A 69,479-nucleotide genomic window follows, 5' to 3' on the forward strand; every position below is an offset into this window, starting at 1 on the left:
CCCGCACAGCCCGAGCCCCCCGGGCCGTTCCCGGCCGTGCCCGGCCCGCCCCCGCGGCCGCCGCCATCAGCACCACGGAGAGCGCCGGGCGCTGCCGCGGGCTGGCTGAGGCTCTCTGGCTGTAGCCGTGGCTGTGCCGGTAGCTCTGGCCGTGCCCGTGGCCGTGGCCGTGGCCGTGGCCGTTCCCCGCCCGCCCCGCCGCTCTCCGGCCGCTGTCCCTGCCCCTGTCGGCGGGCCGGGCCGGCAGGGCACGGCGGGCCGCGCCTCACCTGAAGCCCGCGTGGAACATGTACATGCGGGGCCCGGCGGCGCCGGCGGCGCGGGGCGCCCCGAAGATGTTGTCCTTCTTGAGCGACACGTAGCTGATGAGGGACAGGATGAGCAGCGCCACGCTGAGCATGACGAGCCCCAGCACGCTGGCCACCCGCACCATCTTGCAGCTCCGCATGCCGGAGGCGGCGGTCCCCGCGGCTGGGCGGGTGCGCGGCGGCCGCGCCGCTACATTGGGGGCGGCGGCGGGGCCGGGGCCGGGCCGGCTCCGCCGCGCTCGCAGGAAAATGGAGGGACGGGGCGGTGAAATGGCAGCCGGGAGCGCCCGCACGGCCCCGCTCGGCCCCCCCGCTCCTCTCGGGCACGGCACAGCGCCCCGGGGACCCCCGGCGAGCCCCCGGCACGGCCGCGCTGCCTCCCTGCGGGCCCGGCCAGCCCCGGCAGGCCCCGGGGCCAGCCCGGCCCAGCGCGCCCACTGACAGCGCCGGCTGTGCCCCAACGTCCCCAGGGTCCCCTCAACAGCCCCGGCAAACCCCAGCAGCCCCCAGCAGCAGCTCCCTCCCTCCCCCGTGTGCTGTGCCCACCCTGACATCCCCAGTGCTCCCCTCAGCAACCCCGCGGTGCCCAGGCCGCCCTTCCCACGGCCTTGGGGTGCACCCCCCAAAGCCTGGCATGGCCCAGCCTGGCAGCCACAGGGACCCCATGGAGCCCCCAGAGAGACATCAGGACCCCAGACAGGCGTCAGGGCCCAGCGGGGTCAGACACGGGGGGCCAGGCTGCTGGGGACACTCTGGCACTGCTGGGGACGCTCTGGCACTGCTGGGGACCCTGTGGCACTGCTGAGGACCTTGTGGCACTGCTGGGGACGCTTTGGCACTGCTGAGGACCTTGTGGCACTGCTGGGGACGCTTTGGCACTGCTGGGGACCTTGTGGCACTGCTGGGGACCCTGTGGCACTGCTGGGGACGCTTTGGCACTGCTGGGCTCCCTGTGCCTCTGCTGGGGACCCTGTGGCACTGCTGGGGACCCTGTGGCTCTGCTGGGGACCCTGTGGCTCTGCTGGGGACCCTGTGGCACTGCTGGGGACCCTGTGGCTCTGCTGGGGACCCTGTGGCACTGCTGGGGACCCTGTGGCTCTGCTGGGGACCCTGTGGCTCTGCTGGGGACACTCTGGCACTGCTGTGACTCTGTTCCCCTGCTGGTGACCCATGTCTGGTTGGGTGCTTGGCATCCCCAGCTCCCATTTCCCTGTGGGAGTCTGTGCTGGCTCAGAGACCCCTCACTCTTTAAAATCCTGGCATTTGGAGCACAGGTGGTTAAACTGCCCCCTAAACCAGAGCAAATCCCCTGTGAGCTCCAAGAGAGCCCTCTGCACTCACATTGATGTCTCATGAACGTGACCCCTGCGTGCTGCATCGCTCTCAGGGTTTCTTCAAACTCCATTTTTCCCCTCACAAAGCTCCCCCAGCCCCCTCTGCCTCTGAGCCCCGGGTTCACTGAAGTGCCTCATAAATAATAGATCCTGTCTTTGTAGCCCCGTCCTTGCTCTGGGCTATTTCCTACCTGCTCTCCATGCACGGAGCTCTCTTTGAAGAGCAGGAGCACGAGGAGCTGGCAGGGCTGGGCTCTGCATCACTGAGGTTCTTCAGCCTGCAGTGGGAGTTCAGCCAGAGTACGGCCTGGGGTCTGTGTCTGACTGCTCTGGGGTGCCTGTGGCTCTGCTGGAGTGAGAGAAAAGGCTGAGAATGCAGGAAACAGCAGTGGTTTGGTACAGGACATAGGTGTTTTATGTGGCTGTCACCTGGTGTGTGTTACTGTGCACCCAGTGCATGGTGTCCCAGCTCCAATGTGGATAATGCTGTCCCAGGGAAATCCCAGGTTTGCCAGGATAAACCAACTGCAGGCTTTTGCTTGAAATATTTTAGAAATCAGTTCTGTAACATTTAATATCGTCTCCTGTAGTTTCTGGCCTTGAGTCCTGGGGGTAGGAATAAACCCTGGGGTCACAGTCCTGTTCACTCTCCTGTCTTTTCTCTTGCAGGAGAGTTTGCAGCTGCTGGATTGGGAAAGACCATTCAGTTCCAAGCCCTGTCCCATATGGCCAACAAGAGAAGCAGCTCTACTGCAGTGTCACCACTTTTGGGTTGGGGACAGCTCAGCTGGAGCAGCCTGGAGCTGGAGCAAGGACATCAGTGGCATTTCCCCCTGATTTGGGAAAGGACCTTGGGAAGGTGTTTTGGTGAGAAATGTTTAAACCCTGCCGTGTGCTGCAGCCTCTCCCCTGACCCTCAGCGAGCCCCAGCCCCACCAACAAGTTGCAGTGGAAACAAAGGCAGTTCTTGCTTCAGATTCTTCAGAGATAGCAATATGTCAGGAGCCCCTGGAGAGGCTGAAAGTAAATGAATCAGTGCTAGAAAGTGAAGGATATCATCCGTGCTGAATGGTGAAAAGGAGTCCTGAACAGTATCTTCATTGATTTTCCTGTAATTGACACAGAGCTCGGCTCGCCGGAGGCTGCAGCGGGAGCGGGGAGGCCCAGGTACCACTCCTGCCTCAATTAGGCAGCTCCAGAGGGGTGTGCTCTGCTCACAGGGTGCTCTGCGAGCTGCCTTGGGGACAAGGGCCAGCCTGGAAGGACGTGCCCCAGGCTGGCAGCAGTTTCCCACCTCCCTGGGATAGCCCCAGGTGCGAGGAACCCTCAGGTGGTGAGAAACACCAGCCCTAAAGTCAGGGAAATCCAAATGTGGTTAGCTGAGATCTGAGCTCTCTGTGTGCCTTCTGTGTGAAACCTCTGAGCTGGGCAGTGGGACAGAGCCTGTCCCGGCACTGCAGGAGGGATGGAAGCACAGAAGGAGCAGGAGCACCAATCCACTTCACAGCCCAGCAGCCTAGGAAAGGTTCCCACTTTCTGACTTATTCATGCCAAAGGTACACGGTCTTTATAACAGTGCAGGAAATGTGTGCTTTGAAGGTTTGCCCCCACTGAAATCCACGTTTTCCAGGCTATCTTTGCAATTTCTCTCCCTCCTTTGTAGCTGCTGTTTGGGGTCTCGGTCTGCCTCACAGCACACCGAGTGCTTTTAAAGTCTCTTTAAAACCAGGTGCTTGTCAGCCTGCTGGGGTGTGAAGATCCATGAATTTATTACCGCGAGCATTCTCCGCTTGGACTGCAGAGGTGTTCCCGGGGGAAAGGTGTGAGGAGCGAGCTCCTGCGGCTCCTGGGACACCCTGCAGGGGCAAGGAGCCCTTAAGGCGGTGGAACAGCCACAGGGGCAGGAACAAACAGGGGACACACACACGGGACCCCAGTGGGACCCCGGGAGCTCGCCCCCCTGAGCCCCGCGGTTTCCCTGAGTCACTCCCTGCCCGGAGCCCCGTTCCTGCTGATGCAGCGCCGGGGTCACTAAATGCTTTGTTGAACGCCTGCCCGCGGGTGCCTAAGTGCTTTCAGCCTGGGTGGCTGCTGAATCGGGTTTCCTGGGACAATTATTTTGAACATAAGTACCCAAAGTCTGCTCCAGTCCTTTACTAAGTGCTTACGTTATTTTGTTTTAAAAACCTGGCATTACATCCTCATCCCTGTGGTCAGGGCCGTCCCAGAGATGTACTTATTTTAATTATATTTGGAAAAACGCTTGCTGGGCACCAGGGGCAGGTCTAAAACGTGCAGGGTTTTCTCTCAGCCTCTGAGCCCCAGGCATGGGGTCCCATCCCATCAGGAATCTTTGGGAATTCAGTGGGAAACAATGGGAATAGTCCTGGTATGCTCATGAAGGAGGGTTGGGGTGTGTGTTGCTACCTGCTTCACTCTGCTGCTCTTCCTGCAGGACCAGGGTTAGTTAAGCCAGGCTTGGCAAGGCTGGCAGGTGAAGGAGGTTCCTGGGGCCTAGGAGAACAGAGACAGCTGTCATTGGAACAGGGGAATTGCCAGTTCCCAGGTTGTTGTTCACTCTTCAGCTGGTTAAACCACCAGGAATGCTTCAGGATTGAAGCTCATCGTTTCTTTTAATAGCTCATTACATTTTAAAACCATCCCACCACCTGCATTAACGTCTCCAGTGTGCCACCTCCTTCCCAAAGAGACCCCAGAGTGGGGAGTTTATTCCAGAGGCTGCACCACAGGGATTCATCTGTCTGTCTGTCTGTCTGTGTGTCTGTGCCCACTGTGGGAAAGCCTAATGAGAGAGCTGGAGCTGGGAGGAGCAGGGAGCGATTAGTGGTGTGCATGCAGCTGAGCTTCCTGCAGATTACTTGTCTTTAGGCCTAATCCCCGGTCTCTTCATTTTTTTATGGAGTGATTATCACAGACCACGGAATGATTGTGTAAAAATTAATCCTGGGGGATGAGATCAGGTTTGGAGCTGCAGTGTGCTGCTGGCCAGGAGCTGTAAACAAACCTTTCCTGGAGTGAGGGAATTGTGCTCCAGTGGCTCCCTTGTTTTCCCTGCGCTGGGGGAGCTTTACCCAGCGCTCCAGCTGGGTGCAGGGGCAGCAGATCCTGGGGTGGCTGGGGCTCAGCTCCCAAAAGGCTTTCCAGGGCTTCCCTGAGATGGGAGGGGGGCTCTGGAGTGCTCAGGGGGCTTTGGCAGGACAGCTGGAGCTCTAGGCTCCATCCTCAGGGCTCAGGTTCAAGAAGGTGCTTAAGCCCAGCATTAGGAGCGCACGCCATCCCCATCCCTCTGCCAAGCGTGATGGATCTGTAACTATTCTGAAGCCATCCATGAATATTGCATGTGGATCCACTTATTGGAGCCTCCCCTGCATGGCTGCCGGGGCCTGGTTTAATGTTGGGCTGTCAGGAAATGCGAGCCAGGGAGGAATAATTGGGGATCAGCCCTTTTGGTGCCAGCAGGCCAGGGGGTGGGGGAGAGGCAGGGAGCGAGCTGGGGTGGTCTGGGCTGGTTTAAATCCCTCCTCAGGTGTTTGATCCCTGGAAGCACACATGGCTTTGGGACAGGGACCACCCTGTCAGCCTGTGTGGAGCCACAGGAGGGAGAGGGGACAGTGACTTGGAGCCTTGCTGCCAACTTCTGTGTTTCTCAAAGCCCAAAGTAGGAGCTGCTGCTGTGGTACAGAACACCTGGTGGGAAAGCAGCCCAGGGGGGCTGTGCAGTGATTGCTCTGTCAGGAGCTGAGGATGCAGCCTGGGTTAATTTGATGCGTTAATCAGCAGGAGAGGGAAGGTTTGGCTGGTGCTGGTGTCCCTCCCGTTCACACCATTGATTTCATTAGGATCTGCCAGGCAGCAGCCAGCGGAACTTGGCCCCCTTAATTAAGACGACTGTTGCTAAAGGCAGAATGATGGAAAATAATTAACCCTGTAAAAAAAAAAAACCCCACGATGCTGAGAAGGAGAGATACATAATTCAGCAATCAGGAGGCCATTATGCAATATTAATTGCAGCCAGCATGTCTGAGCAGCGCGACACACCGTGAGCTGCTGCTGGTGTTCAACCAAGAGCCCAAAGTTTCACCCTGGAGTAAATGTCCTCCACAGTGGGGTCTGGGTTCCCAGAGCTCCACAGATATGCTGCTTCTGCTGGTGGAGGCTCAAGCAATTTCATTAATTAAAGTTCTAATTGTGCTAAGGGAGCTTTGACCTCCTAGGAGGACCCTTGCCCTTCTTTGCCAGGGAAATTGGATTATTCCTCCTGGTGCTGATTGTGAGAGCCTTCTCTGCTGCTAAAATATTCTCTCCTGAAGTTGTCAGCACCCAGCAGCAGGTGGAACTGGGTGGTACCCAGTCATTAAAAAGTGTCAGCAATTAGTCAGGATGATGAACTGACACAGCCATGGAATTGCTTCCAAGAAAACAACTTGGAAATCTCTCCCAGGTGCTGCTGTGGCCCATCACATGCCCAGCTGTGCCAGGTCCATCAGGTGCTGCAGTGAGGGCAGGAGGAGGCCTGGCTTGCTGGACAGACAGACAGACAGGGTCATGCCAAGCCCCTCCCCAGCAGAGCCCAGCTGTGCTGTCCCTCTGCCCTTCAGCCTCCCCTCCTCACACACTAAATCAAGGGATTACTTCCTGACTGACTGTAATTTTATTTTGCAGCTCTCGCTAATGAGCTCTTTGTGTAATGTATCATAAATTACTTACAGCAAGATTTTTCTTTTACTTAGAATGGGTAAAAAATCGGCCCTGGCTCCAGCCTGTGCCCGCCGTGCCCACACCGCACTGGATTTTTCCAGCCCGAGCTCAGCTATGCTCAAGCCCTAATTTTGCAGATAAACAGCTTCTATTTCATTAAATGAGCTCTGCACAGAATGTTTGTCTTAGTTATTTCCAGAAAATTAATTCATGGGGCTTAATCTGTTTAGCATCTGATTAATGGGATTTTTAATCACCCATAATAATGATAATAACAGGCTTAAAGTAATAACCCAGGCAAAGGTGTGTATTTGTCTTTTCTCTGCCCGTGGTCCTGACAGCCATCAGTGCTGTACAATAACTCCAGCTATTTGGCATTGTTCCTTTCCTATCTATTGATCAGGTGGGAAAACCAGGCCTCTTTGGAATGGCTCTCATTTAACAACGTTTGTAAAAGCACCTGTTAGCAGAGAGGGACTTTGGGAAGCAGCACTGGCGGCTCCTGGAGCCAAAATGCACCCAAACTGCTCTGGGCTGGGCCACACAGGTCTGAGAATGAAACACCTAAAATCAGATTTGGTACTGGGCATGGCAGGGGGCACAGCAGGGATGTGTTGGAGAGTGGCTTTAGAGGGACAGCTGCTGTCCTGGCTGGGACACCCTCTGCCTTTCTGGGGGCAGAAACTCCTTCTGTGGCTGGTTCTGTGGCTGGTTCTGTGGCTGGTTCTGGCTGTGCAGGTGAGGGAGGGATCAATAGCCAGGCAGGCACGTGCTGGGGAGGCTGGAGGCATCCTCTGCCTCTCTCCAGCTGAAACTGGAAAGGGATGGATCGATCTTGGACTCTTTTCGGGGTGAGGGGAAATTGCACAATGAAGATGGCTTGAAAGAATGAGATGGATGGGAGTTAACTGGAGCTCATCCTGCACGGGAGAGGGAAATGCAGCACAAATGGTGATGTGAGTGATCCATCTGTCAGTCAGGGCCTTTATTGTGAGCTCCATCACGGCAGCACAGCACTGCTGTGGGCTCTGGTGTGTGCAGCCTCAGCAACCCCACAGCACAGCCCCCAGCTGCCCTGCCCTGCCCTGCCCTGCTGGGTCCCAGCAAGGACAAGACACCCACACCAGAGCAACCTGGCCATGGCAGCAGGTGGCTTCAAGGCTTTAAGATCCCTTCCAAATCAAACCATGCTGGGATTGTGTGGTTTCCCATGCCTAGAAATCATCCTCCACACCAGAGGCAAAGCCCCAGGGCATCAGCAGGCCCAGAGGTGCTTTTTTCCATAATTCCCTTTTTCCCCAACACCCCTTCCAGCTCCTGTCCCTGCTCCTGTCCCTGCTCCTGTGGCTGCTGGGGAAGGCAGGGATGAGCTGTCCCTGGCACAGCAGCTATAAATTCCCAGCCTAGCAGGTTCCAGGCTGATTGCCTGTCCTGCCGGAGTCTCTGTGTAAATGAGGCTTTTCACAGATGACAGATAGAGCTGCTCCTGCGGAGCATAAATCCCGGCAGCCCCGAGTGCAGCCACAGGCTGTAGCACAGCGCTGTTCCCCAGCCCCGAGCCCGGCTCCTGGGGATGACACAGCGCTGCCTGGGTCAGAATTCCTCTGCAGTTAGCTCTGGGGGCACGGCCGAGCCGGGCTCTGACCCAGCACTGGGGCTTTTAACTGGCACACGGATGTCCCAGTGCAGGAACTGGCACAGAGCAAGAATTGGCACAGGGATATTCTGGTGCAGGAATTGGCACAGCGATTTTTGGTGCAGGAATTGGCACAGGGATGTTCTGGTGCAGGAATTGGCACTGAGAAAGAACTGGCACAGGGATTTTTGGGGCAGGAATTGGCACAGGAATGTTCTGGGGCAGGAATTGGCACAAGGATGTTCTGCTGTAAGAATTGGCACAGGGATGTTCTGGTGCAGGAATTGGCACTGAGGAAGAACTGGCACAGGGATGTTCTGAGGCAGGAACTGGCACAGGGATTTTTGGGTGCAGGAACTGGCACAGGGATGCTCCAGTGCAGGAACTGGCACAGGGATTTTTGGGTGCAGGAACTGGCACAGGGATGCTCCAGTGCAGGAACTGGCACAGAGATTTTTGAGTGCAGGAACTGGCACAGGGATGCTCCAGTGCAGGAACTGGCACAGAGATTTTTGAGTGCAGGAACTGGCACAGGGATGCTCCAGTGCAGGAATGCTCCATGCTGTGCCCTGTGCCAGACTTGCAGCAGGGAGCACCAGCAGTGCCAGGGAAGGACACAGGGCCCCATCCAAAGGCCTGGCACGTCCTGAGATGGGCACAGCTGTGCTGTTCACACCCTGTGCCACCAGGCTGGATCAGGAGCAGCTGCTCAGCCTCTGCCCTTAACCACAAACCCAGCCCAGCCCCTGACACACCAACACCGACCTGTGCAGCAATCAATCTTGCCACCAGCCAGGGCACTTCTTCCCGGAGAAAGCCAAAGTTTGCAGAGGCAGGCACAATTTTGGGGATGCTGTCCCTCTCCCAGGGCAGCTGGCTCTGCTGGCAGCCGCCGGCACTCCTGCCGGGCCGGGAGCCGCAGCCCGGCGCTCATTACTCTGCTCCCAGATGAACAGTAAGTCTCTGCAACAGTACTTACAGCCTGTAATAATATTACTGCTCGCTCTGCTACATGGTCCCTCAGTCATTTTTTCAATTAAAAAAGGCCCAATGCTCTATTAACCTTTTGCCTGCTCCTCCATCCTTCACGGGATGGCAGCCGTGTGTTGGAGCAGGCATAGATTACTGCAAAGCAGCACCGAGCCCTCTGTCACGGCCACGATGAAGTGTCATTTGTTCATTTCAAAATATGAGCCAGTTGATCAAATTCCCCACCTCTGAACCGCTGCTGGAATCTCTTTGTTACCCTGCAGGAGGCGGGCAGAGCTCTGCCATCCCTTCTGTCCTGGGCAGGGGTGTTGTGTGCCCAGATCCTTCAGCACAGTAAATATTGTCAATAAATACATCTCTGCATTGCCTGGCAGGGAGGAGCTGCTGTTCCTGTGGCTGTGTGTCCCATCCCACCCAGGTTCCATGGGGATTTTCCTGGCAGGGCCCTGGGGGTGCTCCCCATGTCCCACCGCTGCCAAACCCCGCTGGGTTTTGTTTTATCCCCAGCTCTTTCTGATTTGCTGCTTTCCTTCCTCTCTCAAGGCATCAGCTACAGGGACTTGTTAGACAAGAGCCCTGGATGCTGCAGTTTGATTTCCAGATCCACAAATACCAGTGTACAACACATTATTTGCTAGAAATTACCTGGAGCTCGGCCCTTCGGAGCTCGCTGTGCTGTGCAGAAGAGAGACCCTGCTCCAATCAATATCCTCTCCATGGTCTCTGCCTGTCCACTGGCCATTATTGCACGGGCTTTATTTTGCTTACAGTCCCAGCTGCATCAGTGGAAGAGCTCCAAGTGCTTTGGAGGTGGGTTTTGAGCTCTAACCCTCTCCCTGGCAAGGTTACAGGTCCAAAAAAGATGATATCCATAAAAACTGCTTCAGAAAAGTGCAGCAAAAATGCCTGTCTCTGTCTCTGTCTCTGTCCCTGCAGTGGAGAGAGCAAAAGAACAGAGAATTTGCAGCACCAACTCCAGTTTGGGCAGTGTCCACACACATCCCTTCCCTTCCTGGGGCTGTGTGAGATCAGATTAGCTGGGAGCCAAACCAGGCAGGTAAATGGGGATAACTGCACATGAATATTGAGCTTTATCTTACATTCAGAATGCTCATTTACCAAAGGAATTTCACTCCTTGATCCTACCTGTGGTTCCTGTGTCAGTGGGAAGTCTGGGAAGCAGCCTCAGGTTAAAGGTGCCTTGTAACTCCATCATTTTTCCTGCATTTCCAGCATTTTTCCAGGCTGGATGTGCCTCCTGTTTGTGGGACAGAGCTGCTCCCCGTGCTCTCCCTCTGCTCTCCCTCCTTCCCTTCTCACTCCCAGATTTATTATTCTACAGCAACTGTGTTGAATTGCATTTGAAATCAATTAGCACAGGTACTCAGAGATGAATGTTCATGCTCGGAAAAAAGGTGATGAAAACATACCATTTAAATAGAAATCAATTTCCCTTTCATGTATTTCTTCCTAGCTGCTGCCCTGAAATTAATAGTTTTTAGATATTTCTGCTCAGAGAGGAGAGGCTCCCCTCGTAAAGCACTTCCCTCTCCTCCTCCTCCTCCTCCAGGAGGAAATGCTTCAGGTGGAGCTGACCAAAGGATCCTTTGGAAGCCCTGAAGGAGGAATTTTCCCTGGGCTGGAGCAGCTCTCAGTCAGGAGATGACCTTTGCTAGGGTGCCCTAAAACTGACCTGTCCCCTCATCCCCGCTCTTCCCCAGGGAGCAGCACTTTAATGCCATAATCATTTCATTTCTTATCTTCTTTAGGTTACAAAATCTAATCCCCAAATTTAGGCAAGCATCTGTCCCCCTCATTCCCCACAAGGCCCCAAATGATGGCTCAGCCCCGGTGCCATGCCCTGATCCCTTCGATCTGGTTTTCTATCGCTGCTCTTATTAATCTCCTCCTCCTCCAATCATTTTTCCTCACCATCTGTTTTCCAGCAGGACTCCCGTGCTTAGGGGAGGACCCTGAGCCCTGGGACTCCCTGCCTCTAATCCTGGCCTCTCCCCTGACCTCCTTGAGTGGCAGTGGAAGTAGGACAGCAGGGAAACCGAGGTGCTGCTGGGCTCTCCTGGGGAAATGAATTAGGATCACATTTTTAGGAGATGGGGGCACTTTTCCTAACGGTGAGGGTGCTGGAGAGGCTGGAGGTTGTGCTGGGATTCTTGTCTGTGGGACAAGAGCTCTGAGCTCTTCCCTGCTCATTCATTCTCGTTTCCCATCCCCTCTGGATGCCCCACAGGCTGTGCCCCCTCCAGCAGCCTCAGGCAGCAGCAGCAGGCAGTGCCTGGGGCCAGGGGCACATTCCCTGAGCCCTGAACTGGGCTGTGTCCTCGGGGCTGGGCAGGGATGCCCCAGGTCCCCTTTCCCTGTCCCAGGACCCCCATCCAGCCTCCGGGAGCAGCTCAGCAGCGCTCCAGGCACAGGGACACCTTGCAGGCAGTGCCCTCATTTCCATGGTTCATTTTTAGACATTTTTGAGCTGTGCCTATGATTTCTCGGAGGGAAATCAGGTTTTCAGCCCAGGCCCTGGTTGCACAGGTCAGAATGAAAATGTTCACATCCTCAGTGTTTCTGGTCTCCAGCTATTGATCGCCGTCTCCATTTTCCCCACTCTCGCCTTGATTCCTGCCACTGCCTATTTTTGGTTTATGCTTCCTGCCAGCAGATCCTTCTGGAGCTTTCCTCAGCCTCCTGCTTTGCCTCCCACCGGCACTGCAGCATCCCCAGCCCTCCCCAGGCCCTGCTGGCCGGCTCCCAGGTGGGCCCACCCTGCCCATGGAGGGGCTTTGGGAGGCTGGGCTCAGGTTTGCACTTCCAGCACACATTTTAACCCAGAGATTTAATTCACCTCCCAGCTAGCCCCCTCTGTGTTGCTAGGATTTGTATCCCCCTTTTATTTTTAGATCTAGATATTTGCTGCAAGTATAGATTTCCACCCTTCTCTCGGGCTGGCAATCACTCTGTGTGGGTAGGACTGCAAATCGCAGTTATTAAATCTTTGCACAGCAGGCTGAAGGCTTTTCTGGGGCTCTGTTTGCAGGGTGTAAATAAGTCTGGGGTATCCAAATCCCTGTCCTGGACCCCACCTATCAGTTTTGCCACGCTGTGATCTCTGCTTTGCCCATTTTCCCCTCCCTGTGCTGTTTGTTCCCCGCTCAGAGCGCGGGCTGGCAGGCTCGGAAATCAATGGAGCCCTGGAGTTTCAGGGCTGTGTGGGGACGGCTGCCACCTTCCCAGGATGGCTGCTGACACAAGATAAATCGCCCTGCATTTTTTGCCAACGTGCCATATTTCAAACTCATCATCAGTCCGGCATCACCTCGGCTTCCTCCAGCATCCCCTCCGTGATTTATGGCCCCGGGTACCGACACCGATTGTACATTTCTAATCCTCTCTTGTATAATTCCTCTTTGCTGCATTTCCTTAATTACCCTCTTTGTGACCTTCCTTTTGCTGCCTTACCCCGCTTCCAGCTTGCTCCTGGGCCCCCTGCCCTGGCCTGACTCCTCCGTTTAATTTACGGTGTGAGGGTGGTTGATTCCCCCGGTGACATCGGGGTTTGGGGCTGGAGCAGGGCTGGGAGCTGCTCCTTGCCAGGCTGCATTTGGACAAAGGACATGGACAGTTTGAGCTGCTGAAGCCACCCCACCATCCCTGCCCTGTGTGTCCCAGTGCTGGCATTTGTCACCTCTGCTGGCAGCGATTCCAAACAAGGGAAGCCACGGACACATCCTGGTGGCTCCTGGATCTGGGACACCAGTGCTGCAGGGACACAAAGCCATGGCAGGTGCCAGCTCTGGGATCCTGGACCGAGGCTGGAAAAGCCCAAATGTCCCCAAGAGCCACGTCCAGAGGGCTTTGAGTCCCTCCAGGGATGGGAATCTGGGCTCGGCTGGGGCCTGAGGGCAGAGGGAAAGCACAACAGTTAACTTTAAGGAATCACTGGAACATCTTCTTCATAATTAATAAATGGGAGATGTTACTGCAGCTAATCAATAGAGTTGTTAGAGGGAATTGATCGCTGGGGGAACTCTTTTTGTGGGTACCATTTTTCACCTCTGTAGAACAAAGGGCTCCCCGGGGTGCTCTCACCGTGATGGGCACGGGGAGCCCCAGGGAGAGGCAATTAATGAATTAACTCATTCAACGAACTCATTAACACCCTGGGAGCCACCTCAGCCCGTGCCACTTGTGCCACTTGTGCCACTTGTGCCCTGGAATCTCATCCCAGGATGTTTTCCCAAAGGATTTTTGGGTGGGTCAGCTTTTCCATGACATGTCCGAGCAGGAAACATCCCTCTAGCAGGAACTTTGTAGGGTGACAATGAGCACAGTAAAACCCTGGGACTTAACATTAAAGGGTTTGCCTTGGGAGATGAAATTTAAAGAGCTTGTTTGGGGTTTTTTCCTTGTTTGTTTTCTTACTTTTTTGGGGTTTTTTTTGAAGTGGTTGGTTCCTTTTCCTGCCGGAGGAGATGTCGGTGTCCTTGTCTGGCTCCCAAACGAGTCTGCTCCAGCTCAGGGCTCCAGGCTGGCTCTGGCTGAGGGCAGGAGCTCCGTGCAGGGACAGGGACAGGGACAGGGATGGGACTGTGACATCACCCAGGTGACTCTCCTCAGCCACAGCTGCTTTATGGCCCTGCAGCTGATCCCAAACTGAGGCAGCTCCAAGCTGGCTGTCCCTGGAGCAGCACCCGGGCAGCCAGCCCTGCCACTTACTGCTGTAATTAACTCCAGCAAGCAAATCTCCTCTAAATCAATCACAGCCTGACTAAGAAATAAATCCTGGCTCAGTCACTACCTGCAGAACGTGTAGACAAGGGTGAGTGGCTCTGATGTGCCAGTGCCTTGTGCAGTGGGGGAACCACGGAGGGACACGGGGATCCGAAGGTGATGCATTATTTAAAACTTCAGGGATAATAAAATTCTGGAGGAGACTGGCCCATTAGCTCAGCGTCCCCATTGACATTTCTCCCACTGTATTAGGCAGTGTGTTAATGATTTTATATTCCCTTCTGACTCCCCACTCATTTTTCTTTGTCTTTTTGTCGTTTTAATGGGGCAGTGGGACACGTTCCCGGAGCTGTGGATCTGCTCCCATCCTCACTGAGGTGTGACAAACCCAGGGGTGACAAACCCAGGGAGCCACAGGAGAGAGAGAGAGATGCTGCAGCAGTGCTGGCAGGTCAAGCCCTCGGTGAGGGGCTGGCACACCGCAGCTCTGAGCCCCCAAGGCACCCCAAAGCTGAAATCCTTCACAGGGAGGAGCAGGGATGTTCCAGGCCCTGGGGACACATCCTGTGCTCCTCTGTGTCCCTGCACACACTGCAGCCTCCACTCCCGCATTTCTCATCCCGGTCGAGGGTACAGTGTCAGCCCGTGACCTTTGTCACACCCCAGTGCTTTCTGCCATGTAAATTAGGACCTTTTTTTCCCCCCATCTGGACAGATAAGACGGACTCTGACTCGGCCGTCTCGGAAGCCGATATTTATTGTGAGCCCACCGCTCCTCTCAGCAGGTGGACAAAGATAATACTGTCATTATGTGCTCAGAAAATGCTTTGTAAAATTTGGTAAAGTCCGCCAGATAACATCTGCCTCGAGGAGCGCTCCGCTGTAAACAGGGCTTGGAAAAATCGCGCCCACCGCTTCTCGGCGGGAATATCGATTTTTGGTGTTGGAAAGGGTCAAATTCAAATGGGCGGCACAAAGAGCGGCTGCAGCTCCCGCTCCGCACAAAGAACAAAGTGCTCGGCGCAGGAGCGCGAGCGGGAGCGGGGCCGGGGCCGTTCCCACGGGAGCGGGCAGCTGCTGGCCCCGGGGCTGCCACTGCGGGCACGGGACACGGGGACAGGGGGTACAGGAGGGTACAGGGACAGGGGGATACAGAGACACAGGGATATGGGGATACAGGGATATGGGAGTACAAGGAGAGGGGGACCCAGGGACAGGGGGACACGAGGACACAGAGATACAGGGACAGGGGGATACAGGGTCACAGAGATACAGGGACACAGGGACATCAGGACACAGGGACACGGGGACACCAGGACACAGGGATATAGGGACACAGGACACAGGGATACAGGGACACAGGGATATCAGAACACAGGGACACAGGGACACCAGGACACAGGGATACAGGGACACAGGGATATCAGAACACAGGGACACAGGGACACCAGGACACAGGGATACAGGGACACGGGGATATCAGAACACAGGGACACAGGGACACCAGGACACAGGGATACAGGGACACGGGGATATCAGAACACAGGGACACAGGGACACCAGGACACAGGGACACCAGGACACAGGGATACAGGGACACAGGGATATCAGAACACAGGGACACAGGGACACCAGGACACAGGGATACAGGGACACAGGGATATCAGAACACAGGGACACAGGGACACCAGGACACAGGGACACCAGGACACAGGGATACAGGGACACAGGGATATCAGAACACAGGGACACAGGGACACCAGGACACAGGGATACAGGGACACAGGGATATCAGAACACAGGGACACAGGGATATCAGAACACAGGGACACAGGGACACCAGGACACAGGGATACAGGGACACAGGGATATCAGAACACAGGGACACAGGGACACCAGGACACAGGGATACAGGGACACAGGGATATCAGAACACAGGGACATAGGGACACCAGGACACAGGGATACAGGGACACAGGGATATCAGAACACAGGGACACAGGGACACCAGGACACAGGGATACAGGGACACAGGGATATCAGAACACAGGGACACAGGGACACCAGGACACAGGGATACAGGGACACGGGGATATCAGAACACAGGGACACAGGGACACCAGGACACAGGGATACAGGGACACAGGGATATCAGAACACAGGGACACAGGGACACCAGGACACAGGGATACAGGGACACAGGGATATCAGAACACAGGGACACAGGGACACCAGGACACAGGGATACAGGGACACGGGGATATCAGAACACAGGGACACAGGGACACCAGGACACAGGGATACAGGGATATCAGAACACAGGAACACAGGGATATGGGGACAGGGGGACACAGGGACACCAGGACACAGGGACACCTTTGGGCACGCAGGTGCACACCAGCAGAGGCGCTCTGGGCACTCCCATCTCCTCTGTGCCGATCCCACACCCCTGCTGGCTGGCTGTGACCAGCCCTGATTGCTGCAGCACCCACAGCACAGGCTGGGAGCACTGACAGCTCCGGTGGGACCAGCAGCTCAGCTCCTGTCCCCCAGGAATGCCCTGGACACAGCTCCTGCTCTAACGGGAAGCACAAGGAAGCTGCTGCTGGAAGGGTTTTACAGGAGCACGTGGCAGCTCCAAATCCCCTTCATTATTTATTCATATTCCCATTGGACAGGCTGGGGCTCGCACGAGACACCATCGATCGCTCCTGCTCGGAGAGCACGGGAGAGGGAACCTGGGATCGCTGAAATGGGAACCTGGATCACTGAAAGGGAACTGGGATCACTGAAAGGGAACTGGGATCACTGAAAAGGGAACTGGGATCACTGAAAGGGAACTGGGATCACTGAAAGGGAACTGGGATCACTGAAAAGGGAACTGGGATCACTGAAATGGAACTGGGATCACTGAAAGGGATCTGTGATCACTGAAAAGGGAACTGGGATCACTGAAAGGGAACTGGGATCACTGAAAGGGAACTGGGATCACTGAAAAGGGAACTGGGATCACTGACAGGGAACTGGGATCATGAAAAGGGAACTGGGATCACTGAAAGGGAACTAGGATCACTGAAAAGGGAACTGGGATCACTAAAAAGGGAACTGGGATCACTGAAAGGGAACTGGGATCACTGAAAGGGAACCTGGGATCACTGAAAGGGAACCTGGGATCACTGAAAGGGAACTGGGATCACTGAAAGGGAACCTGGGATCACTGAAAAGGGAACTGGGATCATGAAAAGGGAACTGGGATCACTGAAAGGGAACCTGGATCACTGAAAGGGAACTGGGATCACTGAAAGGGAACTGGGATCTCTGAAAGGGAACCTGGGATCACTGAAAGGGAACTGGGATCACTGAAAGGGAACCTGGATCACTGAAAGGGAACTGGGATCACTGAAAGGGAACTGGGATCACTGAAAGGGAACCTGGGATCACTGAAAGGGAACTGGGATCATGAAAAGGAACTGGGATCACTGAAAGGGAACCTGGATCACTGAAAGGGAACTGGGATCACTGAAAGGGAACTGGGATCACTGAAAGGGAACTGGATCACTGAAAAGGGAACTGGGATCACTGAAAGGGAACTGGATCACTGAAAAGGGAACTGGGATCACTGAAAGGGAACTGGGATCACTGAAAAGGGAACTGGGATCACAAAAAGGAACCTGGATCACAAAAAGGGAACTGGGATCACTGAAAGGGAACTGGGATCACAAAAAGGAACCTGGATCACTAAAAAGGGAACCTGGATCACAAAAAGGAACCTGGATCACAAAAAGGAACCTGGATCACAAAAAGGGCAGCCCTGGTTGGATGCTCTGAGGCCCAGCCCATGCCTGGCTGCATCCCTCACTCCCTGCCTGCATCCCTGGATGGATGTGGGAACAGCAGCAGCCAGGCAAGGTCCATCCTTCACCTCCAAATCCCAGCACTGCCGCCACAGAGCCTGGAGAGGGGGTTTCAGCTGCTCCCAAATCCATCTCCCACCTCATTATTATGCCGGGCAATTTTTCATTCATGGGGAATCTACGGCAGCATTTTAATGTGAGAAGCTCCCTGCTCTGTTTCTCTTTCCCTGAAGAAAAATAGCTTAATTTCTGCAGTCTGATAGATTTTCCTGAGCCTTCAAAAGGTAGAGAAAGACTCTTGAAAATCGGTCGTTGAACTATCCACAGGCATTTTATAATGGCCGTAAATAGGCCTGGACTGAATAGCTCTCCAGGCATCAGCCTGAATGGTGTCCTTGACACTGTTATTATTATCCCCACGGAGAAAAAAGGGAGAAAAAGAAAGGGAAAGAAAGTCTGGGAGCCTCTGCACACTGCAGTTGGTGTGTCTCCAGGCTGGAAGAGCTAAATCCCCCCCGCTGGATCTACACCCCCCAGATGTGCTGCTTCTCACTGCCCAGAATTGTCACAAATTCCATGGAATTTCCTGCATTAAAAAAATCCATGGACTTGAGGAATTCTGCAAACTCCAGGGCAAATGAAGTACAGCAAGTTTGGGGGGATTTATTTTGTGTCTTTTTGCCTCTTTGCCTGCCTAAATCTGAGCCTGAGAGCTCTCCAAATCCAAACCCCACTGCACATTCCACCAAACCTGTCCTTTCCACCTTCCACCCTGGGGGATTGTGTCACCAGAGACACTGCACAGCAGCTCCAGGTTCATCAGCAAGAACAATTTGCTCAGCTTAAATGAAGTGCTTTCATTTCTGGTTCTTGCAGCCCCCTCAGAAGGCAGAAATAGCAATGTCCCAGAAATGTCACCGAGTATGGATTTCTCCAGATGGAGAAGGAGCGCAGGGAGCTGTGGGGTGATGTTCTGCCAGGGCTGAGCTGCAAATCACACAGTTCCAGGATGGGCTGGCTTGGAAAGGAGCTCAGAGCCCATCCAGGGCACACCTTGCACTGTCCCAGCTGCTCCAAACCCATCCTGGGACACTGCCAGGGACACTCCCCTCCCTTCCCGGCACCGCTAATGGCCCGGGCTCCCCGGGGGCTGCCCCGCTGCCTTTCCTGGAAGTGTTTCCTCCTCGGGCCCTGCAGTTCCTCCTCCATCCATAATTGATGGCACGCTGGGATTTCTGAGCCTGCAGCTGGGGTGATCCCACCCACGAGCTCGTTTGGATGGGAACCTGCTCTCTGTGAGCTCCCTCCCCAAATCCACGGGGACACTGTCCCAGGAAGGGGGCTTGGGATGGATTTCCAGCCCTGCCAATCTCCTGGTTTGCTGGGAAACCCAAAGCCCCCGACCCAAATTCTGTATTTAACACCCACCCAGCGTTACATAATTCCCAGCTCGGTGCACTCCGAGTTTTTAAAGCCCAGGTTAATTGTCTCCCTCCTCCCCAGCAGTGCACAACAGACAGAGCAGGCACGAAATGGATCCCACAAAACCACAGCTGACAGGTTTAAAAATCTATTTTCCTGCAAGGAGCTACGGGAAGGACGGGTGATTAATGAAGACTACGAAGAAAAGGTTTTATCCAGCAGATTAATTTCAACGGGTGTTTAAATCCTTAGTGGAGTTGGACAAGATGCTCTGAGGAGGAGCTGGGGGGGGTCCCTGCCCATCCTGCTGCCCCCAGGGCCCCAGCAGCACCTCTGGTGTTTGCTCCTGGAATAAAGTGCATTTTTACCCATTTTCTGCCTGAAAAAAAAAGCCAAAATAAACCTTGCAAGGTGTGCAGATTCCAGCACCACATCCAAGCTGGGAGCATCGCTTTCCTCTGGCCGTGTTGTAAACTGTGAGTAGCACTGCAGCAGTGAGTAAATGCCTGTTTAAGGTTATTTACATCAATAAATAAATATTTACCCCTTTTTAAGCGTCTCGAGCCCTTTGCAAACAGCTTTCCAATTTACAAAAATCAATTAAAATCTGATATTAGAATGCACCAGCCTGCGGTGATGTTCCCGGAGATGTCACTCAGCCTCCACTCCAAGCCCCACATCAGCATTCCAAAAGCTCTGCTGCTGAAAGAGCAGAAAGTTTCACCTTTTAATTTTTCATAGTGGATTAATTTTTAATTTTCAGACATCAGAGAGAGGGGGAAGTTCCCCAGGAGCCTCTCTCCCGCTTCAAAGCGCGCTCCAGGCAGCCGCCGCGTCCAGTGGCAATTCATCACGCCGCCAGATTTTTCCTGATTTTGTTTCTTGTGGTCAGACAAAAGTATTAATGCTGCTGAAGTTTTCTACAAGCTGGACAGAAGCAAAGCCTCTTTTCCTGCCTGAAAGCACAGGGAGCTCTCAGAGCCTGGGAGTGTTTCCCTGCTCTGGGTTTTTCCAGCTCAGCTCTGATCCCACCTGGCACAGAGAATCAGCAGCAGCCACGAAAACCAACACATTTCAGTCCAGTTTTATTCCACAAGCAGATTTACACCAGCAATTGCCATCCAGGGAGGGTTTGTGGAGAAGCAGCCAGCACATGGTGACTTCAGGGTGGCACTGGGAGCTGCCAGGGAAGCCAGGACAGGCACAGAAAGCTCAGGGGGATGGGACACACAGCTCCCCAGAGCCTGTGTTGAACATTGCCAGTGCTCTGAGCTTGCTGTGCTGCACTGGATTGTGCCAGCACACAGACACGGAGCTCCTGGGCTGCACACCCCACCTGGGCACTGCACAGATAACCCACAGCAGAATCAACAACAGTTATTTCCTCTTTTGGAGCCGTTTTTCCAGGTACCACTTTTAGCTTAGCATTAGTACCAGCCTCAGGTGAGAGCTCTGCAGCCAAGGAAAAGCTGCACAAACAGAGAGATTGAAATAAAAGAGGGTTTGAAAGATGTTTTTTTTCTCTCTTTCCCATGAGCAGAAACCAGCGAATTGCACACAAAATATTCCACAAAACCAGATATGTAAGAAGGAAACACAGTCACAGCGAGTGTCACACAGGAATGTCCCTACTGAAGGAAATATTTCAGTACATCCAGTCAATAATTCATTTTTTCCATAATTTCCATCATTTTTTCCATTCCAAATGGCCCCCTTTGTCCTTTATTTAAATAAATACCTGCACTGGTGGCAAAAACCACCTCTCTATATAAATACTGCTTTTCTCCAAGTCTGCCATCGAACAGGATTTTTAAATTACCTATTTACACGTGGACTAGCAGGGCACAGCAGCTCTTCCAATCCCCTCAGAAATGGGGATTTCACCCCTGGCTCGGGGGCATCACCCACCTGCACTCCACGGTCCATGTAAACACGAGTGCTTTTGGTAAACACCGAGATGCTGCGAGGGAAGGGCTCGATGGGATGGGCAGGGAGGGGCCGGGCTCCTCCTGCCCTCGGGAGAGATCGGGAGGAGCTGATCCCGGTCCTGATCCTGGTGCCGGGCCAGCACGGAGCTGCCCCGGGCTCTTCTTCATCCTGGGTGCGGGGAGAAGGTGTCAGTGCCAGCAGCCAGGCAGCAAGGAGGGCAGGAGACCCTCAGATCCCAACCCAGGAGGAGCCCCTGGCCCTGCCCCAGAGGTGTCAGGGGATGCCCCAGGGGTGTCAGGGGATGCCCACCTAGACCATGAAGCGGTGCTCCTTGCCATCGTGGGCCATGAGGATGATGTTGCGGTTGGAGGTCCAGATGAGGCGCGCCAGGCGCAGCGCGCTGTGCGAGCCGGGCGACGCCGGCTGCACCGGGGGCACCTGGAACGTCTTCACACAGCGCAGCTGGGGGGCTGAGTTCAGCATGCCAATGCTGCCCAGCAGGGAGGTGTTCATCTGTGGGGACACTGCCTGAGCCTGGCTCCTGGGGGAGACCCTCCCAGTTCCCACAGCCCACCAGGAGCACGGCTCAGAAACCACCAGCAAGAGCCACCCTGAAAAATCAGGGAATGGTTTGGGTGGGAAGGGAGCTCGTCCATCCCCACTTCCCACCAGGTCTGTTTAACCCAGCCTTGGACACCTCCAGGGAAAGCAGGCAGAGCCCTGCTGGTGCCACCTCCAAATTCTGCACAGCCCAATCCCTGGGGACACCACTTCCCATCCCCACCCTGGATTTGCTGTCCCAGGACACCCTGGGCTGTGTCACCGCTGCTGCCACGTCCTGAATTCTGAGCACCCCTCGGCCCAGGGGTGTAAATCACAGCATCCTGAGCCAGCCCTGGTGACACTTTCACAATTTAAATCATCTTGAGTAATAACCCTTTTAGGATGACTAATGCTCCTGATTTCCCTGCATTAATAATCGTGCCAAGCGGGACACGCAAGGGAAGGACCGGCAGCGCACGTTTGAGGTCACAGCTGAGATCCACACACCAAAGGATGGTTAACCCTTGATGCTTGGCTGAGATCCCACCCAGGGAGGGCTGGGATGAGCCCATCCTCACCTGCCAGAAGCACAGGTGGCTGTCAGAGTTGGAGTAGGTGGCCAGGTAGCGACCGTCAGGGGCGAACGCCACGGCAGTGATGGGGCCCTTGTGGCCATGGATAGTCTGGGAAAGGGAAGGGAACAGCAGTGCAGCACATGTGTGAGCCCACAACACCAGAGCACACACAGAAATGTGCTCTGCCCCCACAGCAGCACCCCCAAAGCACACATCTGGGACACTGACAGCACCTGCAGTAAGTCTGATCTAAAATATTCATTTATTCCTGGTGGGAAAGGGGAGTGAACCCCAAATCTCTCTCCCAGTTAATGAGCTGATCCCCCATTTAGCCCCATCCCACCCAAGGAGCACGGAACACTTGTCAATTAAACATGTGCTGGTGAGACAAAGGTAGGAATCGATAGCAGCAGCACTTGTTGCTCTTTTTACTCCTGCAAGAAGTACAAACCCTTGGGGGAATGCAGCTGCTTTGTTATCTGAAGGAAGTGCTGCTCTAATTGATGCTAATCCTCTGCAGCCAGCATTGCTGTGGTGTTAGCTTGTGCTTGCCACTCCAAACACTGCAAGTGGAGAACACAGAGTGCAAGTGCTGGGAAAATCCGGGTGACAGCAGCTTGCAAATGTTGTCACTTTGTCTGATGAGGTCAGTGGGACCAAAATCAGCTGCTGGCAGCTTCCCTCTGCCCGGGTTTTTAATGGGAAGGGTTTTCATGGGAGCCTGCTGCACTCCTGCAGCTGCACCCTGCACCACAGGACTCACTCCAGCTATTCCACAACCTAATTCCAAGCGTTTGGAGAGTCTCACAAACACCCAGGGCTGGCTGCTGGCAGCTGAAGGAGGATCAGCTACACCTAAACTCAGCTCCTGGCAGCTGAAGGAGGAGGTGGCTCTGGAACACCCTCCTGGATAAGAGAAAATAAAAATCCCAGCTTCTGGAAATGCCCATTAACTCACAGCAGCTTCAGCACTTGAATCATTTCAATCATAAATAAAATCATGGGAATCCCTTAGGCTGGGATTGGGCACATTTAGAAAAGTTGAGGTGATGCTCAGTAATGAGCTCATCTCTGGAATTCAGGGATGTGTTTTCCAGGTGTGGATTGCAGGATGAGCACTGCAGCTTTTACTCTGCAATTAATGAATCCAAGCCACCATTCATTCCAAATGGAATATTAAATCCTTTCCTGCCTTCCACATAAATCAAACTTGGCCAAGGCATCCAGGACTGAAATAAAATCAGCCCTGCACAATCCAATTAATGCTGGGATTGCTGGGATTTTAATTCTGGAAGGACCCAGGACCAAACATTATTGATTCCAGCCCAGGCTTAAAAGTGGTTTTTGCTTTGAAATAAACCCAAAATAACTTATGCTTCTCTTTAATCTTCCAGTGCAAATGACCCAGGTTTTAGGTACAAAAATTACATGTATTTCTGAAATGCAGCTCTAAATATTTATGATGAATCCCAAGATTTAATCAATAAAAATGGAATATTTCAGACTCTCTCCTTACAGACCCAAATATGTTCCTAAAGGAAAAGAAGATAATTAAATGACCTGTACTGAGGAATTAATTGGGGGATTTGGGGCCAGACTCTGGCACTCAGCAAGGATTTACCTGGGTAAATATTAATATTCCAAAAACCAACTGTCAGGTATCCTACAATTCAGTTACCTGCAATCTCTCCAGTCTGACTGCAGTGTTTAATTTGGTATAAAATTCCATTTTCTAGCATCACTGTTTTCCTGTGTTGCTGCACCTTTAAGTGCAGGATTTTAAATTGTGAATCTTACACAAAACATTAATGATTTTGTTGGAATTTAACATTGTCTCAGTGTTTAATTGGGCAAACAGAGCTTGTGCTCAATGATACCTTAATCCTGTTGCCTAATCCTTTTAATATTGTTGGAAATTAATTACAGCTGGAATTATGAATCCAAGTGGTTTCTTTTGGGATCAAAATTGCCAGTTGTGCTTAATCCCCTGTGTTTGGCTGGGGGGGATGAAAGCTGGGAAAACAAAGGGCACATCTGCAGGTGGAGCTGCTGCTCTCAGAACTGGTTTCCAATTCCCTGTGAAGCATCAATTATCTTTATCAAATCCCAGGATCTCATCTCAGCCCCTGATCAAGATGGAGCCTTATTCGAGCAGGGCTGCATCAAGGCCAGAGCCAGGGAGAGCTGGGAGGAAGGAATCAATAGTCATCATCACACTGTGCTCAGAGAAGCTCCTCCTGCTTTTTGGGCAGTTTAACCTTTGCCTCACCTGAGATCCAGCTCTGCTTCTTGCAGGGGTGCTGCAAATCCTGGAGCCATCCCTCTGGGATGAGGCACAGAGCCATGGAAATGCCAAATCCCCCCAACCCCAGCCCAAGGGACAGCCCTGGCAGGGAAAAACCACCTGGGATTTCCAGGCAAGCAGCTCCCTGGACAGAGCCCTCACCTCCATTTATCCAGCCAGGAATTCCCATTTATACAGCCAGCAATTCCCATTTATCCAGCCAGGAATTGCCATTTATCCAGCCAGCAATTCCCTGCACTAAGGAGTTCTGATCATCTCCTCACAAATCCTTCTCCAGCTATGGACTCAACTGCCAATACTGCAGCTGTTTCTTTCCAAAATGATAATAAAGTTTAGCTGATTTTTAAGGAATTCTGAGCTTCAGGATGGAATTCTATCATCTCTGAGGGGGAATGTGGAGTGGGAATGCACAGAAGCAGAGTGCAGGACACACCCATGGCCCAGAGGGGTCCCAGAGGGAAAAGCTCCTCCCAGAGGCATGGAGCACTCAGGCAGTCGTGCAGAGGGTGAGAAACCATCCCAGCCATCCCAGCTCCGGGTCAATGCCTCCCCTGGGACGTGGCAATAATCAACAGCCAGCCCTGGGAGCTGCCAACAGCTGAAGGACAGATCAATATGGCATGGGAAGGGCACTGCCCAAAAGCCCCCAGAGTGCCCCTGTCCCACAGCACCCAGAGGGTTTAATAAACTCATCGATGGGAGGGGAAAGAACCTGCCTTGGATATTGAATTATGGAAAAATAGATTAAAGTGTGTGCATTTGGAAGAGTCAGAATACAGTCTGATAATACAGCCAATTTTACAGGGGAAGAAAACCAAACTCAAAATGCTTTTCAGGATACCAAAATCCCATACAGGAAAGGAAATTAAAAGCCTGAGCTTTTCTCCAGTGACAGCTTTGTCAGCTGGACTGTCCTCAATTATTCCACTGTTTTGAGCAACCAGAAAAATCTGCAGTTGTGAGAAATTATGTATAAAATCAGATATCTATCCAATAGATGGTGTTTGTCTGGAAAGTTTTTGTACCTCATGAATAACAAACCTGAAAAGGACCTGGGAGTCCCTTTGCTCTGTTTCCCATGTGGAAGATTATTACAAAAAGTAAGGAACCAAGTGCTGTGAACATCCCCCAGCAGAGAGAAAATAATTCTGAACTTTGGGGGGGAAATAATTCCCAAACTTTCAGATCAGGAAATAAGCCTGATCATTTTTTTTTCCTTATTAACCCAGTGGAGCCAGCAGGACTCAAGATCCTTAAATCCTTCATTAAATGATGGATCCCCTTGGTGTCATCCACGACGCTGCAGCAGCACAGCACACACGGACGCAGGGCTCGCTGCTCCTGGCTCTTTCCAGCTGTTCCCAGCTGTGCTGGGCAGGATTGTTTAATCCCCAGCAGCCCTTACCTGTGCTGGGCAGGATTATTTCCCCCCAGCAGCCTCACCTGGCACTTGCCCGTGCGGATGTCGTAGAGCGCCACGGTGCCCTGGCGCGCGCCCACGGCGATGCGGTGACTGCGCTCGTAGTAACTCACCATGTAGAACCTGAGGGCAGCAGGGCAAGGGTGAGCCTGGCACACCCAGCTCACCTGGCATTGCAGGTGATTCACTGCAATGGTTCATTAAGGGCTGGAAATGGAGTTTGATTCATAATTCTGCTCTCTGCCGGTTGAACGATCGCAATCCGCAAAAACGAGCGATGGTTGATATTGGTGCTGAGGAATCTGACCAGATTGAGCTGTATGATTTATTGATTTGGGAATGTGGGATAAGTACCAAGTGCCTGCACAACCATTTCTGCTGGATCTCAAATGGTTAAGTGCCCATCCAACACCCTGTGGGACTTCAGGGCATTTCCAGTGCAAGGAAGGGAAGCGCAAGGAGAAACGAGCAAACTCATCAATTTTTGATAAAGAAAAAGGAAGAGGGAAATTTGCCATCAAACACTCTCTGCTCCAGTAACACCCCTGTGACCATGTGGCATTTATTGGCATTCCACCAAAATCCAAGGAATTCCAACACCTTGAAACCCAAGAGCCACGAAATCCTTATTGCAATTCAGATCCTTGGGGATATTTCCCCTGGGTTCCACCATGCCATTGCTGGGTGCTGGATCATTTTTACACTGGCTATAACCAGGAAATATTGCCTGTAATTGCAGAGAATTTTAAAATACTGGGTTGCCATCAATAGATACAGGAATAGGGAGATTGGGCACTAATTCCCATTTATCCTGCCCTTTATGTTCTAAGGAAAGCCACTTAAAGCATCAGGAAGGAGGAAGATCCCCTCCATCAGTATCCAACTGGCAACAGCATAATTGTTCTTTCCTTGAAACTATTCAATATTTTAATAGGTTATTAAATTAAAATGCAATGGCTGACAGGTGATTATTAGAATTTATTGGCTGGACCAGTTTAAGAGGATCACTGGGATATTTATCCACATTTAAAGATACTGGAAATGCTCCCAATTTATAATTTGTTGTGTCACCTAAAAGACTTGTTTCCCTCTTGATTAGGAAATATATCCTGCTGGTGACCCTATCATTGCCTCCCAGTATTCCCAGAGGAAAAGCTCACCTGCAGATGGCTGGAAAACATTCCTGAAGACCCTTTTTCTTAACCAAAGATCCTTCCAGGCAGTACATGATGATGTCCATCACCTTGGAAACAAAAACTACCATCAATCTTTATGCTCTAAATTAAAGTTCTGGAGGTCATCCCATTCCTGGGACACTTTCCAGTTCCAAGCTGTGTCCAACCTGGCTTTGCTCAGGATATTAATTTTAAGTTTAAAGTTGAAGAAATGAACTTTGTATAAAGCCAATCCTCTCCACAGCTGAAGCCCACACGTTGGATTTGTCTTTACAAACAAGTTGTGGGTCTGCTGCTACATCAAACCAGCACTGAGAGATAAACTATGGGAAGGATTCCACTGACTGATGAATAGAAAAAAAGATCTTTGCCTTTACAAACAAGGTTTGCTGAGAAATGAAACTGGATGTTGAAAGTAACAATGGGGAAAACCATAAGAATTAAAAATTAAAAGTAGGGTTGTGCATTAGAGGGGAATCTCAGGTTGTGGGAAGTCTGAGCCTCTCAAGTACCTCAGCCAATGGGGAAAGAGAGAGGGAAATTGGGATAAAAAGGAGGCTGAGTCCTCCAAAAATCTGAGAGAGCCCAGGGCATGTCCCATGGCCTCTCCCTTTATTGGAATAAAGTACAAGGACTCTTGAGTCTCCTTTTGGACACAAAACTCTGCTGTTGGTGGCTTCATTTCCATGACAGCATGGAAAGAAACCCCTTGGGTGGAGCCAGCACACAGGATGCTCACCTCCACCAGCAGGTCCACGACGTCGGTGGGCATCTTGTCGATGAGGATCTCGATGACGCGCAGGATCTCGCCCTTGGCGCGGGCCAGCGTGCTGGTGTGGATGTTCTGCTGGGACTGGGTGTTGGCTGCCAGGGCCGTGTGCCTGTGCACCTGTGGGCACCAGGGACGTGGGGGTGACATCAGGGATGCAGTGGTGACGCCAGAAAAGCCTCCAAGATCACCAGGAGCGCAGCGCCTCCGCGCTCACCGCTCAGCCCAACCCTTTTAGCTCAGCCCAAGCTCCCAGCACTGCCCTGCCCTGCCCACCCTCCAAACCCCCCAGGGTGTCCCCCAGCCCCCCGCTCACCTCCTTGGCGATGGTGGTGATGAAGGCGGGCGGGCGGGCCGTGGCGATCAGGGACAGCGCGTGGCGAGCCGAGCGAGCCGAGTCTGCCGCCGGGCTCAGGGGCAGCCCCATTGTGATGCTAAACGGCAGCGGCACAAAGGCGGCCACAAAGGAGAGCAGGCGTTAGAAATATAGAGTGAAAAGATTAGAACCAGCTTATAATGTCACTTCAAGGTCAGCGGGAGCGCTCCGGCAGTTCCAATATAATGGACTCCCAACAAAGAGCAGTGATTAGGAGTCAGGGTGTTCCAGCATCAACCCCAAATCGAATAATTAACCATGAAGATTGAAAACAGTAAGTGCATCTGTCCAAAGTGGGCAAAAGGCCTTGTTAACAAATTATCTGGATGTGCTGAATACATATCACCCCACAGAGGCCCAGAGCGTCTTGCCAAGCGTTTCTGGTTTGGTCTTTTACAGTATTTGAAACACAGCCTGAAAAATCCCCTGCCCACAGTCATTTTCTTGAATTCAAGGCCTTTACTTGCTGTGACAAGATAAAAGCAAAAAGCAGTAAGGTCATAAGTACCCAGTAAGTGCAAAAATAAAATTTCTGCGTGCCCTGCACATTATCCAAAATTTCCCCAAAATGTAGAAACGTGGAATCACAGGTTGGTTTGGGCTGGAAGGGGTTTTGAGGATCACCTATCCCACACCTTTCCTGAACACTTCCAGGGATGGGGCAGCCACGTGTTTCCCTGGATAACCTGTGGAAAGGGTGCCTCCCTCTTCCCTGTGCTCTTTGACTGCTTTTTTGGGGAAGAGAACAGCAGGAGTTTATAATCCCAAGATCATTTCCCTTTCCCACCCCTCACCATCACTGTATGAGTGGAAACTGAAAGCATCCAGCCCATCCTGTTCCACCTTCCAGGAGCTCAGACTGCTCCAGGGCACAGGGAGGAACGTGTGGATTGATTCCAAGGTGATTTGCTGATTTGGGTGTGTCAGATCATAACAGTGCCCAGAGAAGCTGTGGTTGCCCCATCCCTGGAACTGTTCCAGGCTGGATGGGACTCAGAGCAGCCTGGACTAGAGGAGAGTGGCAGGGGTTGGAATGGGATGATCCTTCAAACACCCCCAACCCAAACCAGTCCATGTATGAAATGTAATTCAAAAAGCAACAATACAGCCAGAAATGATCCCTATCATCATCCAAGGCACGCCACCAAAGCCTAAAGAAGCTGGGCAAACACTTTTTATCCTCACAACTGAGCAGCTGCCCTCGGTACGGCGTAACCTTCGGGAGCCAGGACGGGCTGGACAAGCCGAGGAGTTCCAAGCACCTGAGTTTTGCCTAACAGCTCGCCTATTCCCTTGATTCAGCAGGGAAAAAAGAAACCCACTCGTTTTCCTGGTCAATAAATGTGATTTCTTCTTTTCTATCTACAAGCAGAAGCTTGACATAAAAGCTCTTTAATAAAACCTCCGGGAGAGGCGCCGGCAGCTGTGTGCCGTTATTGTGTCCGCGGCAAATCCGGCACAAAGCGGGAGCTCAGCGGGGCTCCGCCAGGGTGAGATCCACACTTAACCCCTGCACACATTGTTGCTCCATTTCTTCCCATCTCCCTCCATCCTGGATCTGTCAGCAATGTAACAGGCCATTTTCAATCTAAATCTTGTTACGGATTAATAAGCGAACGCTTTCGCGCTTATTATGCAATTTATCATGAGGAAAATTGCGCCGGGCTCCTCAAGGCTCCACGCTGATCCCTTCATTTATTGCCTGCTCTTTGCAGGGAGAGCCAGACTAATCTTCCTGACAGCTAAGGGTGGAAGCACACCAGCACGAGGACTTGCCGAAGAGCCGCGCTCACTGGGACGCTGCGAGTTGGGATTGACATAAAACGCGGCTTAGGGAAGGGAAAAGGTGCTGCTGCCTCCTGTCACACTACAAGCAATAACTGGAAATTCGGACAAAAAACAATGCTAATCCAATTTGTCCTTACTTCTGCTGCCAACACATGGCAAGGACTCGTCCTTTGTACCTTGAGGAAATTAAAACACACACAACACATTGCTGGGATTCAATTGAAGGCGCCACCTACAACCAGCATTTCATGGAATTGTGGTGCCACCTTCCCCTAGCCCAGCTTGCCCAGCTTGCCCAGTTGCAGTACCCACTTGGCCAGCTGCTTCTCGGCGTCGGCGCAGAGCTCCAGCAGCCCCATGAGCACGGCGGACACGTCCATGTAGGGCTCCCACACGGTGAAGCCGCGGCCGATGAGGTCGATGGCGGTGCGGCGGATGGTGCTGTGCGCCGGCAGCCGCGCGCTGGGCGGCTGCAGCAGCAGGAACGTCAGCGCCTTGCCTGGGGGGACAGGGCACATCAGGGAGCTGCAGCCACAGCTGCAGGGCTGGGCAGGACCCACATTTGGGGGGAAAAACAGGAGAAGTGGATGCGCCTAAGCTCCGTCATCCAAAAACACTTAAGAGGGAAACATCCCAAACAACTTCCAATCCAGGTTCTGCACGTTTAATAGTTCATTAAACATGGGAAATTGTTAAATGCTAACTAGAATTCATTAATATTTCATTCAGCAGCCTGCTTTTAAATAGCAGTAATTATGTACACATAAATGGAGGAGGGCTGAAGCAAGCAAGGCTTGCTGGTAATTTATCGTTATCACCCCTCAATGCTTTTTCTTGTGGTAAAGATAATTACTGATTTTTATCAGCTTTTTCTTGAACTGTCCTCAACAAGTTGCAGGTTTTGTTTATTAAACAAGCCTGCTGTTGTTTTTAGGGAAAAGCCAACAGAGATTTTCCAGCTGATTCACACCCACCAACCTCGATCCCAAAATTCCCAAGGTTTTTATGCCTCAAAACCACAACCTCCTCCAGCATTACTCCCATCAAATATCCCCACTTTTCCCCTCAGCATCCTGAGAGCAGCAGCAGCACTGACCCAAAATCCTGGTGCCAGTGGGTCCCTGGCTGGGACAGCTTTGCTCAAAGCTTTGCCTGGCTCTAAAGGAAGGAATTAATATTGACAAAAACATCCCGGCGCTAATGAGTTGTTCGTTAGGGCAATAAACATGTCACATTAGAGTCAGCACAGCAATCAGCTAATTAGCCCTGCAAGAGCCCAGCACAGCAGGGCTGGACTGTCCTGGGCTCATCCTGGACCTGCATTTGCTGCTTCCCATTAATATTCTCCAGGCAAAAATGCAGGTGTGGCTGGCTGGACAATTCCTCAGCCACAGAGCTCAGGGAATGCCATTCCCAATCAAGGGCTATTAAACCCGAATTTTATATCCCAGGTGTTTCTCTCTGCATTGGCACATTTGTCCTGTGTCCCTGTACTAGCCCAGATGTGCCCAAATGCTGATAGTTATCATTTATCTGCACTGCATTCCCAGAACGTCTTTCCTGGCGGAATCTCTCCGAGCACACGGCTCCAGGCTGCCTTGTTATCCCCAGTTTGCCAATGGATTTTAAAAAATGAAATTATTTGCTCAGGAAAATCAATAGCCCAGGCAGCAATGAGACACTGCAAACTCTGATCAAGATCCAACTAAATCCAAATGATGGACTCCAAGAATAGGATTTAACTTGATTCTGACCCTTTCTGGATGATTTTTTTTCCCCTTGGTTGTCCACAGGGAGACAAAAATTTGGAGAGCTGGGTTAAAATCCCACATCCCTTCATTTCTTTTTGCCCTTGGCCCAGTGAATTTTTAGTCTTTTATTTTTATTCCAGATCTTCTCCTATATATCAAATCAAGATACTTCCAGGTTTAAATTAAAAGTCAGTTGTTCTTTGCATAATGATGATCAGATTTATTTTTTTTCCCCAATCACTATTTCCTTCTATCTGGAATTGGACAAGGCTTGGAGTGACCCTGGGAATTATCCTTGCCCAGTTTCTCTGTGGAACCCGTGCCAGGGTCTCATTAAGACAAAAGTATAAATAACACAGGTGTTAGCTCTAAAAGCCCTTGTAACTAGCTACATCCATCTCCATTTTCCTCACCTTCAGCTGGCAGCTGGAAGTGTTGCAGAACTCTCTGTGCCTCTAAGATTGCATAACCAACCAAGCCCAACCAAAACCTTCACCCCTTTCAGTTTCCAGCGCTAACTCCGAGTGAGACCAGGAGCAAATCAAAGCAAATCAAAGCAGCAGCGCCACGAACCACTGGGGGGAGCAAGGCCGGGCTACTCACACGTGTGCCTGGCCAGGGAGTAGTTGGATCCCCCGGTGGTGAGGCCGAAGCCCTCGGGGATCTGGCTGGAGCTGCGGGGCCGGCTCAGCAGCTTGGGGGGCTCGATCTCGGCTCCGAACTCGGCGCCGATGACGCCCAGCAGCACGATGGCCGTGGCCTGCTTGCGCCGCTCCTCGTACGACGTGGACACCTTCTTGGGCTGGGGGAGCCCGGGCAGGCAGCCTGCAGGGAGACCCACACAGGGCTGGCTCTAAGTGCTGCTGACAGAGAGGAGCTGGCTGCTGGGGAAAAGGAACTGGCTGCTGGGGAAAAGGAATTGGCTTCCGGAGAAAATTCCGGCAAAAAGAACGTCAGCCGCGTCAGCGCGACCCACCAGGCACGAAGAGAATTCCATTCACCTCTAAAATCCTCCACACAAATATCCCTTCAACCCCTGCCAAGAGCTTGTGGGGACACAAAAACCTGCCCTGAGCTCCAGGTTTGTTTGCTCAGTGACAGAATTCCGTGTCATTTTTGCTGGCTTTAAATCAGTAAGTTGTAATTTTTATAGGTTTGAAAAGATGGGATTTTTCAGGATAAGTTCTTGGCATTATGTATGATCTAAAAGCATCTTTTTGCTCTAGGATCCATCAGCACATCCAGCTTCCTATTAAATGTCAGGGTAACAGTACACACCACTAAACCAAACTGATATTTTCATATTGTAAAACGTATTTCATGTAGTGCAATGTCACTTATTGGAATTTTAACAATGGGACAAAACCCATTGATGACTTCCCTAAAACCCAAATTATGAACTTTACATAAATGTGAAATATGTGTTCTTAGTTCAACATAGCCCATGGATCCTGAATTCCACTAAGCAGAATGTTTTTATTTGGAGTAAAATCCCAAAATCTTAGAAGGAATTACTGGAATGAAACCGCAGTCACTTACTCTGACAAATGAAATTCACTCTTACCTAGATGTTAATTTTCAGCATCCTGGCAAATTCCCCATTTTCTGCTCTAAAAAAGTGAGGCAGTTTAATCCTTGCCAAGTGCTGTTTGCTGAGGGCTGGGAGGCATCACCTGAGTGGATGAGGCTCGTGCATTAACCAAGGGGGGATTAATGAGGCACACGGGATGTCTCTGTTAATGACATCCAGGGGGCTCCACAGCAAAATCAAACCACCAAATTTTAGGAGCTGTGCTCAGCCAAAAGGGAGAGAAAAACAAGAGAAAGCTTAACAATGGGAAGGGAGGGGAAAAATGGAAAAAAATCAATAGCAACTGCCTTTGGAGGAAGAAGGATGAAAACGGGCTGGAACAAAGCAGGGAAGGGAACAGCTGGAATTGTCCAACAGCTGCTCCTCCTGAGCCTGTGTCCCACTGGATGTCACCCCAGGGTGTCCTCCCTGTCCTGGGCTGGATCCCAGCTCTGCATCCCAGTCCTGGGCTGGATCCCAGCTCTGCATCCCATCCCAGCTCTGGCTACAAACTCCTTAATGTTTGATTTTAGGGGAAAAACCTGCTTAAATAGAGGGATACAAACTCCCTAATGTTTGATTTTGGTTTGTTGTTGTTTGTTTTTTCCAATTACCAAGGGAAGCCCCAGTTAGTGGGAATGCTTTAGCCCAGCTGAAGTGCCAGGCAGAGTTTCCACTGGAATAACACCTGGCTGGTTTTTTATTTCTCACTAGGCCATGAAAATTTGGTATTTTCTCCCCGCGCCGCTCTCCCTTTAATCACGGCCAGGGCTGACACACAGATCCATTTTCCTGACAGCACCCTTGATCACCCTATCACAGGCAGAAAATTAATAACCTCCAATAGGTCTGTGTGCAAAACACAAGCTGTGGTGGCAGAAGGACAAAAACCATGGGGATTTGAGTGGGAAAAACCCCAGCTCAGGTTAACACAAACCCATGGCACAAATAACCCTCAACATCCCCATTTTTTAGCACAATAAAACCTGAGGTGGAGCTGGGAATGTGGGTGAACACCCCCAAATTTCTGTGCTTTCCCAGGTATTGATCCTGCCACGGGGTCAGGCTGCAGTTTGCAGGGCCCAGCTCCTGTTAATTGGCTTTGCACACTTGTGGGGGGAAATTAATTTCAGCCCAGCTTACAATAAAAGGATTAAAGGCCCAGGAAAGTTCTCCAGGTTTAACCTGGCACAGGAATCGATGGATTTGGGTTAAGGAGCTTTTAGGAGAGGGTGCACTCTGGATTTGGCAGCAGGAGTGAGCTGGGGGTACTGCCCTGCTGCAGGAGCTGGGACAGAGCCAGGAATCAACTCCAAAACCCAACCCTTGGGGGGCCTGATCCACCAAATCTGAACAGGCAGAGAATCCCTGGGATTGGCAGTCAGGGGTGTAGCTACACCACACTTCCATAAATCCATCACTGGATTCACTCACCTGCAGATGGCAACACCTGGAAATACAGAAATGCTGCAAATGGAGAAATTATTTGCTCCACACACACAGAGTCTTGAGGACTCTCCTCAAATAAATCAGAAATTATTACCTAGGAATCCCAGTGCCAGTGACCACAAGAAAAGCAGGAAAATATCTGATAAAACCTTGGTTGCTCATCAGCAAAGTGCTGTCAGGAAAAGCCTCTGGATTGCTCAGGAGTGGGGAATTCCTACAGCCACAGCTCCCTCAGCTGGCCCAGCAGAGAAGGGAGCCAGGAATTCCTGCCTGCAAGGGCAGCAAACTCCAAGAGCAATTTGGGAATTTCTCCCTGCCAGCCCATCAAAAATATCTGAGTGCCAGGACAAGAGGGATTGTTGTGTTTGTGCCTGGGTTCAATTCCCATTCCCTCCCAAAATCCAGAGCCAAGAGTGGCTTTAAATCCAGCCCAGGGAGCTCAACCAACCTGGAGAAAACTGAGTAATTCCCAGTTATCCCCATCCTGCCTGCAAGCTGAACTCAAATTTTTGTGGAACCCCCCAAATCATGGAATGTGCTGGAAGGGATTTTTAATCAGCAGCTTAAATTGCTTCTTACCTGGAAAAAGGAATATTTTAAACCCCTTTTCCTGACCATACTCCTGTAAAAAGAACATTTTAAAACCCTTTTCCTTACCATATTCCTGTAAAAAGAACATGCTGGGGATAATTTCCCCAATTAGCATCTGAAAAGGATCAGGTTTAGGATGACAAACCCTCCCAGTTTTTGGGGAGTGTCACACAATGGATAGGCTGGATGGGTTCCAGTGAGTGGTTAAATACAAATTAAACTCTTCCCCCCCTGTGCCAGTGGGTCTGGGGACACAATCGAGTAGAATAATTGTAGTATCACACAGAATTAATAAATCACTGTGGAATTAATTTCAGATTAATCAGGTGGAGCCCAAAATCAGCAAGTCTATAAAGAACCCAATAAAAAGCAATTCAAAATATACACTGAATAAGCCAATCAACCAAATTCCCAAGTTCTGAGCCAGGAGAATTTATGCCCCACTGGGACAAAACGCTGCTGTCCATGTGTGAGTTATTTACACAAAACATTGTTCTATTTTCAGTTACTCAAAAAAACCTTTCAGGCATTAAAACATTTGAGGAGAGACCGAATTTTCTGAACAATTTCTGAAATGTTTAAAAGGCACTGGAATGTATGAATGTTTCCCTCTCCCAAAGTTCTGAGGTGCAAATTGTTATTTTAATTAATTATCTCTGTGACTGGAAGCTTTTGGGGAATCCCAAACTGGAAAAGATCCTAAATCAAACACAAACATTTGTATCAATGGGACCATCAAAAGTTGTCTCCAAATTCTTATTTTTGTTCTGTTCTCCCAACACAAACCTCACTGCATCCCACTGAGAGCACAATCAGGATGCAGCACCCTTACCTCAGATCTTCCAGCAGAACTAATCACTGAAGGAACAATTAGAAGGAATTAAGAAGACTCACAGAAAGCCTTTATTTTTGAAGAACTGCTCTTGGCTGTGGGCTGAAGAGCTCCAAAAGCATTAAAAGAGAGCCACATGAATTACCCTGGTGACATCAATGCTCACCTGCTGCCATGTCATCATCCACCAGGTCGTGCTCCTCCTCCTGGGCTTTGGCCTCTGTTCCTGAGGGATCTGGGCTGGCAGTGGCAGCCTGAAGGGCTTCTGTGGTCACTCCAGCTGGAGGGAACAACCCAACACCCCCAGATCAGGCACTGGGGGAAACAACTCCCTGTTTCCTGCAGCAGCTAAACTCCATTGCATTCCTTCACGTCCTGCCTTGCTCTGGGGCTCCTTCAACTCCAACCTCATCTAGAAATAGCAAAATGGGATATTTATTTGCCTTTCCAGGGCTGACATGGATCATTCCCCATCCCTGGCAGCATCCCAGGCCAGGCTGGATCAGATCATTCTGGGTAAAACCATCAAATCCCTTCCATTCTGTGCTGCCACACTGCAGGTTTTCCCTTCTAAACAAACCATGATTCACCCACACCGAGAGAATTTCAGAGTATGGGAGCAGAAAACCCCAGTGGGAATTTGTTGTTCTCCTTTCCAAAGCAGAATTTCATGTGCAGAATCTGATTTGAATCCGGCTGATTTTTGCCCTCATACCAATATTTATTAATTTATTATTAACAATTCAGGCCCCAATATGAAATGGCAGAATTGAGAGGAGTGGAGGATGTAGGACAAAAGGAATATTTCATGTTCCTATTCTCCTTTTAGCAAATCTATTCATTCTTATTCCCTTCAGCTCCTCCAACTCTGCATCCCTCATTCCAAGAGTTCCAACACTCACCATTAAAAAATCTAATCCCAGTTTGCTAGTTTTGACCCACTGGAAAGATTTCCAGTCTAAAACAACACACCCACAGAATTCCTGCTCAGCTACTCCAGACTGAGTTGGTGAATAATTTTTCATGCTAAGGAAGGCGGAGACGTTCTCACTGCAGGAATATCTGTGAATTCAGGCCCGGGGCACCTCTGCAGCAGGACTGGATGGATTGCTGGCAATGTGGGGCTGCCCAAGCCCTGTCCCCCCGTGTCCCAGGTGAGCTCCTTACGGGAGATGACGCTGTCCATGTACTGGGGCAGGTAGGGAGCCCAGGTGTCGATGGTTTCCTTGCGCCCCGCCTGCTCGATCCTGCGCAGCTCGGCCAGCAGCAGCGCCTGCGCCGCCTCCCGCACCTGCAGGGACAGCAGGGACAGCTCAGGGCTCACAGAACACACTGACACAACACTCAGTGCCATTCCTGACAGGGTTAAACTGGGCTTTCACCCAGTTTTATTGATACTCTTTCACCCAGTGAATATTCCAGCAGCAGCGCCTGCGCCGCCTCCCGCACCTGCAGGGACAGCTCAGGGCTCACAGAACACACTGACACAACACTCAGTGCCATTCCTGACAGGGTTAAACTGGGCTTTCACCCAGTTTTATTGATACTCTTTCACCCAGTGAATATTCCAGCAGCAGCGCCTGCGCCACCTCCCGCACCTGCAGGGACAGCACGGACAGCTCAGGGCTCACCAACCACACTGACAGGATCTAACACCAGTCCTGACAGGGTTAAACTGGGCTTTTATATTTATATTATTATAATTATTATTTATATTAATATTATTTTACCCAGTTAATATACCTGCAGCAACACCCAGGTAACAACAAACACAGCTCTGACGCTTTAAGTTTTGGCTTTCATATTTTCCAGATTTGCATTAGGATACAACTCTGAATTTCATATAGAGTTTTATCAAGCTCTCCTCATAGTTTAGTTTGAAGGGCTTTTAATAAATTCCTACTTAATTCCTTTAACTGTCTCCAGTCTCAGCTCCCAGAGGGTCAAAACCCACGACAACACAAATATTTAAAGTCATTCTTGACAGGGTTAAAGTGGGGTTTAACCCCAGTTTTTAAACCCAGTTAAACCAGGGTTTAACTAGAAAATATTCCCAGATGGCAAATGAGAAGTGCAGGATCTGTGCTGGAGAAGAATGAAGGGAAAATGTCATCACTGAGAGACAAAAGCCACCCCAAAGCTGAGCTCACCTCCAGGCACCGGTCCTGCCACCTCCGTGCCAGCATCTCCAGGAGAGGGGGCCGGAATTTCTCCAGCCCCAGCAGGTCTGGGAGCATCACACAGTGCATGGCAGCCAGCTGGCTCCAGCCTGCCAAAACACAGCAGGGCACAAGGGATGAGCACAGCTGCAGCTCAGGGACGTGGATCTGGGGTGACAGCTCCCAAATCAAACCCACAGCAGTCACCCCTTCAAGGATCTCACTGGTTTGAACCTGCATTTTCCACCTGAACTTTTATCTTAACACACTTAGTCCAGGTAAATTCCTGCTACAGGTCTGCAGTTCTGTGCAGGTAAAACCAGGAGAGAAATACAGAGTTCAAATAACAAACACAGTGTGTACAAATACCCCACATTACATTAAATATCTGTCCAATATTACATTCAATATTCTCTCCAAACCTCCCTCAACACCAAACTCAGATTTAAGTGGTGTGAAACTACTTTGGTTTTTTTTTTGGTACCCCGTGTTCAAAGAAGAATTAACACAAAAATAACAATGAGAAAGGATTTTAGCTGAAGTAAAGGACAAGTAGAAAAGTGAGGAAGGAGTACCTTCATTGACTAAGAAACAGGAATGGAAAGCAGAAGTGTCAGAGTGCCCAGATTCCGAGCTGGAAGCAGCAGCAGGAGCAACTTGCAGAGGAAAGAAGAAGAAATAAAAGAGAGAGAAAAAAAAAAAGAGGGAAGTGAGGAGAGCAGCAGCAGAAAAACGGATTAGTATCACTGGAGAATGGAAAACAAAGAGGCTGTGATGATCTCCAACTTAAAAATAATACTTGGCCTCAAAATAAAATTCAACTCAAAGTAAGACTCAACTCAATGAGAATTCCAGGTTTTCCAAGAAAGAAGAGGCACACATGCAGCTGCAGAGGAATATGGAGACAGCAAGAGAAACTGGGATGTTTTGAAAGGACCAGACACCTAAACCCAGAGATTTTAAATATGTTTTGAGGCAGGTGGGTTTGGTCTGACTCCATGCTTGACTGTAAATCAGAAACCCAGGAATTTTGCTGCTTCTTCTCGTGCTTTTCCCATATTTCCATAGATTTGGATTGCACTGTGCAACAAAGGCCCAAAAAATAACCCTTAATCAGCCTGAGCTGCCCCATCTGGCACTCCAAGAATGAATTCCAAAAAAGGCAAAAAAAGGCAACTCTTTACCACAGAAATGCCAAAAAGCCTAAAGGAGAAGGACACAGACCCAGGCCTAAAGCTTCATCCCACCTTATTTTGCCTGGTTTTGCTGGAGTTGCTCACTGTCTTCCAACATGAGCAGTTCCAACCAGCCAAGGAGTGATGCTGGCCCCAAGATCCCACTTTGGGATAGTCTGTAGAGCCTTACAAGCCAGGATGTTTGGGAGCACTTAGGCAAAACCTCCTTGTCGTGGAATGATGCCACGGCAGAATCAGCAGCAAGTCCTAACCCCCAACAATTTCATTGAGATTAACGCTGTTACTTTCCCCTCCCACACAGTAATTTTATGTCTTGGTAACAGGGTGCTCAATTCAGGAAGTGCTCTTTACCTTGTTTGATCTGCCCTTGTGCTGCATGGCTGGACACCGGAGGGGGCGGCTTCCCCTTGGCCATCTCGGGGGTGCCGGGCCTGGGGGGCCTGCACACGAAACATCCACGAGAGACACATGAGCTCCAACCCCAAAGGCAGAGGGGACAGCCAGGGGGATTGGGGTGCCCAGCCATACCTGCTGGGGCCTTTCTTCATGTGCTCCCCGATGAAGGTGGCGTTGGTCATGCTCATCAGCGTGTTGGCCAGCGAGATGACGGACAGCAGGTGCTGCGTGGTGACGGCGCGCGACACGCCGTACGTGCCCTTCCCCGGCCCCTCCGGCGTCCTGCCCGGCTCCTGCAGGGCCCCCACGGGCTGGTTGTAGCCAGGCAGCATCAGGGACATGTGGCCCCCTCGGGACAGCAGGCCGAAGGACACGGAGCAGTGCGGTTTCAGCATGCCCAGGCGATCCAGGCACAGCTCGTCCAGCACGGCGTTGAGGCCCCAGGCGTGCAGGCAGGACATGAACAGCTTGGCTGTATCCATGGTCAGGTTGTACTCCAGCAACGTCAGCGGTTTGGATTTGCTGGAGCGATACTCCGGGTCTCCATCCTCCCTCCTCTGCCTCACAGCCTCCTCATCCTCATCTTCATCATCCAGGAGGTGCTCCTTGATGTTCTCCTTGATGGTCTCCTTGACCTGCTGGAAGAGCACGGCGGCGCGCTTGCCGGCGAGGAAGGAGCCTCCCTTGTCGGCGGCGCCGGGCGCTTTCTGCAGGTTCTCCGGGGACACCAGCGCGGCGCTGGGCCGCGCCGCCTCCTCGGTCAGCAGCTGGATGATCAGCGCCTCCACGTCGAAGAACAGCACGTGGATGTCTGGGTCTGTCAGGTTGGTCTTGATGGCCTGAACCATCAGGGAGTTGTGGGAGTATTTCGGCAAATTGCCCTGCAAAAGAGCAAAGTGGAGTTTCCATTAGGGTGAGCCGAGTTTGAAACACACCCACAAGGCACAAAATTCAATTTACAGATGTTTATGGATAACTGAGATACAAGTTCCTTCTACTGTATCCTATGGATGAACAGCAAAACTCCAATCTTTGTTTACTAAGCTGAAAAAACACATTAAATATTTCATATTTGGAGGGTGAACTATGTAATCAATATACACCAGTGGAAAAGCAGCTGCTCAGATTCACCTGCAATTACTGCACCCTTCAGCCCATCTTCTTCCTCCTTCCCTCCCTCCCAAGGGGGAAAAAAGGGAATGAACAGTGTCAGAAAGGAGGCTGGAAACCAGAACATTAACAGAAATTTCCAAGCATTATTCTCCCTAACACCTTCATGTGACGGATGAGGAGCCCACACACCAAACACCGCAGGAACAAACACGATGTTCCCAACTCTGCCTGGAGCCAGCAGGAGAGCAGCACGAACCTTGAGCACACATTTTTTTTTGCTCTAAGGAACGTTCTCACCACGGGAGGTTGCTCTCCAAACAGGAGGTGACAGCAGAAGGAAGGGATAAATGGGAGAAGCTGGGAACAGAGCTCTGCTGCACTCTGCTGGCCACAATTGTTGATCCTTGAACAATTCCTCAGGGATGGAAACTCCTGAATTTCATTCCTTTCTGGCAAGACAGGGAACCCACCCACCTTATCTGAGGCCTCAGAGGCCAGCAGGTTGGTGGCCAGGGTCTGCAGCTTCTGGTGGGCCACGTTCTTGAGGGCAGCCAGGCTCCTGCGGGTCATGGCCTGCTTGAGGTTGACAGCAGGGTGGCTCAGGGAGTCCACAGCAGCTGGGACAGCCTCGTCACAGGCACTCAGGATCTCCACAGCTGTGATCCCCATCACACAGCGGTCCAGAGCCCCTGCAGCAGCCAGAGGGGTGGACAACAGCTCAGATTTTTTATACTATAGTAATAAGTACAGAACAACAGAGAGGATTTTAGGTGTTGTCTTTCTCGGTGCTCATCTTCCTTGCTCTGTACTTCCTAGAAAAATTTAGTAAACCAAGCCCAAACAGGAAAGCAAAAAAAAACTAAGACAAACCAAAACTCCCACCACTGTTACAGGAAGGATGGGATCTTCCCTAAATTTCCATGAGGCTCAGACACCCCCCAGTGTGATTCTGGAGTGCTAAGTGTTTGAATTGTCCCCTCAGCCCCAGCCTGACAGCACTAAGAGCAGAACTGCATTTCTGATGTCTGAACTCACCTGTGTCCATCTGCCACACGTACACGGAGCCGTCGGAGCAGCCCACCACCAGGTAATCATCAGAGGGCCTCCACTTGATCACCTGGATGGGGAACAGGTGCCTGGAGGCCAGCATGATGCACTTCTTCTCCCTCAGACTCAGCAGCCCCACGGAGTGGTCACTGGCAACAGAGCAAACACAGTGCTGGACTCTGGCCTGACAAGGGAAAGAAAAGAGAAAAGGTTTAATCATCGCGCAGAGCCTCTTTAATGAACAGAATTCAGGCACCTACAATGCTCAAACTCACTGGGAACAGAATGCCCTTTAATCCATCCTTTGCACATCATGAAGAGAAAATGGGTATTAAACCCCACAGTTTCCAGTGTCACTTTGCTCATTAAATTCTATTTATTCAGCTAAGTTCCAAAAGGCAAAATTGCCTCTGAACCCTATTTTTATAGGTTTAATAAAGCCCCTACTTTCAATCCTTGCCATAATTAAACCATGATGGAATAAACCATGAAGAGAATGGTGAAGAGCTGGGTGGGGGCTCCACGCCCAGCACTCCCTGCTCATTCCCCCACACAGAACTCACACTGCAGTTCTCTGGCGGCACGAGCAGCTGGGTGATTTCCCCTCCGTGCACACAGAAGATGTGTTTCATCTCTCCTGAGAAGATATCCCAGACGATGACAGAGAAATCCACGCCCCCTGAGATCAGGTACCTCTGGTCGTAGCGCGAGGACACCTGGTGAGGGTACAGCAGGCACGTCACCTTGTTCCGGTGGCCTCGGAGCGTGCGGTGAGGGGGCCAGCCTGGGGAGGGGACAGGGGACAGAGAAACAGCAAAAACTGAGATCAGACAGAGCACTCCACTCCCAAGTGCTTGTTCTCAACTCACATCCCCAGAGTGTGAAGATAATGTTGGATGGAACCCAGCAGGAAGTCTGGCAGGTTGGACACACACATCTGTGAGACCTCCCTGTGCAATCCTTGTCCTCCCCAGCTGTCTTGGGGTCACTTTATGATGCCTGTATCCCCACCTACTCTAGGGTGAGCCTAGAGCTGAAATCGTGAAATCCTCTTTATTTGTCACAAAGCATTTTATCTTTCTTATCTTCTTATTCCACTTGTCTCCAAGGAATGTTGTTGGGAAGGATGAATCAGGAAAACCTTATCAACATGATTGCCTAGCTAAAGATTCTGAGGGTATGGAAACCATAAGTGAGATACCAAACCTAAACTAAATAGAAATGAATCCCCCATAATTGAGTAATGCCTTCTGCTAGGGAGCAGGTCCAAAGGCCAGAAAAGACCTTGCTAGCTTGGCAGAAGGAGTTTAAAGAGCAATTTGTAGAGTTTAAAGTGTAACACAGTATGGTAATGCAGTGATTGTTACAGGATGTATGTAAATGTATTACATTGGTTAGTGGGAATTAGAATATTCAACACAGAAGAAGATTTATTGTATTGTAATGGAAACTCACTCTCTCACAACCCTTAGGGCTCTAGACCCTTACCACCCCCACTTTCCCTTTGCAATAAACCCAAGTTCCAAGCGCTGCCCACAGCGATGTCCCTGTCCCACCCCACCCACCACCAGCCCCCCCAGAAGGCGTTTCCCGAGCCCCCAAGCCCGCAGCAGCGCCATACCCCGGCGCAGCGTGTGCTCCCCCTGCAGCAGCTGCACGATGGCGGTCTGCGTGGCGGGCACGATGACGATGCTGCCGTCCTCGCGGCCGCACGCCAGCCGCCCGTGGGCCGGCATGTAGACGCTGGCGGTGACGCGCAGGGGCTCGCCCGCCGCGCTCAGCTGGTCGATGATGCCCGCGGGCCGGGGGCTCAGCTGGTCAAAGGCCTCCTGCAGGGACTTGGACGTGGCTGTGGGCAGCCCTGAGGGAAGGGAAGCACGGGAAATCAACCCAGAGTTCTGGAAAAATGAGCACTGCCTTAATTAATTACAACTGGATGGAGAGCTAGAAGTTGCTCAGCTGTGCTTGCAATGCAGAAACTTATTCAAAATCACAAAGGGAGGAAATTGGGAGTTCTCCCAGAGGTCACTTGTATGGAAAAGGTCAAGAGTTTTACTTGCAGAAACCACAAAGACCTGACTTGCAATCAGGTACCTTTTGCACCCTCCTGCTGCTCGAGGCTGTCAGGCATGCTCCAAATGCTCAGTCTCCCCGAGGAGTCTCCTTGGATCAAGAGCCTGTAGGAAAACTCTCTGTGGCCACAGAAGAACCGAGTCACTGGAGGACAAATCAGGAGCTGTTGGAGAAATAAGGAACAAGCTTTGCTCAGCTCCAAGCTTCCCTCCTTCCCCAGCAGGACAAAAGCTAACACAGCCCATCAGAAGAGCTCCAGAGGGATGTACCTGTTTCTCTGCTCTGTCCAACACGCTGTACAACAAAGGTGGATTCAAGTTTTCCACTGCTTTCCCCACATCCCTGCGGAAGGAATCGCTGGCTGGGAGGCAGCTGGGTGTCAGAACAAAGAAAGAGAAAATTCCTGGTGTTTCAGGAGTGGTTCCTGTAGAACGTGGGGGTGGCTCCCACCCTCGTGCTCTGATCATGTGAGGCCAAGGAAGGAGCTCCCACATGATTTATGTGAGAATATTCGAGATAAAACACTATCTCTACCCAGAACAAACACATCTGCTCACCATGAGGGTGTCACAAAGAACTTACTGCACCACTATTTCAGTTAATTCAGTTCAAATTAATCAAGAATTAAAGAAATGGGGTATTTTTTTGTTGAGTACCTGGCTGGTAATTTATAGATGAAACTCTGCCCATCCTCTGTCCATACAATCACTTTATCAGCTGCCACAAAGTCCCCACCAGTCCAGGTCTGCTCGTTCTCACTGGGCACTGAGCATAAGAGGGAATAATCTCCAGCATCAAAAACCTGAGAGAAAACAGGAAACCAAGCTGTTATTAACCAATTAATTACACATTAAAATGCCCAGGCAGCAGCTGATTTGGGGTTCAATATCACAGAATGGTTTGGGTTGGAAGAGACCTTAGGAGCCATCTTGTGCCAAACCTGCACCCCAGCAGAGATTTGGATTAGAAATACAAATATATTAAAGGCATAATAAAGAGACTTGGAGCACCTTCAGCTGGATGTCTCCCTGCAGCTGAACTGAGGCTGCTGAGGAGAAGGAGCCAGGGGCTCTGCCTTACCCTCCAGTACTTGGAGCACACAGCCAGGAGCGAGCGCTGCGTGAAGGCGCAGAAGGAAATGCTCTGGCAGTTCTCGCAGTAGATGGGCTTGGACTCCTCCTCAAACACCGGCGTGGTGTCCTGAAGAAACAGAGCCAGCACTCAGCCAACCAGGACCACAGCAGGAAAACACTGGAGCACCTCTCCAGCTGCACATTTCCATGGAAAACCCAACCCCTGGAGCAGTTTTTATTCCAGGACTCCTCCTGAGCAGATCTGCAGGAGCACGTGGTGTCCCCTTTGGGTTCTTAAGTCTGTCAGATTCCCCAGCAGGGAGCTGGAGATAATCTAGTATATAAAATATTCCTGAAAATTGTATGGTCTGCTCAGCAAAACATTAACCCAAACCACTACATGGTACAAATAAAACACAGATTTGGAAAAATTGGATATAATCCTACACTTAATTTGGAAATCAGTTAGGAATTCTGACAGCAACCTGAATCAGTAAAAGAAAATTCAGATTTTCCACTATCAAAGAGGAAAAAGACTATCAGCAGCAGAGTATCAGGAACAGACAGCAGCAGGAAATGTCACTGACCCAGTTGCCTTTGCCTACCTGCATCCGACTGACCTCTGAGGTGATGATCCAGACTTTGAGGATGCCAGTCACGGACACAGCCACCACAGTGTCCTCTGGGGAACACAAAAATCAGGCTGAGGCACAAAGACTGCTCACCTGTGCAGATCTGAGCATAAATGAAAACCTGACCAGGAGGGTTTGCTCCCAAACAAATTGTGGAAAGGGTCATGGAACAAGGAATAAATGAAAGGCTTTAGCAGGAAATGCCTCATACCAGAGATCATCTCCAGTTGTTCCAGCAATTTATAAGATGAAGATTTTGGAAATGCCCAGTTTACAACTTCTCTTTAGTCTGTGCTGAGGTGACACTTCAGCTGATCCAGATGGAACTGTGTCCAGAGCCAGGAGCACCCTGGGACAGTGCAAAGTGTCCCTGGCACAAGAAATAATCACCTTGAGTCCTGTCAGAGCGGATGATGGCCATGGAGCTGATCCAGTCAGGAGAGATCTTGGATATCAGAGAATAAAGCACCTCCAGGCTGGTGGCATCCACGACCAGGATTTCAGGGTAATGCCCGTGGCACAGGAGCCTCCCTTCCCGCTGCGTGCCGACGGTGAACTGGTAGAACTGCACAGAGGGGAACAAGCACAACTGTGACCCATGCAGGGCAGGCACTGCCCCATTCTGGAGCCAAAGTGCATTCCCAAGTGCAGGGGGACCCTTCCCACGCTGCCATCCCTCCCAGCACTCACCTGGATGCCTGTGTGTGCACAGGCCAGCTTGGTGAACTCGATGCACCTGCCATCGTTCACATCCCACAGGCACATCTCCCTGAAACACAGGGAACCCACATGGAAAACAGGCACTTGGAGCCCTTCCCAGTGACAGGAATTTCATCTGAACTATTTACTAGGGATTATAGCCACTGTATGCAGAGAAACTCAACATCAACTCAAAATTTCCAGTCCTCCTAAACGCACACAGGCTCTAAATTTTGACACATTCTCTCCTCCAATTCCCTGCTAAAAATGTATTTGCTGAGGAGATTTTCTTGAGGGTAAAAATCAAACGCAGTGTTGAATAGATGGATAAACTCAGGATAATAATTCCCATTATTGCAGTTCAATAAACACTTAGGAACTCACCCACTCTCTGATGCACTCACTATATATTGCTTTTCACTGGAAGCTGAGGCCTTGGATAAACAAGTAACTGAGGCTGTGTGACCAAAGAGCAGAGCTCTGGGATTGATCTGGGATCAGCAAAAGAAAACAGGGAGTCAAAAATCACACAAATGTCCCAGCTTTCTACTTCATCTGTTACACATCCATATTAATGTATATTCATCATAAATTAGGGAAGACCTCAGAGCTCCTCCCAGGGCCAAAAGGGGCTCCAAGAGAGCTGGAGAGGGACTGGGGACAGGGAATGGAATGCCAGGAAAAGGATGCTGCCAGATGGGATATTGGGAAGGAATTCCTTTTCACAGCACACTATCAAGCAGCTAGAGCAGCTCCAAGAAACTGAAATGAGTTTACAGGAGCAGCAAGGAAGCCCAAGAGCCAAACCAGCCTTTTATAACCTGGAACAGCGCTGAGGGAAGGGCAGAGCAGCCTCAGAGCATCAGCAGAGGGAAAACAGGCTGAGGGTGCTGGGAACGTGAACCAACGTGGATCCATTACCTGCAGGTCAGGAGCCAGGTCCCAGAGGCAGATCTGCCCGTCATGGCAGCCGGTGACGATGACGGAGCCGTCCACGAGCAGCAGGGAGGACACGCAGTGCGTGGGGGCGCGCCGGCCCCACAGCACGATGGGCAGCACCAGGCTGTTCCCGGCCATGGCCGCGCAGCGCCTGCGACTGCAACAGCACAGCACCATCAGCAGGGCCAGAGCCCTTTCCCCTCACGTTTCTGCCATCTTTTCCCTCATGTTTCTGGCCCTTTCCCCTCACGTTTCTGCCATCTTTTCCCCTCACACCTCCAACATCTCTTTCCCTCCTGTCTCCGCCATTTTGTCCCCTCACGTTTCCCGCCCTTTTTCCCCTCAGGTTTTCACAATCTTTTTCCCTCATGTTTTCCACCCTTTCCCCCTCATGTTTTTGCCATCTTTTCCCCTCATACCTCCAGCATCTCTTTCCCTTCCGTCTCCACCATTTTGTCCCCTCACTTTTCCCGCCCTTTTTCCCCTCATGTTTTTACAATCTTTTTCCCTCATGCTTTTGCCATCTTTCCCCCTCATTTTCTCCACCCTCTTCCCCTCAACATTTTTGCCCTCATATTTTTGCCATCTTTCCCCTCACGTTTCCCTCCCTTTCCCCCTCATGTTTTTGCCATCTTTTCCCCTCATACCTCCAGCATCTCTTTCCCTCCTGTCTCCGCCATTTTGTCCCCTCACGTTTCCCGCCCTTTTTCCCCTCACGTTTCCACCATCTTGTCCCCTCATGTTTTGCCCACCCTTTCCCCCTCACCTTTCCTGCCATCTCCCAAAATCCAAAATATTACCCTTCAAAGCAAGAGGGGAGTAAAAGGTGGGGGCCAATCAGCACATCCCTGTGCACACAAGGATTTCTGCCCTTTTACTCTTTTTAGAGTAATTCAGAATTAAAAAATGCTTTAAGCCCCGAAGCTGTTTTTACATCCCTGATGTTATTATGTCCCTGTTACACAGACACTCATGGTAGAATATGGAATATCCCGCCTCAGGTGAAATCAACCCTGTATAATCCACTGATAAACCGGATCCTGGCCGCTCTCCAGCAGCAAACAGGCCCAGCAATATCTTTACAGCAGCATTTCGGATCTTCCCAACATATTGACACAAAAAACACAACGGAATTGCAATTGTCCCCAGGGCAAAATGGAACAAAACCTTAAGTTGTGGCAATAAAACCCACTTGGATTTGCACAATATTTAAACCCCACAACAACCCTCTGTTTGTGGTATCAACACTCCCAGCCTGCCGAGCACTTCCACGATTTTAGAGCTGAGGTTTTCTTATCGGTGAAAAGGTTGTGTTAAATAAATAACCAAACACTCTGTGGAGGTTTATGCTTTGAACTCACCACAGCTCTGATTTAGAGGAGCACGAACACATCAGGCAGGATTTATAAAAGAACTATTTTAAATTATGTGTGTTTAAATTATGTTGTGTTTTGTTCTGCCTTGAGACACCCAGCAGTATTTGCACTTTTCACAGGTCTCCAAACCCGTTTCCCAGCACTTCAGAGGGAATAAATGTGAATTATGACAGGAAAACAAAGTGAGTGAGGCTCCCAGCTGGAATTGCTGCTGGGATAACCATGGGATGGACACAAGGATCCACATGCACAGCTCCCCTGCACAACCTGAGCCATGTTCTATTCCAACAGAAATTCCTGTCCTTCCTTATCCATGTGACAAGCACAGGAATTGTTACTGCCTGAATGAGTGCTGCCAGAGAACTGGCTGTGTCCTTGGAGAAAAGGGGGAAGGGAGGAGCAAGGGCAGGATAACGAATGGCTGAGGATTACACACGGCTCCCGGGAGGCTCCCACAAGTCAGGGATCAATTGTGGGCTTTCCACAAAACCCACACCACAAAATCAGCAACATCACACCGAGTGACCCTTCCCACCAGAGCAGCTCGCTTCTGGCAGCCCACTGGTCCATCTTCATTAAAAGCCATTTAATTAAGAGCTCAGATTTAATGACCACTTTCAATAAAGACCCAAAATCCACACTGCAAACCACACCTGGCCCTGCAGAGTTAATTGTTATGCAATGCTGGATCAATTCTCTGTCTGCAGCATCGCAACACAGAGAGAGAAATTAATTCAGCTTTTGAAACAACAGGGTGACAAACAAAGAGCTACAATTAAACCAGGCTCGATTTGCAGGGAAATCATCATAAAAATGGACTAAAAGCAGGAATAAAGTGCCCAGATGCAACAGAACAAAATGCAAATAACAACAAAAACAAAACACCCACAGCAAACAGAAATACCCATCCAATTTTTGTGAGGAAACAAACCAAAAATGACTGAACCAGAGCTGAAAAACGCCAGAAAGCAGCACAACAATCCCTGCCCACTCCTCTGTGCCCCACTGGTCCCAGTTCAGGGAACAAGTCAGTGTTAAAAACAGCTGCATTTTTAATAAATACAGAAACTGCCCTGCCGGGGCACAGAATCACTGTAGAGATCCTGCACTGAATTAATCTGCATTTAAAGCTGCCTCTGAACACTTCCAACCCCAATAAATTCCCTGAATAAAGGGAGTTTGCAAAAAGAACATACAGGAGGGTATTACCACGTACAAGAGCATTAGCACACAACCAAGCTAAGAAATTCCAGATTTTCCATGCAGCAAACACACCATCAACCCCCTGACAGCCCCATTTCAAACACAGGTCTCAGAATATTTCACAGCAAGGCTCTGGGAGGGAGGGGAAAAAGAAAAACTACCTCTTTCCTTCTAGCTTTGGACTGTGGCAGCGCAAGGCCCTCATAAAAAACTTCCTTTTCAGGAAAAACCACATTTTAATTCCCCAGGAACTGGGATTCCAGAGCTTAGCCCCTGCAAACACCGACTGCAGCCCCTGCCAGCACCAAAACCCCGTTTTGTCCGAAAACAATCAATAATTCCATTTTTTGACATCAGTGATGACAAAGTACAGGAGCAAATCAAAACTGCCCCAGTGCAATTATTGCACACCAATTCCTACACCCCAGTCACTCAGAACAGCCCAAAGCCACGATTTCCTGCAGAAAAAGGGAACTTGGAAATGCAAAATGGACATGCCACAAGTAAAGTTCTTCCTGTTAGTATTTCTGTCTCTATGGTGCCAAAATCCTGTTTTTCTTCCCAGGACACAATAAAGCAGATTATTCTGTTATTCCATGCACACAGGCATACACACATCATTAAATTTTCTAACACAAAACCTTGCAAACAACAATAAATACAGAATATAGAAATAACTCTAATCTCATACATACAATAAGCGCAGGGATGTGGAAAAACACTTCCCCCAAACCAGGATTTTTATAATATTTAAACAGAAAGCAATTCATTAAACAGGGAAATGAACCAAAAGAATGTTAAATAACATGTTAACCTGGCAGAATAATCCAGTGACTCTTTGAACTGCTCTGCTTCAAGGTGGGATTTAGGCACATTTAATAATCCCGGATCAACTCCTATTTCAGTCAAGCCACTAAACTGATTTTTCAAGTACAAGGCATTAAATACTGAATCCAAGACTCAACCCTTGCAAGTTGTCTACCCAGAAATCCACAACATGGATTTTTACAGCCAGAAAACCCCCCAGACAGAATAAATTATGAAAGGAAGAAGTAAAACAAAAAGAACTCCACCTTTATTACCCCAAACACCTGCATTTCCATTAAGGAATTAATGTCACACTCCAATAACCTGCCTCAAAATGTTATTAAATAGCACAAAATAGAGTTACACACATAAAATAGCTACAAATGAGTTATTTAAGCACTGTAGACAAATCCAATGTTTTTAAATTTAATTACAGCTGGGACTTTCTTAGGGATGGAGAAAAGAGACCATTGAGGGAGTGAGAAACAAAAACACCTTCCCTGGATATGCAGGAGGTTCCAAACCACGCCAGAGAAGGAAATACTAATTTGGGACACGAGATTGGAGTTAATTAACACTTGGGAAGCCGCTTGCACACCTTCCTGGTGCATAATGACACGCTGAACCCGCTGTAATTTTCCCTGTTTCAAGCAGTCACAAAGGACAGTTATCCAAAGCAGCTGGAGAACTCCAAACCCACCCCGGGGTGCCAGGGAAAGGGAAATAAAACGGGGAAGGATGCGAAGTAGCAAAAAATCGGCATTAAAAGGAATTTAAGAGGATCAATTCCCTGTGAGAAACCTCCATCCACCGATAACCGAGCGCTCGTCTTGAGGGGAAACCTGCTGAAATTCCAGAGCCAAACCCGCTCGGTTAACAGCGCGGGGCCTCTCCCGGTGTCCGGGGACACCCTGAATCCTCGGCTGGCGGCAGCCGGCTCCGGAGAGCCCTCAGCGCTACCGCAGCCCCTCAGCGCTCCCGGCGCCGACACTGCGGGGGCCTGCGGAGCGCCGGCCGCTCAGCCCACCCCTCCGGCGGCAGCGAGCCGCTCTCCCGCCCCGTGCCCGTGCCCGGCTGTACCTGCTCGGTGCCGCTCCCGGTGCCGCTCCCGGTGCCGCTCCCGGTGCCTGTGCCGGCCCTGAGGGCCCCGCCGCGCTCGGTGCGGCAGCGGCCGGATGGCGCCGCCTCTCGCGGCACTGCCGTAAAGCGCCGCCGCCGTGCGGACTGCCGGGGGCGCGCAGCGAGCCGCTGATTGCTCACTTAATTAATTAATTAATTAGCAACTGCTGTAAGGCTTTTCAATTACAGGCAGGAAGAGAATGCTGGGGATATTCCCGGTTTTTATGTGGGGAAAAAAAAGCGGAAATATGAGACATCCTGAAGTGACAGTTATTCTGCCGTAAAGACAGAAGGGTCATCCCCATAACGTCACCAAAACACGAGTTCGTGACGAAACTAATCCTACATCTTTATGTACAAATTTCAAGGCGCGTCTCCCCACACGGAATCCGCGCGCTGCCCGTTCCCAAGATGGCCGCCGGCGTCGCGCCCTCACGCGCTGCCCGTTCCCAAAATGGCCGCCGGCGGCGTCAGTACGTATGCGTTGCCCTGCCCCAAGATGGCCGCCGGCGTCGCGCCCTGACGCACTGCCCGTTTCCAAGATGGCCGCCGGCGGCCTCACTGCGTACACCCTGCCCGTTCCCAAAGTGGCCGCCGGCTTCGCGCCCTCACGCGTTGCCCTGGCCGAAGATCGCTGCCGGCGGCGTCGCTGCGTGAGCGCTGCCCTGCCCCAAGATCGCCACCGGAGGCGTCACTTGGTGAGCCTTGCCCGTTCCCAAAATGGCCGCCGGCTTCCCGCCCCCCCACGCGCTGCCCGTTCCCAAAGTGGCCGCCGGCTTAGCGCCCCCACACGCTGCCCTTGCCGAAGATGGCCGCCGGCGGCCTCGCTGCGTGCGCGCTGCCCGTTCCCAAAATGGCCGCCGGCTTCGCGCCCCCACGCACTGCCCGTTTCCAAAATGGCCGCCAGCGGCGTCAGCACGTATGCGTTGCCCTGCTCCAAGATGGCCGCCAACGTCGCGCCCTGACGCGCTGCCCGTTTCCAAAATGGCCGCCAGCGGCGTCAGTACGTATGCGTTGCCCTTTCCCAAAATGGCCGCCGACGTCACGCCCTGACGCACTGCCCGTTTCCAAGATGGCCGCCGGCGGCGTCGCTGCCTGCCCCCTGCCCGTTCCCAAAGTGGCCCCGGTTTCGCGCCCCCACGCGCTGCCCTGGCCGAAGATCGCCGCCGGCGGCGTCGCTGCGTGAGCGCTGCCCTGCCCCAAGATCGCCGCCGGCGGCGTCACTGGGTGCGCCTTGCCCGTTCCCAAAATAGGCCCCGCGCGGTGCCCGTTTCAAAGATGGCCGTCGGCGGCGTCAGCACGTATGCGTTGCCCTGCCCCAAGATGGCCGCCAACGTCGCGCCCTGACGCGCTGCCCGTTTCCAAAATGGCCGCCAGCGGCGTCAGTACGTATGCGTTGCCCTTCCCCAAGATGGCCGCCTACGTCGCGCCCTGACGCACTGCCCGTTCCCAAGATGGCCGCCGGCGGCGTCGCTGCGTTGCCCTGCACGCTCCCAAAGTGGCCGCCGGCTTCGCGCCCTCACGCGCTGCCCTGGCCGAAGATCGCCGCCGGCGGCGTCACTGCGTGAGCGCTGCTCTGCCCCAAGATCGCCACCGGAGGCGTCACTTGGTGAGCCTTGCCCGTTCCCAAAATGGCCGCCGGCTTCCGGCCCCCCCATACGCTGCCCGATTCCAAGATGGCCGCCAGCGGCGTCAGTACGTATGCGTTGCCCTTCCCCAAGATGGCAGCCTACGTCGCGCCCTGACGCACTGCCCGTTTCCAAAATGGCCGCCAGCGGCGTCAGTACGTATGCGTTGCCCTTCCCCAAGATGGCCGCCGGCGGCGTCGCTGCGTTGCCCTGCCCGTTCCCAAAGTGGCCGCCGGCTTCGCGCCCCCACGCGCTGCCCTGGCCGAAGATCGCCGCCGGCGACGCGGCTGCGTGAGCGCTGCCCTGGCCGAAGATCGCCGCCGGCGGCGTCACTTGGTGCGCGCTGCCCTGCCCCAAGATGGCCGCCGGCTTCGCGCCCTCACTCGGTGCCCGTTTCCAAGATGGCCGTCGGCGGCGTCAGCACGTATGCGTTGCCCATTCTCAAGATGGCCGCCGGCGTCACGCCCTGACGCGCTGCCTGTTCCCAAGATGGCCGCCGGCGGCCTCGCTGCTTGCGCGCTGCCCGTTCCCAAATTGCCGCCGGCTTCGCGCCCCCACGCGCTGCCCTGGCCGAAGATGGCCGCCGGCGGCGTCGCTGCGTGAGCGCTGCCTTGCCCCAAGATCGCCGCCGGCGGCGTCACTTGGTGCGCGCTGCCCTGCCCCAAGATGGCCGCCGGCTTCGCGCCCTCACGCGCTGCCCTGGCCCAAGATCGCCGCCGGCGTCGTCACTGGGTGCGCCTTGCCCGTTCCCAAAATAGCCGCCGGCTTCGCGCCCCCACGCGGTGCCCGTTTCCAAGATGGCCGCCGGCGGCTTCAGTACGTATGCGTTGCCCTGCTCCAAGATGGCCGCCGACGTCCCTCCCTGACGCACTGCCCGTTTCCAAGATGGCCACCGGCAGCGTCAGTACGTATGCGTTGCCCTGCCCAAGATGGCCGCCGGCGTCGCGCCCTGACGCACTGCCCGTTCCCAAAGCGGCCGCCGGCTTCGCGCCCTCACGCGCTGCCCTGGCCGAGGATGGCCGCCGGCGGCGTCGCTGCGTGAGCGCTGCCTTGCCCAAGATCGCCGCCGGCGGCGTCACTTGTTGCGCGCTGCCCGTTCCCAAAATGGCCGCCGGCTTCGCGCCCCCACGCGCTGCCCCTTTCCAAGATGGCCGCCGGCGGCTTCATTACGTATGCGTTGCCCATTCCCAAGATGGCCGCCGACGTCACGCCCTGACGCACTGCCCGTTCCCAAGATGGCCGCCGGCGGCGTCAGTACGTATGCGTTGCCCTTCCCCAAGATGGCCGCCTAAGGCGCGCCCTGACGCACTGCCCGTTCCCAAGATGGCCGCCGGCGGCCTCACTGCGTGCCCCATGCACGTTCCCAAAGTGGCCGCCGGCTTCGCGCCCCCACGCGCTGCCCTGGCCGAAGATCGCCGCCGGCGGCGTCGCTGCGTGAGCGCTGCCTTGCCCAAGATCGCCGCCGGCGGCGTCACTTGTTGCGCGCTGCCCGTTCCCAAAATGGCCGCCGGCTTCGCGCCCCCACGCGCTGCCCCTTTCCAAGATGGCCGCCGGCGGCGTCAGCACGTATGCGTTGCCCATTCCCAAGATGGCCGCCGACGTCACGCCCTGACGCACTGCCCGTTCCCAAGATGGCCGCCGGAGGCGTCATTACGTATGCGTTGCCCTTCCCCAAGATGGCCGCCGGCGGCACGGCGCCCTGCCGCGCTGCCCATTCCCAAGATGGCGGCGGGCGGGAGCGGAGCCGGCCCGGAGCGGCCGCGCCTGCGCGCTGCCAGCGGTGCATGCCGGGCGCGCTGCCCGCCGTGACGCTGCACATCGCACCCGGCACCGGCACCGGGGCCCGCGGCCATGGCGGGCGTCAAGGTGATCGCCAACGACACCGAGTTCCAGCCCGAGCTGAGCGCCGCCGGCTCCCGCCTGGCCGTGGTGAAGTTCACCATGAGGGGGTGAGTGAGGCGGGCCCGGCTCCGCTCGTCCCGCGCCGTTACCGGGCGCTTCGCAGCGCTCTCAGCATTTAAATTTATTATTTTCAGCGCCCTGTTCCCAGATCCTGGATGAATTGCAATTCCCGTTCCCCGCCTCTGCCCTGCGGTGCTGCCCGCCCTCAGGGAGCAGGGGCCGGCTGCTTTAAACCCCTCAGAGGGCAGGAAACTGGGAACAAGGCGCTGAAAACACCTCAAAACTTGGAAAAACGTCATTTCCCTCTGTGAAACTTGGCTGGATCCCCGCCCTGGGTTATCCCCTTTCCCCCCCTCTTCAGGGAGAAACCTCAGTGTGCATTATTGCCGTTAATCTGTGCAGTTAGGGATGATCTCGGCATTTGGGGATTCACAGCACACCTCGAGAGTGTCCGGATGCTGCCTCTTAGTTCTGGTTTTGGTTTGGTTTGGGTTTTTTTTTAATTTCTGTTTCCCGGCGAGAAACTCCCTTTACGGGAATCGGTGCAGCTGAGCACTTCCTGCGCTGCTGCTGACACAGAATTAATAAAAACCACACGTTTTCAGTTTAATCAAAAGAAACCATCTCAATAAATAAGGCAATAACTGGTTACAGGTGTGAATGAGATTTATTGTGGGAAGAACTTTATGATCCTTGAAGTTTAAGTTATGTGTGAATACAGTTTTTTCCCAGGAAGGAAGTAACATGGACTAATGATATTATTTTTATTAATAGTATTTTTTATTGATTATGCTCTCCTTTGTAACACTGCTGCAGGTAGAGAGGTTATTTTTACAACAGGATATTGGGAATATTCTGGTTCTGTTTAGCATTGAGAAATAAAAGCCAAGTGGAATGAAAAATGTCACTTTTTATTCAGGTGTGGCCCCTGCTTGAGGATCGCTCCGGCCTTCAACGCCCTGAGCAACAAATACCCACAGGCAACCTTCCTGGAGGTGGATGTGCACCAGTGCCAGGTGTGAGCCCCAAAATCCTGCTGTGTGTGAACTAATCAGAGCCTTCCCAACACCAAATTCAGGCCCAAATGTCCTGGCTGGGTTTGTTGGTGGGGCTGAGGTCGATCCCATCACTGACAGGACCCCTTTGTGCTGCCAGGGCACGGCTGCCACCAACAACATCTCGGCCACCCCCACGTTCCTGTTCTTCCGCAACAAGGTGAGGATTGACCAGTACCAGGGAGCAGATGCTGTGGGCTTGGAGGATAAAATCAAACAGCACCTGGAGAACGACCCTGGCAACAGTGAAGACACAGACATCCCCAAGGGATATGTGAGTACCTCCCCAGGGCTGTGTTGGAAGGTTTCAGAAGTGCCTGAGGGTTTGTCTGTGTGTGTCCTGAGCCCTGTGGGGTGTGCTGCTCTGTCCCCAGATGGACCTGCTGCCCTTCATCAACAAGGCTGGCTGCGAGTGCCTCAACGAGAGCGACGAGCACGGCTTCGAGAACTGCCTGCGCAAGGACTCCTCCTACCTGGAGTCGGACTGTGATGAGCAGGTGCTGCTCAGGGGGTCACTGGGGGCACTGGGAGCACTGGCAACATATAATTTGGTTTTTTCCCTCCACAGCTGCTCATCACTGTAGCTTTCAGTCAGCCTGTCAAGCTTTACTCCATGAAACTGCAGGGGCCAGACAACGGTGAGTGCTGCGGGCAGGGTTGTTTATTAGTGAGGGATACCCAGAGTGGAAGTGTTGACTGTACCTTGATGCACAGGGAGGTATTGATTGCTGTTTGATACCCAAGTGGGCTGGCTTTTTCCTTGTTTCACCCCAGGGCAAGGGCCAAAATACATCAAGATCTTCATCAACCTGCCCCGCTCCATGGACTTCGAGGAGGCCGAGCGCAGCGAGCCCACGCAGGCGCTGGAGCTGGGCCCCGAGGACATCCGGGAGGATGGCATCATCCAGCTGCGCTATGTCAAATTCCAGAACGTCAACAGTGTCACTGTGAGTGTCCTGGGGGGGAGCAGGGAGTGCCAGGGGCTCAGCCAGCACCAGGAACTGCAGAGCAGTTCGGTTCCTGATGGATCCCCTGAGGCTGGGACCGCTCGGGCGCTGGGTGTGAGCGTGAGGAGATCCCACCCTCTGCAGTGAGCACAGAGGTGCAGTTACACCCCCAGCAGCTGAGATTCAGGAGAATTCATGAACTCACCCATTCCACTGTGTGCCTTTCCTCCCCTGCAGTTGTTTGTGCAGTCCAATCATGGCGATGAGGAGACGACACGAATCACGTACTTCACTTTTATCGGCACCCCGGTGCAGGCCACCAACATGAACGACTTCAAACGGGTGAGTGCTGCCTGGGAAACTGGGGACAAACTGGGGACAAACTGGGGGGACATCAATAATGAATTGATGGTTCAAACACCCTCTGATTTCAGAAGGTGAAAAGCACTAACACCAACCCACTTCATTTCTAGCAGCAAAACTTGGTCTTGACTAAAGTTAAATTTGAATTTCTGCTGCTGGAACAGCCATCCCCATCTCCACATCCATAATCCCCATGGGCCACTTGGGGTTCTATTTCCTAGGATAAAATTTCTTTGGGTTCTATTTCCTAGGATAAAACCCCATGGATTTCTGGGGGATTTCCCTGTATTCTGTATTTCCTAGGATAAATCCCCATGGATTTCTTTGGGTTCTATTTCCTAGGATAAAACCCCATGAATTTCTTTAGGTTCTATTTCCTAGGATAGAATTTCTTTGGGTTCTATTTCCTAGGATAAAACCCCATGGATTTCTGGGGGATTTCCCTGGATTCTCTGTCCCTAGGAGCTGCATGCTGAGGTTTTTATTCTGAGGGAGGGCAGGGAAGGAACCAGCAGCCAGGGGGGCTCTCCCAGAGTTTCTCCTGCAGACCCAGCTCTAACTAGGCCAGGCCTAGCCCTAAACCCAGCTGTGTGTGCTTTTTGCAGCCTTTTAATCCCACATTCCTGGAGCTGCACTTCGCTCTGCCCAGGTTTGAAACCTCATTCCTGTTTTTGTTTTTTTTTCCTTTTGCAGGTAGTTGGCAAGAAAGGAGAGAGCCACTAGGAAGGAAGCAAAGCCTTACCCCAGTCCAAGTTCCCACTTTTCCTCTCCAGTTCCTGGATTATTGCAGAGACTCTTTGATTTCCTGCCATGTCCAATAAATCATTGCTTTCAGCTGCTCTCCTCCTCCTCCTCCTCCTTGGATCTGTAAATAAAATCCCTGACTTTTGCCAAGCTGGATTTTGTTATTCCATTGAACCTTCAAACACAAGGAAGATTGGAGTTGCACAAAACATTCCCTTTAAAATCAGAGCAGAGGAAACAAAAGTTCCCAGAGTCACCAATTCCTTGTTGTCCAGGCTGGGATTTTTTGGATGTTGTTCTTTCCTCTCTCTGATTTTAGCCAGGGAATATTGCTGACAATGTGAATTTGCCATCCTGCTGGGGATGTCTGGCCCACTCAGGGCCCATTCCCAAGGAACTGGACCAAATGAATGTTGGGGAATCAGGCACAGAGTTGTGTCAGCTCCCAGGAAAAGGCGCTGATCCCTCTGGAAAATGGAATTTGCTGCACTGGAAGGACACAAATCCCATCCATGGGTGGTTCTTTTGTGCCTTGGCACACTTGGAGCTTCATCCCTGCTACAACAGCAATTCCTTCCAAGCCAAACTGGGAATTGTGCAGAAATCTTTTTTTTTTTTTTTTTTTTTTTCTCTGGGGTTTGTTTTCCCTGTCCCTGCAGAATCCAGGATGCTCCAGGCACGAGGTGAGAGCTGCCCCTGCTGAACCCTCCCTGCTTTGTTCTGAGGGAATGACAGAAAAATAAATAATTTGTGATACAAACACTCCTGCTGCTGCCTTGCTCACTCATCTCCCTGCTGCTTCTTTTTTGTTTGGCTTTTAAAATTTTTTTTTCTCTTGTTTTAGGGGGCTGTGGGTTTTTTTTTTAATTTTTTTTTTCTTGTGGACTTTTTGTTTGGGGGTTTTTGTTTAGGTTTTCTAATTTTTTGTTTGGTTTTGTTTGGGGTTTTTAAATTTTTTTCCATTTTTTTGAGGGGGGATATTTTTTGTTTGGGGGTTTTGTATGGGGGTTTTTATGTAGGTTTTTGTTGGGCTTTTTTTTTGGTGTGTGTCTATTCTATTCTATATCAATTCTGTATTCTATTCTATATTCTGTTCTATATTCTATTCTATATTCTGTTCTATATTCAATTCTATATTCTGTATTCTATATTCTATATTCTGTTCTATATTTTATTCTATATTCAATTCTATATTCTATTCTATATTCTGTTCTTCTATTCCATTCCATTCCATTCCATTAATTTTAAATTTCATGATTTTATCCCGTTTTGTAGTTCCCGTCCTTGCAGCGGGACCCCACGAGGTGGCGCTGCGGGCCTGGCGGAGCGCGGCTGACCCGAGTTTGTCACCCGGGGCTGACCCGAGTTTGTCACCCGGGGGTGTCCCCGATGTCACCCCCAGCCCCGGCTGGCAGCAGGACATTACTTACCCGCCCCGAGGTTTAGGCAGCTGCACACAGAGGGAGAACGGGAGCTGGGATCAGGGAAGGGCGAGGGAACAGAGCTGGGTGTCAGTGCCGTGCCTCAGTTTCCCCGCGGTGCGCTGGAGCTGGCGGGAAACACTGGCGGGAAATGCGGGAAACGCGGGAAATAACGCGGGCAATGCGATGCAATGCGGGCCGTGCCAGCCTCCCGCGCTCCCATCGCTAGGCAACGGCTCGGCGGCGCTCCGGGCTCCCAGCTGGCACCTCCCACCCTCTTCTGCCCCGTTTCTATCTTTGGGGGACGGGCAGAGCGCTGGCACCGAGCGGGCGGGTGACACGGGGACCCTGCGGCCAAAAAAGTTGGGAGGGTTTTTTTTTTGGTTTTTTTTTTTTTTCAAGGAAACAAACACTTTTAATGGAGCATATGCGGGCGCCGGAGAAGGAGAAGCCTCACAATGCATCTGCTGCGGGACCAGAAGGCTCCGCCGAGGTGTGAAGTGGGAGGAGAACAAAATTGCGAGTGGATGATGCCAGAGAAGATCGCAGAAATATTAAGCAGAAGGAATTGTAAACACGTGGAGCTGGGAGGGTTGGCACAAAGAGTCCTGTCCCCGTCCCTCCTCAGGTTCTGGATTCCCAGTCCGTGCTGGGAATGACCGACACGATTTGTGAGGCTAAAACCCCAACCGAGCTGAGCTCCAAACCAAAGCCCAAGGGTGGGATTTGAGCTCCCAAAGTGCCTGTGCCTGGGAAAGGTGACTCTGTCCTGCTGGGGCTGTGGCTGCTCGAGGTTGTGGCCACAGAAGAGCCGGTGGCATCTGCCCAGGTGGCCAGGGGACAGATTAATGTATTCCTCTGACCTTTGCAGGAGCTTTCCAGCTGCCTGCCGGCCCAGGAGGGATCTGTGTGCTGTGCCTGGGAGATGGAGCTCCTGTCTCCCTGGCCAGAGAGGGGAAGAAAGGAGCAGCAGGTGTTCCCTGGCTGCCAACAGGAGTGGCATGGAATGGAATGGAATGGAATGAATATTTGCAGTGACCCCCAGTGCCTGTGGAGCCAAGGGGCTGGTGCAGCAGGCTGGCAGGCACAGCTCCAGAGCAATAAGGAGGGGAAGATGTTTGTCCCGGTAAATGAGCCTCATTAGGAATGTGAGCTGAGCTTCCCCAAGCCCTCTCACATCCACGCTGGAGAGTCATTGCAGCACCTGCAGGCGGTGACGGCAGCTCCAGCCCTGCTCACACCACACCCAGAGCCGCGTCCCTCCCTCCAGAGGAGCCAATGGCTTTGTGGGAAGCAGGTAATGACTGCTCCCATCCCAGCTCATCCCGAGAAATATGACACATCCTCCTCCTTCGGAGGCAGCTCGTTAGAGGCAGAGGCTTTGCACTCCCACTGCTCCAGGAAGATGGTGCATTTTTCAGATTTCATTCCTAAACCAATTAGTTTTCCATCCTCTAAATGCCTCCTTTATCCTCGGCACATTATGGGAGCGCCGTGGCTGCTGTAATGGCAATCATTATTCGAGTTGGGGTGGAAAGCACACGTGGGAGCAGACACTGGAAGTTGTCCTGGTTATTCCCTGGAAAGTCCCAGACCCAGGAGTGAGATGTAAATAAAATCCAGGTTATTAAAGCACTGTAAGGTGCTGCTAAGGAGCTTAGAGGCTCTGGAATTAAACTGGCAGGGAAACACCGTCCCAACCACAGAGCAGGACATTCCAGTAACTCCCAAATCCCCCAACAACTCCCCCTTCTCACCGAGAGCACTTCGTGTCCCCCTTGTGCCGGGGAGCGACTTTGGGACATTAATGCTGGGCTAATCAAGGAACGGGCAGTGGGATTTCTGGGAGAAAACCGGAGCCTGAGGGACCGGAGATTGCGGGATCCGAGATTGCAGACCCGGAGATTGCAGACCCGGAGATTGCGGGACTGGAACTTCCAGCCCCGGAGCTTGCGGGACCCGAATTTACGGGACTGAAGCTCGCAGCTCCTGAGCTTGCAGGACCCGAATTTACGGGACTGAAGCTCGCAGCTCCTGAGCTTTCAGGGCCCGAATTTACGGGACCGAAGCTCGCAGCTCCGGAGCTTTCAGGACCCGAGTTTGCAGGACCCGAGCTTTCAGGACCCGAGCTTGCAGGACCCGGAGCTTGCAGGACCCGAGCTTGCAGGACCCGAGCTCGCAGCTCCGGAGCTTGCAGGACCCGAGCTTGCAGGACCCGAGCTTGCAGGTCCCGAGCTTGCAGGACCCGAGCTCGCAGTTCCTGAGCTTGCAGGACCCGAGCTCGCAGCTCCGGAGCTTTCAGGACCCGAGCTTGCAGGACCCGAGCTCGCAGGACCCGAGCTTGCAGGACCCAAGCTTGCAGGACCCGAGTTTGCAGGACCCGAAGCTCGCAGCTCGGAGCGGGCGGACGCGCAGCCCGCAGAGCCCGAGCTCGCCGCTCCTCGTCGGCCGAGCAGCTGCTGCCGATCGCGCTCCCCGCAGGTATCGGATCGGGGATTAGTGCCGCTTGGCCTGCTCTGGCAGCACAAGAAGTGGATGTGTAATTGCGTTAGCCACGCCTCAGCTCGCCCCGTGGCTGGCAGCGCCTCCATCCCGTGGCCGCGTTTGTTTTGCAGCCCGTGTCGCTGTTCCAGGTAGGAACCGCGCACCTGGCAGCACCTTCCAGCGCTCTCGCCGGGCGCCCCAATTTGCAGCCCGGTGGTTCCTCTCGCAGAGGGAATCTGCTGCTTTGCCAGCCCATCTGGAGACACCGCGGTGCCTGGGACGGCGGGGGGTTTGGGGGGTGCTTACTGCCTGAAAATCGTGCAAATCCCGGCAACGGGCACGAAAACTTTCAGTGAGAACCGCGGGGTGAGACACACGCGGTCAGCCCCACACTCTGCACTACAGACATTAAATCAGCTTTATTCCACAGCCCCATCCTAGCAAAGCTGGGATTTGCCTCCACCACAAGCCAACAATCTCAGAGCTGGGAAGTTGCTCCAAAGCTGTGTTAAGCGTTTCTGGGGACGCAGAGATTGAGAGCCCTTAATAAAACAAAGGCACGGCCTCGCTGCCATCCCCACCCCAGGGCAAAGCAGGAGGGTTTGGGGCTCGAAGGAGCTGTGGAGCTGCAGGGCTGAGCCCAAACCACGGCGGCTTAAGCGACTTAAGGGCCTTGGATCTCCCCTCTGGAGCGGGATTAGAGCGTGTTTGTCCTCCAGATTCACACCAGAAGGAGCGAACTTTAATCTCCTCCAGGGCCTTGTTATCCTCTTTTCTGAGACTCATCCCATCGGATGTGAAGCCTCTCCAGAGGTTCCCGGTGGGGGAGCTGGGTCTGCCCGTGGTGGAGCAGGGAACTGTCCCCGCCTGTGCTGGAAAAGCTCTCCTGAGCTGGATCAGCACACCAGTTAATGCCCCACCATCCCCATCCCCTGGGGTGGTTTCAGAGCATCACACAGCCTGCGACAGAAAGGTGCTTCCCTCACCCCTCAGGTATGGATGGCATTCATTTCCTGGTAATCTAGACAAGGGGAATGGTTAACTCCAGTTTTTTGGTGGAGGGAGAGCAGAAGATGAGGACACACTGAGGAAGCTATAATGAGACACACTCCCATGCAGTCATGTTTGAGGAATCACAGAGTGCGGTTCTTCCACGCAGAACATTTCAAAGGGACACGGAGCCGGGAAAATCGCGGTTCATGCCCTCATTGCAGCATTCCCCCATGAAAAATTCCGAGAGCAATAAAGCAGGGAACTGGCTGTGCCAGTGGCAGCCTTCGAACGGATGGCTTGGCGAGGGAGAGGAGGGAAGGAAGCACTCAAAGCTCTCATCAGATGCTCCGAAAATTATTTCAGCTGCTAAAAATGCTAAACAAATTTGGATTTCAAAGGACATGTTCCAAACCCTTCCCCTTTGATAATTGCTTTTTTGGTTTTTTTAAGCCATCTGTCATCTATTTCATTCCAGTCTCAGAGGGTTGATGTTCCCCTCCCGGGGTGGGGGGGACGTGGCAGCGCCCCAGGGACACTTTGGGACCCTCGCAGCGCCCAAAGGGGCTCGGGAGAGCTGCAGAGGGACTGCGACAAGGAGGGCCAGGACAAGGACAAGGGGGAACAGCCTCCCTTTGTCCCGGGTGGGGTCACCGGGGTATCGGGCCGTGAGGGCGCTGCCCCATCCCTGAGGTGTTCCAGGGAAATTTGGAGTTACCTGGGCTGTGACAGCTTCCTGGGCCCTCCGCCGTCCTGGGGCCGTCCCGAGGCCATTCTGAGCCATCCCGAGGCCATCCTGGGCCATCCCGGGTCATCCCGGGCCATCTCGGGCCATCCCGGGCTCGGCCGCTTCCCGCGCTCCGCCGTGAGGGGAGCGCAGGGGGGAACAGCGCCCCCTTGTGGGCGGATCGCTGAGGCGGCGGGAAAGGAGCGCGGCCCGGCCCGGGATAAACCGGGATATCCTGGCCCGGGATAAACCCAGCGCGGCCTGGCCCGGGATAACCCAGCACGGCCTGGCCCGGGATAAACCAGGGTATCCTGTGCCGGGATAACCCAGCACGGCCTGGCCCGGGATAAACCAGGGTATCCTGTGCCGGGATAACCCAGCACGGCCTGGCCCGGGATAAACCAGGGTATCCTGTGCCGGGATAAACCAGCCGGGCCTGTGCTGGGATAACCCAGCCATGTCATGTACTGGGATAACCCAGCCATTTCTGTACCAGAATAAACCAGCCAGGCCTGTCCCAGGATAACAAACCAGCCCGGTCTGTACTGGGATATTTGCACTGTCCCGGGATAACCCAGCCATTTCTGTACCAGGATAAACCAGCCATGTCATAGCAGTGACACCTGCACTGTCCCAGGATAACTCAGCCCTGTCCATTCTGGCCTGGAACCCTCCCAGGGCTGTCCAGATTCTCGGTTGTTTTATTCCCAGAACGAGCCGGCGGTGAGGCCGGAGATGCACAAACCTCTCTCCCTGTGCCGAGGCTGATGGAAGAAGAACACTTCTCCCAGCTCAGGGCGTGCTGAGGAGCTGGAGCAGCCTTTTCCCAGCGCAGGGAAATGGGATCCGAGCGCTGCAAACAGGATGTTATTGCCTGCCCTGCCCTTCCCTTCTGGGCTTCGCGTCTCAAATATCAGCGGCAAACAAGAGCTGCCGCAGCTCCCCGGCACGCTGAGAGCCCACGCTGCCAGGTGGGATCCTGGGCAGGGTGGGAAACCAGAGCCTGCTCCTGCGGGCTTTGGGATTGCTGATACTGCTGAGCCTGTCAAACAACACACGCTGGGCCAGCTGCTGGCACCGCCCTGCTCCCAAACACTGGGATCCACATCCCTCGGGGTGTCCCTTTGGGGTCCCCCTGCTGCTGTCCCTGCCCAAAACCCCAAATCCTCGCAGGACGCCGTGCTCAGACCGGGAGGAGCCGCAGGGAGCCGGGGCCGGGCCGGAGCCGGCGTGGGCAGCCCCGGCTCAGCTGCCGGCAGCCGGAATGTGCCGGGGGAACGGCGCGATTGGATTAAGAAAAGGCTACAGGGTGACCAGATGTTCCGGGCACCAAAGCAGAACGGAGAGGGGGGGCCGCGGCTCCGCGGCTCTGAGCGCTGGGGAGCGCCCGGGGGCTGCGCCGGCGTCTGCGAGGGAGCGGGGAGGGAGCGGGGAGGGAACAGGGATGGAAGAGGGAGGGAGGGATGGAGGGAGGGAGCAGGGAGGGATGGATGCAGGGAGGGAGGGATGCAGGGATGGAGGAATAGAAGGATGGAGGGATGCAGGGATAGAGGAAGGGATGGAGCAGGGATGGAGCAGGGATGGAGGGATGCCGGGATGGAGGGATGGAGGAGAGAGGGAGGGATGCAGGGATGGAGCAGGGATGGAGGGATGGAGCAGGGATGGAGCAGGAATGGAACAGGGATGGAGGGATGGAGGGATGGAGCAGGGATGGAGCAGGGATGGAGGGATGCCGGGATGGAGGGATGGAGCAGGGATGGAGCAGGGATGGAGCAGGAATGGAACAGGGATGGAGGGATGGAGGGATGGAGCAGGGATGGAGCAGGGATGGAGCAGGAATGGAGCAGGAATGGAACAGGGATGGAGGGATGGAGGGATGGAGCAGGGATGGAGCAGGGATGGAGCAGGAATGGAACAGGGATGGAGGGATGGAGGGATGGAGCAGGGATGGAGCAGGGATGGAGCAGGAATGGAACAGGGATGGAGGGATGGAGGGATGGAGCAGGGATGGAGCAGGGATGGAGGGATGCCGGGATGGAGGGATGGAGCAGGGATGGAGTGAGCCCTTTTAGCCTGGCAGGATGGAGCAGGGATGGAGGGATGGAGCAGGGAGGGATGGAGCCCTTTCAGCCCGGCAGGATGGCAGCAGAGCCGCCCAGGGTTTATGGATGTGCTGGGGTTTTATCCTGGTCTGGGATCCCTGCTGGGGACACTGCAGCTGCTCCTCCTGCGTGAGCAGCTCCAGGGACTGAAATCAGGGCTGGAGCTGCTGTCCTGCTTTCAAGGTGACACCCTGACTGCTGCAGTTCCAGGGAAAATGTGAGTTTAGACACTGCAGGGATGGTGACAGCCCCACAATTTCCAGCTTTGCACCTCCCTCCTTCCTGCTCTCCCTTTCCCAAATCATCTGGAGCTCTGCTGCTTGGCTCCTCCCATCCCATCCCCATTCCCATCCCGTTCCCACATTCCCACTCCCCAGCCAGATGCAGGAGCCTCGCGTGACTCCCGGAACAGCAGCGAAGCAGAGAATCCCGCTTGAGAGGAGTGCAGATGGTGAGGAACAGTGGGAAAGCAAGTCGAGTTAAAAGTCCTGGAAACTCTTCCCTCCCGCTGGAAGTTTGGGACTGTACGAGAGCCAAGTCCCCAGACATCCCAGTGTTTACAAATCCACATCAGTCAGCTCTGGTGGTGCTGCAGGAAACGGGATGGAGCAAACCCCGTGTGGGGCTCTTCCCGAGAGCAGAACCGATCTGGGGAGGAATTTCCCCCTGTGCTGCTGCCAGGAATTGGGGTGGTGCTGATGGACACGGCCACATCAGCACTGCCACATCTCCAGGGGTGTCCTGGGCAGCACCCACGGGAGCAGAAAAAGCAGAGCCCACATTCTGGCTGAGATGAATTCCTCCTTTGTTCTCGATTTTCCTGGTATCAAACAAGCAACTTAAAAGTGCAAAGCTTTGGGGCTAAAAATAGCTCAGCTCTTCAAGTGGTGATTTGGTCTTGGGGAAAAAAAAATCAATCAGCTCTTTTAACAGGCATTTGAAATTCCAGATTTTAAAATAAACTTTTGGCTTTTTTGGTGGGGACCCAAATTGCTGCTCCTTCCCTGTCACCCCCCCAAGCCAGGCAGTGCCATTATCCACAAAGCCTGTAATCCAATCCAGCCCTTCCCACAACAGTTTCACAGCGCGCCGGGATGGGTTTTTTTTTTTTTTTTCAGGATATTTTCTATTTTCATCCCGTGATCCCATGTAATACATAGTCTTGGCATTTCTTATCACTTCCAACCATGCCTTTCGCAATTTTTTTCATGTTTGTTCCAAATTTCAGGGCTGTGCATCCTTCTCGCCTCAGACCAAAAGCCTATCGCGCCTTCTCATCATTTTAATTAAACGGGGGCCAAGGCAGGGCAAATGTTTGATTCTGACTCCAAAGGTGCATGCAAATCACCAATTCCATTTGATTGGGGATGGAAGAGGCTCCCTGCTCCATCCTCCCTGGCTGAGGGCTGCAGCTGCCTGCCAAAAGCAGAGCTGCTTCCCCCGTTCATTGTTTTTGGGAATGCGGGGCTCCGCGCTCGCTGGAATTCATCAACTCCCAACAAGCAAAGAGGGCGAATTTGCATGAAATGGCTCCGGAAACGAAATTTCCCAGCATGGGAATGCTCTCCAAACGACTTCCTCTTGTAATGGCTTCCCATTACAGGCACTTCCAAGTGCAGCTGTGGGGAGGGAAGGGATGAGCCTGCACCTCGAGCAAAACGTGCTGTTGGTGTCACACGGAATAATCCCAACAGGGATGAGCTGCCCTTGCTGCTGGACTGAACCAGGGAGTGATTTGGGGTGGAGATCCCAGTCCCCTGAGGGACAGAGCTCTGGGAGCTGCTCCTGTCCTGCTGGACTGAACCAGGGAGTGTTTTGGGCTGGGAGATCCCAATTCCTGAGCTCTGGGAGCTGCTCCTGTCCTGCTGCTCTGCTGGGAAATCCCAATCCCTGAGCTCTGGGAGCTGCTCCTGTCCTGCTGCTCTGCTGGGAAATCCCAATTCCTGAGCTCTGGGAGCTGCTCCTGTCCTGCTGGACTGAACCAGGGAGTGATTTGGGCTGGGAGATCCCAATTCCCTGAGGAACAGAGCACTGGGAGCTGCTCCTGTCCTGCTGGACTGAACCAGGGAGTGATTTGGGGTGGAGATCCCAATCCCTGAGCTCTGGGAGCTGCTCCTGTCCTGCTGGAATGCCTTGGGCTGGGAGATCCCAATCCCTGAGCTCTGGGAGCTGCTCCTGTCCTGCTGGACTGAACCAGAGAGTGATTTGGGGTGGGAGATCCCAATCCCTGAGGGACAGAGCTCTGGGAGCTGCTCCTGTCCTGCTGGAATTCCTTGGACTGGGAGATCCCAGTTCCTTGAGCTCTGGGAGCTGCTCCTGTCCTGCTGTTCTGAACTAGGGAATGATTTGGACTGGGAGATCCCAATTCCCTGAGCAGTGCAGCTCTGGAAGCTGCTCCTGTCCTGCTGCTCTGCTGGGAGATCCCAGTTCCCTGAGCAGTGGAGCACTGGGAGATTTCCCTCCTGTCCTGCTGGAATTGGGCTGGAGATCCCAATCCCTGAGCTCTGGGAGCTGCTCCTGTCCTGCTGGAATTGGGCTGAGAGATCCCAATTCCTTGAGGAACAGAGCTCTGGGAGCTGCTCCTGTCCTGCTGCTCTGCTGGGAGATCCCAATCCCTGAGCTCTGGGAGCTGCTCCTGTCCTGCTGGAATTGAGCTGGGAGATCCCAATCCCTGAGCTCTGGGAGCTGCTCCTGTCCTGCTGGAATTGAGCTGGGAGATCCCAATCCCTGAGCTCTGGGAGCTGCTCCTGTCCTGCTGGAATTGAGCTGGGAGATCCCAATCCCTGAGCTCTGGGAGCTGCTCCTGTCCTGCTGGAATTGAGCTGGGAGATCCCAATTCCCTGAGCTCTGGGAGCTGCTCCTGTCCTGCTGGAATTGAGCTGGAGATCCCAATCCCTGAGCTCTGGGAGCTGCTCCTGTCCTGCTGCTCTGCTGGGAAATCTCAATTCCCAGAGCTCTGGGAGCTGCTCCTGTCCTGCTGGAATTCCTTGAGCTGGGAGATCCCAATCCCTGAGCTCTGGGAGCTGCCCTGCCCCTCTGATCCCTCCTGGCTGCAGTGTTTGCTCAGCCCCAGAGCTCTGGGAGTTGCTCCTGTCCTGCTGGAATTCCTTGGGCTGGGAGATCCCAATCCCTGAGCTCTGGGAGCTGCCCTGCCCCTCTGATCCCTCCTGGCTGCAGTGTTTGCTCAGCCCCAGCGCCTGGCAGT

At 52.7% G+C, this 69,479-nt stretch overlaps 3 protein-coding genes and 1 long non-coding RNA gene across 5 annotated transcripts in view; 1 reads left to right on the plus strand and 3 right to left on the minus strand.

Annotated features, from left to right (window-relative positions):
* ST8SIA3 (ST8 alpha-N-acetyl-neuraminide alpha-2,8-sialyltransferase 3) overlaps window positions 1-495 on the minus strand; it is a 5,618-nt gene extending 5,123 nt beyond the window's left edge. Inside the window, exon 1 of the mRNA XM_033086272.2 lies at window positions 270-495. Coding sequence (XP_032942163.1) covers window positions 270-448 — 179 coding nt within the window. The 5' untranslated portion in view covers window positions 449-495. The remainder of the gene's footprint in view (window positions 1-269) is intronic.
* Window positions 496-1,471: 976 nt separating this feature from the next.
* On the minus strand, window positions 1,472-9,898 carry LOC117010556. The gene is made up of 3 exons (XR_004420707.1): window positions 9,633-9,898; window positions 4,070-4,156; window positions 1,472-1,991 (listed from the first exon to the last, which is right to left on the minus strand). It is a non-coding gene; the product is annotated as an uncharacterized LOC117010556 (long non-coding RNA).
* A 10,176-nt stretch (window positions 9,899-20,074) lies between these two features.
* WDR7 (WD repeat domain 7) lies at window positions 20,075-51,910 on the minus strand. Of its 2 annotated transcripts, XM_033085464.1 has the most exons (29): window positions 51,873-51,910; window positions 47,389-47,563; window positions 46,852-46,958; window positions 46,459-46,537; window positions 46,159-46,333; window positions 45,742-45,818; window positions 45,144-45,263; window positions 44,720-44,865; window positions 44,333-44,435; window positions 44,085-44,226; window positions 43,612-43,851; window positions 42,554-42,774; window positions 41,979-42,174; window positions 41,418-41,632; window positions 39,963-40,711; window positions 39,786-39,874; window positions 38,814-38,894; window positions 38,230-38,348; window positions 37,247-37,370; window positions 36,246-36,359; window positions 32,241-32,462; window positions 30,199-30,385; window positions 28,039-28,156; window positions 27,693-27,842; window positions 26,939-27,021; window positions 25,802-25,901; window positions 22,057-22,161; window positions 21,245-21,448; window positions 20,075-21,103 (listed from the first exon to the last, which is right to left on the minus strand). In XM_033085464.1, exons 2-28 carry the CDS (start codon window positions 47,542-47,544, stop codon window positions 21,245-21,247), a joined length of 4,422 nt encoding a protein of 1,473 aa, XP_032941355.1. In that variant the 5' UTR covers window positions 47,545-47,563; window positions 51,873-51,910; the 3' UTR covers window positions 20,075-21,103. The 2 variants fall into 2 exon arrangements, with proteins under 2 accessions (XP_032941355.1, XP_032941356.1); XM_033085465.1 differs by lacking the exons at window positions 38,814-38,894; window positions 51,873-51,910.
* A 3,415-nt stretch (window positions 51,911-55,325) lies between these two features.
* Window positions 55,326-58,700, plus strand: TXNL1 (thioredoxin like 1). Its single transcript, XM_033086374.1, has 8 exons — window positions 55,326-55,488; window positions 56,361-56,457; window positions 56,597-56,770; window positions 56,871-56,993; window positions 57,065-57,134; window positions 57,271-57,443; window positions 57,681-57,785; window positions 58,500-58,700. Exons 1-8 carry the CDS (start codon window positions 55,391-55,393, stop codon window positions 58,527-58,529), a joined length of 870 nt encoding a protein of 289 aa, XP_032942265.1. The 5' UTR covers window positions 55,326-55,390; the 3' UTR covers window positions 58,530-58,700.
* Window positions 58,701-69,479: the final 10,779 nt, after the last annotated feature.

This window comes from Catharus ustulatus, chromosome Z, assembly GCF_009819885.2.
Source record: "Catharus ustulatus isolate bCatUst1 chromosome Z, bCatUst1.pri.v2, whole genome shotgun sequence".
NCBI classification, from domain to species: Eukaryota; Metazoa; Chordata; class Aves; order Passeriformes; family Turdidae; genus Catharus; species Catharus ustulatus.

Coding starts and splice junctions, on each gene's coding strand:
- WDR7 (XM_033085464.1), bottom strand. CDS start 47,544: ATGGCCGGGAACAGCCTGGTGCTGCCCATCGTGCTGTGGGGCCGGCGC. Junction 46,538..46,851: donor GTGAGTGCATCAGAGAGTGG/GTGAGTTCCTAA, acceptor CCTGTGTTTCAG/GGAGATGTGCCTGTGGGATG. Junction 43,852..44,084: donor GCAGCAGGAGGGTGCAAAAG/GTACCTGATTGC, acceptor CCCTTCCCTCAG/GGCTGCCCACAGCCACGTCC.
- TXNL1 (XM_033086374.1), top strand. CDS start 55,391: ATGGCGGGCGTCAAGGTGATCGCCAACGACACCGAGTTCCAGCCCGAG. Junction 56,771..56,870: donor CAGACATCCCCAAGGGATAT/GTGAGTACCTCC, acceptor CTCTGTCCCCAG/ATGGACCTGCTGCCCTTCAT. Junction 57,786..58,499: donor ACATGAACGACTTCAAACGG/GTGAGTGCTGCC, acceptor TTCCTTTTGCAG/GTAGTTGGCAAGAAAGGAGA.